The sequence below is a fragment of the Jaculus jaculus genome, unplaced genomic scaffold (genome assembly GCF_020740685.1).
Source record: "Jaculus jaculus isolate mJacJac1 unplaced genomic scaffold, mJacJac1.mat.Y.cur mat_scaffold_34_1_3701052_arrow_ctg1, whole genome shotgun sequence".
Taxonomy (NCBI): domain Eukaryota; kingdom Metazoa; phylum Chordata; class Mammalia; order Rodentia; family Dipodidae; genus Jaculus; species Jaculus jaculus.
Window position 1 is genome coordinate 3,224,994 of NW_025423490.1, and position 72,089 is coordinate 3,297,082.

Sequence of the window (72,089 nt, forward strand, 5' to 3'; positions counted from 1 at the left end):
CTATGGGACCAGTTCAATTTGGGTTCAGTTTTGTGTAACCCCCACACTTTCCCTTCCCCTAAGCCCTACCCTCCCTATCGTAGAAGCCTTGAGATGCTATTCAGGTATGTCAGCAACTCAGGCTGATCCAGGTTAGAAACTGCAGATGAGTCAGATCATGTGATGGTTGTCTTTCTGTGATTGTGTGAGTTAACTTAAAATTATCTGTTCTAATTTTGACCATTTTTCTACAAATTTCAATGTGTCACTTTTTCTTACAGCTGAGTAGAATTCCATCATGTAGACATACTACATTTTTTAAAAAAAAATTTGTTTAGTTATTTGAGAGTGACAGACAGAGAGAAGGAGGAAGAGAGAGAGAAAGAGAATGAGCACACCAGGGCTTCCAGCCACTGCAAAGGAGCTCCAGATGCGTGCACCCTCTTGTGCATCTGGCTAACATGGGTCCTGGGGAATCGAGCCTCAAACTGGTGTCCTCAGGCTTCACAGGCAAGCACTTAACAGCTAAGCCATCTCTCCAGCCTGATATACTACACTTTGGCTATCCATTCATCCAATAGTGGGTACATGGGTCAGTTCCAGTTTTTAGCTATTATGAATTGAGCAGCTATAAGCATGGTTATGTGGAGCTTTTAGGGTAAATTCCCTGCAAAGGAATAACAGTGACTGTTGGTAACTCTATATTCATCTTTTTCAGAAGTCTCCATATTGATTTCCACAGTGGTTGCACCAGCTTACATTCCCACCAACAGAAAATGAGGGTTTCTATTTCTCCATATCCTCACCAGAATTTGTTTTCACTTATTATTATTTTTTTTAACCAAGGATGACTATTTAATGTTTCATCCGGATCCAGAGGTGCATCAAATTAAACAACAGCTCCACTCGGCAAATGGTTGTTATATGATGGTATCCAAGAAAAAACGGTTGGTGATGGACTAATTCAGAAATGCTTCCCCAAAGGTGGATGGTTGTTTGAAAAGTTTTGGATCACAACCCTTGCAGAAAACACTGATGCCCAACACACTGATTCTTGGTCAGGAAACGAGGGTCTTCCAGGTTCCACATGGCAGGATGCCCCGAGCACGTTTCTGTGCTGTAATTACAAGGTTCCTTTGGACTGTGCAGCATCAGTTGTAGTGGATGGCAGTGTAAAAGATGATCCAGGGCTGGAGAGATGGCTTAGCGGTTAAGCGCTTGCCTGTGAAGCCTAAGGACCCTGGTTCGAGGCTCGGTTCCCCAGGTCCCACGTTAGCCAGATGCACAAGGGGGCGCATGCGTCTGGAGTTCGTTTGCAGAGGCTGGAAGCCCTGGCGTGCCCATTCTCTCTCTCCCTCTATCTGTCTTTCTCTCTGTGTCTGTCACTCTCAAATAAAAAAAATAATAATAATCCAAATGACCACGAACAAGGCAAAAGATGTCATAAATCCTTCTTTTGTGAGCTCGCATGTGCTACCATGTTCTTCCTCATCCATCTGTAAGCAGTTGCTGAAGTAGAGGTACAGGACTCCTGCATTGATCAGGCAGAATCTAGCTATTCCTAAACGCCCTTTCAAGGGCAAAACTCCCCAAATGACACCCAGGACCACAGCAATGATCTGTCGGAACCAGTAGATCACATCTAAAAATTCATCCTTGTCCCCCCAGGCCGCGTCGCTCCATAGCGCCTTGCTCCACACCGACACTTTGAGGACCCGGTTGGCCAGCTGCGGCTTCCACGGCTGCTTCTTCCCGCCTGCCGCTCATCCTCCCATCGCGCCGCAGGAGCTGGGCCTGAGGCTCCCGGGCCGAGCCGGAGGGAACTGGGGTCTGGCGTCGCGAGTCAACGGTCCAGGCGCTACGGGCGACACCAGCAGAGAGCAAGTGTCCAGAGCGGGTCTCCGGCCCCAGGCGCTGCACGCATGCCCTCCTCCTGCTTTGCCTGCCGCACAGTCGCCAGGCTCTCTGTTTTCACTTAATTTTTTAATGCTTGTGATCCTTACTGGGGTAATGTGGAATCTCATAGTTGTCTTAATTTGCATTTCCCTAATAGTTATAGCTGTTCTTAAGTGTGTATTAGTCATCTTTAATTCTTTTTCTGAGAATTCCCTATTTAGTTTTCTACCCCACTTTTGGAGAGGGTTGTTTTGATTTTTTATTGTTTAGTTTTTTGAGTTCTTGGGAGGTTCTAGATATTAGGCTTCTGATATAGTTGGCAAATATTTTCTCCCATTCAGTGGATAATCTATTGGCTCTGCTTGGTTTGTTTTTCTCTTCAAAAGCTCTCTAGCTTTGGGCTGGAGAGATGGCTTAGGTTAAGGGCTTGCCTGTGAAGCCTAAGGACCCGGGTTCAAGGCTCGGTTCCCCAGGTCCCACGTTAGCCAGATGCACAAGGGGGCGCACGCGTCTGGAGTTCGTTTGCAGAGGCTGGAAGCCATGGCGCACCCATTCTCTCTCTCTCCCTCTATCTGTCTTTCTCTCTGTGTCTGTTGCTCTCAAATAAATAAATAAATAAAATTAAAAAAAAAAAGCTCTCTAGCTTCATGAGATCCCATTGGTTGAGTTCTTCTTTAATGTCCTAGGCTAGGAAGTCTTTTCCCATTCCTATATCATGGACAGTGTCTCCTATTTTTTCTTCCAGTAGTTAAAGAATTTCAAGTCATATATCTAGGTCTTTAATACATACGGACTTAATTTTTGTGTGTGGCAAAATGATTTGGTTTAATTTCATTATTGTACATATGGGTCTTCCAATTTGTCTAACACCATTTGTTGAAGATGCTGTTATTTCTCCAGTCTACATTAGCAGCTGTAGTTACTTGACTTAAGGCCTGGGTCCTCAGTTTTTTTCCATTGGTCTATGTTTCTGTTTTGATTCCAATACCATGCTGTTTTTGTCACTATGGCTTTGTAACATAGCTTCATATAGGCTGTGGTAATACTTCCAGAGCTTTTTTTTCCTGAGTATATGTTTGTATATTTGAGGCCTTCTGCCATTCCATATGAATGTTGAGATCATTTTGTCAATCTCTGAAGAATGATGCTGGATTTTTTTTTTTTTTTTGGTATTGTATTAAGCCTGTATATTGCTTTAGGTTGAATCACCATTTTGACAATAGTAATTATAGCTATCCAGGAGCATGGGAGGTCTTTTCATCTTCTCAAGTCCTCCTTTATTTGTTTTTTGAGTGTTTGTATGTTTTCATTATCAAGGTCTTTCATATCTTTGGTTAGTGTTATTACAAGGCATTTAATTCTATTTTGTTATTATTGAAAATGGAACAGCTTCACTGATTTCTTTCTCTGTGTATTTTTCCTTTGCAATTAGAAAAGCTACTGATTATTGTGCATTGATTTTGTATCCTGGAATTTTGCTGAAAGAATTTATCACCTTTAGAAGTTTTGAGATGGAGACTGTCGGGTCACTTACATATATGATCATGTCATCTGCAAATAGGGCTAACTTGACTTCTTTCTTTCCAATGTGAATCCCTTTTCTTTCTTTCTTCTGTCTTATTACTTGGTGTGGTGGTTTGACTCAGGTGTTCCCCATAAACTTCGGTGTTCTGAATGCTAGGTTCCCAGCTGATGGATATTTGGGAATTAATGCCTCCTGGAGGGAGTGTATTGTTGGTGGTGGGCTTATGGGTTTTATAGCCAATTTCCCCATGCCAGTGTTTGGCACACCCTTCTGTTGCTGTGGTCCACCTTATGTTGGCCAGGGGGTGATGTCCACCCTCTGCTTATGCCATCATTTTCCCCTGCCATTGTGAAGCTTCCCCTCGAGCCTGTAAGCCAAAATAAATCTCTTTTTCCCAGAAGCTGCTCTTGGTTGGGTGATTTCTACCAGCAATGCGAACCGGACTGCAACACTTGGGCTGGTACTACTATTACTATGTTGAAGAGCAGTGGTGAGAGTGGGCACCCCATCTTGTTTCCAATCTCAGTGGGAACTCCTTGAGTTTTTCCCCATTAGGTATTATTTGGGCTTTAGCAGCTCTTTATATATAGCCTTTATTGTGTTGGGATATAAATCCTCCATGCCTATTTGTTTTAGTGTTTTGATCATGAAGTGGTGTTTTTGGCTAAAGGCCTTCTTTGCATTAATTGAGATGATCATGTGGTTCTTATGTTTTAGCTTATTTATGTGGTGTATTACGTTGACTGATTTCCATATGTTAAACCATCCCTGAATCCCTGGGATGAAGCCTATTTGATTAAGGTAGATAATGCTTTTGATGTATTGTTGAGTTCAGTTTGCATGAATATTTTTTTTTTCTGGATCTTTGTATCTAAGTTCATTAAGGACATATACCTATAATTTTCTTTCCTTGTTGCATCTCTGTCTGGTTTTGGTATTAGGATGGTGTTAGCTTCATACAAGGAGTCAGGAAGGATTCCTTTGTCTCCAATTATGCAGAATAGTTTGAGAAAAATTGGTTTCAGTTCTTCAATGAAAGTTTGATAGAATTCAGCTGATCCTGGACTTCTTTGGGGGGAGGGTTTTGATTACCTTTTCAATCTCCATGGATGTGATAGGTTTATTTAGGAGATTAATCTTCTTTGCATTTAGTACTGGAAGGTGGTTTGTGACTATGAATTCATACACTTCTTCCAGGTTATTTAATTTTGTGGAGTAGAGGATATGGAATTATGCCCTGACTATCATTCTAATTTCATTGATGTCTGTTGTGATCTCTCCTTTTTCATTTCTGATTTTGCTAATTTCAGACTTCTCATATTTTGCTTGATAAATTTGCCAGGGTTTATCGATCTTGTTTACTTATATTTTAAAGAACCATTTCTTCATTTTATTGATTTTTAAAATTATTTTCTTAGTTTCCAATTCATTAATTTCTGCTCTAATCTTGATTATTGCTTTCCATCTTGTGCTCTATTGGTTGGATTCTTCTTGCTTTCCCAGCACCTTTAGGTGGACAGTCAGGTTATGGATTTGGGATCTTCCTGTCTTTGTAATGAAGGCATTTAGGGCTATGAATTTTCCTCTTATGACTGTCTTCATTGTGTCCCATAAGTTTTGATATGTTGTGTTTTCATTATTATTCAATTATAGGAATCTTAAAATTTCCTTTTTATTTCTTCCATGACCCATTCATTATTTAAAAGTGTATTGTTTAGTCTCTAGGAACTGGTGGAGTTCTTGGTGGGTCTCTTATGGTTAATTTTTATCTTTAAAGCATTGTGATCTGACATGATGCAGGAAGTTACTTCAATTTTCCTGACTTTATGAAGGCATGCTTCATGGCCTAATATATGGTCAATTTTGGAGAAGGTTCCATGGGCTGCTGAGAAGAATGTGTATTTTGTAGAGTTAGGGTAGAAAGTTCTGTAGATATCCATTAGGTCTAGTTGATCTATGATGTTGCTGAGCCCTATTATTTCCCTGTTAATTTTCTGCGTGGATGATCTGTCTATTCATGATAGTGGGGTATTAAAGTTTCTAACTATGATGGTGTTGGTGTTCATTTCTGTTTTATTGCCAAGTAGGTTTTGCTTTATAAATGGTGGAGCACCTGTGTTTGGCACATATATATTTGTTATTGTGATGTGCTCATGTTGGATTATTCTCTTGATGATTAAGAAGTGGCCTTCTTTGTCCTTTTTTATTACTTCTGGTTTGAAGTCTATTTCATCACATATCAATATAACAACATCTGCTTGCTTTTTTTATTTCCATTTTCTTGGAATACCATTTTCCAACCTTTCACTGTGAGGAGGTGTCTATGTTTAGTGGTGAGGTGGGTTTCTTGAAGACAGCAGATAGAAGGGTCCATTTTTTTTTAAATCCATCCTGATAACCTGTGTCTTTTTATGGGTGAGTTGAAACTATTAATATTTTAGGTTATTACTGTGATGTTTGAATTAATCCCTACCATGATACGATCTTATATGGGGTTTGGTGCTTTCTTAGGTTTTGTACTATTTTGAGCCTGGTCAAGTTTGGTTATTGTTATCTTCTTCTCAGTGGCTCTTGAGATTGGTTGTCTGTTCTGTGTGTATTATACCCTCAAGTATTCTTTGAATGTTTGGCCTTGTGTTTATATAATCATAGAGTTGACTGTTTTCTAATCAAAAGTTTTTCTTTCACTATCTATTATGAAGAATACTTTTGCTGGGTAGAGTAGCTTGGGTTGGAAGCCATAGTTTTTCAGACTTTGAAGTGTTCCATTCCATGCCCTTCTGGCTTTCCGGGTTTCCACTGAGAAATCTGATAGAATTCAGAAGGGATTGCCATTGTATGTTGTGAGTTGTTTCTCTCTTACTGCTTTTAACACTTTCTCTTTGTTTTTCTTAAGAGTTTTAACTTCGATGTGTCTTGGAGACTTTCTTCTTTGGTTCTGTCTGTTTGGTGTTCTATAGACTTCTTGAATCTGGATAGGCCTCTATATTGAGAGTTGTAGAAAATTTTCCTCAATAATTTTGTTGAATATGTTCTCTATGCCTCTGGCCTGGACTTCTTCTCCTTCTGGTATGCCCATGATCCAGATGTTTGTGTATTTCAATTGTCCCACAGTTCCCTCATATTCTGTTCCCTTGATATTTTGAACTTAGCAAAGTTTTTGGCCTCCTGATCATTTTCTTCTGTCTTATCTTCCAGGTCAGAGGTTCTGCCTTCCACATAAGTGTCTCTGTTGGTGAGGGGTTCTAGAGATGTTTTTATAAGTTCTATTTGATTTTTGTGGTCTATTGTGTTATTTTGCATAGTGTTTATTTTATTTTTGGAGGTATAATTTAAGTTTCAGTTCTGATTTTCTTGATTCTTCTTAGAGTTCATTCTTGAATTTTACCAAGTCTTAGTTAAGCTTAATCAACCAGTTGTTGAGATCTTCCATTTCTTGACTTACCTTCAATTTATTCATATCTCTTTTGAGGATTCTCATGTTTTCTTCAATCAAGTTAAGCCTGCTTTCAAAAAACTGAATGCTTTAGGAGTGTATTCTGTTCAATTTCACTGATATGATTGTTGTTGGTTCATTGATAGGTTCCTTCTAGAGCCGGGAGTGGTGGCGCACGCCTTTAATCCCAGCACTTGGGAGGCAGAGGTAGGAGGATCACTGTGAGTTTGAGGCCACCCTGAGACGACATAGTGAATTCCAGATCCAGGTGAGCCTGGGCTAGAATGAGACCGTACCTCGAAAAACAAAAAAAAAAAAAAAAAAAAAAAAAAAGAAAAAGAAAAAGATAGGTTCCTTCTAGTTCAGCAATTTTTAAGTGCTTTTTATTATGTGTAATTTTTATTGACAATTTCTATACTTTACAGACTACAAACCATGGTATATTCCTTCCCTCCCCTCCCCTCCTCCATTTTCTCCTTCATACCCCTGCTCTCTGTGATATCCCCTCCCTCTGTCCATTAGTCTCTCTTTTAATTTGATGTCATCATCTTTTCTCCTATTATGAGGGTCTTGTGTGGGTACTGCTAGACACTGCGAGGTCTTGGATATCAAGGCCAAGTTCTGTCTGAACATATGTATGCAGGGATGTAGGGAGTAGTACCCTGCCTTTGGCTCTTACATCCTTTCTGCCACTCTTCCACAACGGACCCTGAGCCTTGGAGCATGTGAGATGTTTCAGTGCTGGACACTCCTCCATCCCTTCTTCTCAGCACTGTGTTGCCTTTTGGGTTATCCCAGTGGCCATCCCCATCTGAAAAGAGAAGCTTTTTTAAACATAAGTGAGAATAACATTAATATATGAGTATGAACATTAAGTACAGTGATTTCAGGGTATACTGGTGAGAGTAATATATGCATTTATCTAGACAAGAGTAGGCTTTATACCCCTAAGGCTTATGACCTCTCCTGCCATAGGCTTTTGATTAGGTTTTCAGTACCAGGATCATATTCCCTCCACTGTTTTCACTGCTAATGACTTCTGTCTCACATAGGATTGCATAGAGTGCAGATTTTTCCACCTTTCAGTTGGCTGGGCTACAGGGAGAAGGTTATCTGTTCAGCACCAACTTGATTTCATATGTCTTATTCAGAATATATTGAATTTTATTGACCCTCTCCCCCACCTTTCTTTTATAAAATCTCTTCCCATGACCTTGCTTAGGCCTTTCCCCTCCCTATAATCTGTTCTCCTTCTTACATACATACAATACCATCCTCTTAGGACCTTCCCTCTCCTCCTTCCCTTATAGTCTTTTTCTAGCTTATGGGGCTCTGCTACTGATTATTGGTTCCAGATCACACACAAGTCTATACATTTGTAGCTAGGATCCACATATAGGAGAGAACATATGATGTTTGGATTTCTGGGCCTGGGTCACCTCACTTAGTATAATCCTTTCCAGATCCATCCATTTCCCTGCAAATCTCATAATTTCACTTTTCTTTACTGCTGAATAGAACTCCATTGTTTTGATGTACCACATCTTTATTATCCATTCATCTATGGATGGACATCTAGGCTGGTTCCATTTCCTAGCTATTATGAATAGAGCAGCAATAAACATGGTTGTGCAAGTATCTCTAAGGTAGTGAGAAGAGTCATTAATATATGCCTAGGAGTGCTATAGCTGGATCATATGGCAAATCTATTCTTAGCTTTCTCAAGAATCTCCACACTAATTTTCACAATGGTTGTGCCAGATTACATTCCTACCAACAGTGTAGAAGGGTTCCCCTTTTACCACAACCTCGCCAACATTTATTGTCATTTGTTTTCTTGATGGTAGATATTCTGACAGGAAAGAGATGTAATCTCAAGGTAGTTTTAATTTGCATTTCCTTGATGGTTAATTATGTAGAACACTTTTTTAGATGTTTATATACCATCCGTATTTCTTCTGGTGAGAACTCTCTATTTAGCTCCATAGCTTATTTATTTATTTATTTATTTATTTATTTATTTATTTATTTTTGATTGGGTTATTGGATTTCTTATTGTTCTGTTTTTTTGAGTTCTTTGTATATTCTGGGTATTAATCCTCTGTCAGATGTGTAGTTACAACTGGCAAAGATTTTCTTCCATTATGTAGGTTGTCTCTTTGCTCCATTCACAGTGTCCTTTGCTATGCAAAAGCTTTATAATTTCATAAGATCCCATTAGTTGATTAGTGGTTTTATTTTCTGTGCAATTGGGGTTATATTCAGAAAGCCATTTCCTATGTCAATATGTTGAAGGTTCTCCCTACCTTTCCTCTAGCAATTTCATAGTTTCATGTCTGATAGGAAGGTCCCTGATCCACTTGGATTTGATTCTTGTGCATGGGGAAAGAAAGATCTATTTTCAGTTTTCTACATATAGATATCCAGTTTTCCCAAGACCACTAGTTGAAAGGCTGTCTTCTCTCCAATGAATATTTTTGGCCTTTTTGTCAAAAATCAGATGGCTGTAGCTGCCTATATTAACATCTAGTCCTCTATTCTGTTCCATTGACCTATATGGCTATCTTTGTTCCAGTAGCATATTGTTTTTGTTACTATAGCTTTGTAATATAGCTTAAAATTGGGTATGATGATACCACCAGCCTTAGTTTTGTTGCTCAAAACTGTTTGGCTATTTGAGTTTTTTTGTGCTTCCAAATGAAATTTTGGATTATTTTCTATTCCTGTGAAGAATGCCATTAGAACTTTAATGCAATTGCATTAAATGTGTAGATTGCTTTTGGTAAGATTGACATTTTCACCATATTGATTTTTCCAATCCAAGGACATGGGATAGCTTTCCATTTCCTTGTGTCTTCTGCAATTTCTTACTTGAGTGTTTTAAAGTTCTCATTGCAGAGATCCTTCACTTCCTTAGTTAAGTTATTACAAGGTACTTTATTTATTTATTGAGACAACTGTGAATGGGAATCTCCCCGATTTTATTCTCTGCACATATGTTATTAGTATATAGGAAAACTACTGATTTCTGTCTGTTTATTTTGTATTCTGCTACACTGCTAAGTGTTTATCAGGACTAACAGTTTGCAGGTAGAGTTTTTAGGGTCTTTTATGTATAGAATCATGCCATCTGCAAATAGTGATAATTTGATCTCTTCCTTTACAATTTACATCCTCTTTATGACTGTCTCTTGCCTTATTGCTACAGCTAAGACTTTCAGTATTATATTAAATAAAAGTGGGGACAGTGGACACCCTTGTTTTGTTCCTGTATTTAGTGGAAAAGCTTCAAGTTTTTCACCATTTAGTATTATGGTGGCTGTAGGTTTGTCATAAATAGCTTTTATTATGTTAAGATATGTTCCTTCTAGTCACAGTTTCTATAATACTTTTACCATAAAATAATGTTGGATTTTGTCAAATGCCTTTTTGGCATCTATCGAGATGATCATGTGCTTTTTGTCCTTCATACCACTTATATGATATATTACATTTATTGATTTGCAGATGTCGAACCATCCCTGCATCCCTGGGATAAAGCCAACTTGGCAGGGGTGAATAATCTTTTTGATATATTCTTGTATTCTGTTTGCCAATATTTTGTTCAGAATTTTTGCATCTATGTTCATATGGGAGATTGGTCTGTAGTTTTCTGTTTTTGTTCTGTCTTTGCCTGGTCTTGGTATGTGAGTGATGCTGGCTTCACAGAAGGAGTTGGGTAGAATTTCTTCCTTTTCTATTTTATGAAAAAGTTTGAGAAGCATTGGTGTTAGTTCTTCCATGAAGGTCTGGTAAATATTTGCCAGTGAATCCATCTAGATGGCTTTTTTTAGTTGGGAGACTTTTTCTAACTGCATGGATCTCTCTACTTGTTATAGGCCTATTTAAATGGTTTACCTCATCTTGATTTAATTTTGGTGGGTCATTTGAATCAAGCAAATCATACATTTCTTTCAGATTTTCAAATTTAGAGGAATATATATTCTTAAAGTATGTCCTTATAATTTTCTGAATTTCTTTGGTACCTGTTTTAATGGTGCTTTTTAAATCTCTGATTTTATTACTTTTTGTCTCTGTTTTTTTTCTGGTCAGATTTGCTAAGGGTTTCTTAATCTTATTCATCCTTTCAAAGAACAAACTTTTTATCTTGTTGTTTCTTTGGATTGTTTTCTATTTCATTAATTTCTGCCATAATCTTTATGACTTATTCCCATCTACTGCTTTTTGGTTTGCCTTGTTTTTCTTTTTCCAAGGCCTTAAGGTGGAGCATTAAATTGTTTATTTGTGAACTCTCTAATTTCTTAATATAGGCACTTAGTGCCATAAATTTCCCTCTTAGGACTGCCTTCATTGTGTCCCAAAGGTTTTGGTATGTTGTATTATCATCATCATTTGATTCTATAAATTTATAAATTTATTGATTACCTCAATGACCCACTAATCTTTGACTAGTGTACTGTTTAGTCTCCATGAATTTCTGTATGCTCTGTAGCTTTTCTTGTTGCTGATTTGCTGTTTAATCCCATTGTGTTCAGATAGAGTACAAGGGATTATTTCAATTTTTCTATAATCGTGGAGATTTGATTATATCCTAATATATGCTCTATTTTATAGAATGTTCCATGTGCTGCTGAGAAAAATGTATATTCTGCAGCATTTGGATGTCTCTCTGCTTATTTTTTGCTGGGATGATCTGTCAATTGATGAGAGTGTGGTATTGAAGTCTCCCACTACAATTGCACTTGATGTTATCTGTGACCTTAAGTGTAATAGTGTTTGATGAAACTGGGCACCCCCATGTTAGGTGCATATATGTTTAGGATTGTAATGTCCTCCTACTGGAGTGTTCCTTTAGTCAGTATAAAAGGACCTTCTTTATCTTTTTTCAATAATGTTAGTTTGAAGTCAATCCTGCCAGATATTAGGATAGCAACCCCTACGTGTTTCCTAGGCCCATTTGCTTGAAATACCATTTTCCATCCTTTCAACTTCAGGTGGTATCTATCTTTTATTGAAAGAGGAGTTTCCTGGAGGCAACAAATGCCAGGATCCTGCCTTTTAATCTAGTCTTCAAGCCTGTGTCTTTTGGATGGTGCATTGAGGCCATTGATGTTAAGAGTTATTATTGAAAGGTATGCATTTGTTCTCGCCATTTTTCTTATTTGGTAGTGTTTCCTGTTTTCGCTTTACTCGTTTGTTTTGATTGTTATTTTAGTGTGGTTTATTATTTATTTTTCCTATTTCCTCCTGTGTGTGTTTAGCTTTCTCTTCAGTATTGAGAATTTCTTCAAGTATTTTCTGTAGAGCTGGTTTAGTTGTCATAAATTCCTTTTGCCTGTTTTAGTTGTGGAATGTTCTTATTTCTCCACCAATTTGGACAGATAGCTTTGCAGGATAAATTAATCTTGGTTGACAGTTGTTATCTTTCAGAACTTGGAATACATCATTCCAAGCCCTTCTGGCTTTTTAAAGTTTGTGTTGAGTAATCTGCAGTTATTCTGATGGACTTGCCTTTGTAGGTGACTTGCTTCTCTCTAACTGCTTTCAATATATTTTCTTTGGTTTGTGTGTTTAGTAGTTTAATTATAACATGTTGAGGAGAGGTTCTTTCCAGATTTTGAATGGTGTTATAAAAGCTTCTTGTATTTGCATTGGCATTTCTTTCCCAATTTGAGGGAAATTTTCTTCTATGATTTTGTTGAAAATACCTACTAAGCCTCTGGATTGAAATTTTTCTTCTTCTGTTATACCCTGAATTCTTATGTTTGTTCTTTTCATAGTGTCCCACATATCTTGAAATTCCCATTCATACCTTGTTATTATCTTGTCTTTCTCTTTGTTGGACTGTCTTAGCTCAGCCACCTGGTCTTCTAATTTAGATATTCTGTTCTGTCCTTCATCTATTCTACTAGTGAGACTTTCCACAGAATTTTTTATTTCATTGACTGTATTCTTCAGAGTCAGGATTTCAGCTTGGTTTCTTCAGCATTTCTATTTCCTTACCCATTCTTGTAATGACCTCTTTATTTCATTAAGCTGGTTTCCTGTGTTCTCTTTCAGAAGTTTGTTTTTTTCTTTGATTCCTTTGTTTTCTTCTTTGATTCCCTTCATTTCTTCTCTGATTTCTTTGGGCATAGATACCATCATTTTCTTGAAATCTTTGTCAGGCATTTCATCTAAAACAGTTTTATTGGTGATCACTTCTGATGGACTTATAGTTTTTGGTGGGACTGCATTGTCTTGCTTCTTTGAGTTTCTTGTATTACATTGTAGCAACGTTTGCATCCTGAATTGATTTGATGCTTAGGTTTTCTACTTATCTGCAGTGTTCCCAGACATGGCAATCCACCTCTATATACCCTCAGGATATGAGTTCAAGGTGCCAGGTGTAGCTTTTGTTTGCCAATCAAGCCACAGCAGTAATCCTAGGTGTGGAGTTTGCTTGCTAAGCAAGTTTTCTAGTGGACTGGGTTGAATAATTTACTGTCAAATTCTAAACTTCAACCAAGGAGCATACACAGTCAATACAAACCAGCACAAGTATGTAATTGTGAGGATCAAAACAAACAGATAGTCATATAAAGCCAAAATCTCTAAGGGTGTATGTTGTTCTACACCCTTAATCTTGTCAGCTGGGAGGTAGAGATTTCTGTTCTGAATTGGGTTCCAGGTCAGCCTGGATCTGGATCAGACCCTGCCCCCAATAATGACAGAAGCAAAAAACAAAGGCCCTAAATATATATGAAAGCCCAAAAGGCAATAAAATTCAACCCCCAAATAGAGGTTATTTGAAAATGGTAAAGCCAACCAAGAATATATACCCCTTAACTTGCCCTGACAAGGAAAGAGAGATTAGCTCTTGCAGGAGGACTGTGTTCCTGTTTTTTTTTTTTTTTTTTTTTTGGCAGTCTTACCTTTTGGGGTGGCTTCCAATCTTACCAATGCTGAGTGCCTGCCTCGATCCCTCCTTGTTGTGCTGTGCAGCTGTACCTCTGATCCGCTCTGCTGGATGTGCTACCACGGGGTGCTGAATGCTGGAGGTAAAATGACCAGTTAATGCATATGGGCCTGGACATTTTTTAGTTGGGAGACTTTATAACTGCTTGGATCTCTTTACTTATTATAGGTCTATTAAAATGGTTTATCTCATCTTGATTTGATTTTGGTAGGTCATCTAAATCAAGGAAATTATCCATTTATTTCAGATTTTCAAACTTAGAGGCATATTTATTCTTAACGTATGTCCTTAGAATTTTCTGAAGTTCTTTGTTATCTGTTGTAATGGTGCCTTTTTCTTCTCTAATTTTATTAATATTCATCTCTGCTCTCTTTCTACTGGTCAGATATGCTAAGGTTTTATCAATCTTGTTTATCCTTACAAAGCACCAACTCTTTGTTTCATTGGTTCTTTGAATTGTTTTTTGGGTTTCTATTTCATTAATTTCTGGCTTGATCTTTATGATTTCTTCCCATTTACTGACTTTTGGTTTGTCTTGTTCTTCTTTTTCCAAGGTCTTGCTTTGTGTCCTAATATGTGGTCTATTTTAGAGAATGTTCCATGAGCTGCTGAGAAAAATGTATATTCTGCATGATTTGGATGGAATGTTCTTTAGCTATCTGTTAGGTCCATTTGTTCCATGGCATCATTTAATCCAGATGTCTCTCTGTTTATTTTTTGCCAGAATGACCTGTCCATTGATGAGAATGGAGTTTTGAAGTAACCCACTACAATTTTGTTTGGTATAATCTGTGACCTAATAGCTTTTTTTTTTTTTTTAATGAAATTGGGATCCCCCAGGTTAGGTGCATATAAGTTTAGGATTGTAATGTCCTCCTGCTGGAGTGTTAATTTACTCATTATAAAGTGACCTTTATCTTTCCTCACTATATTGATTTGAAGTCTATCCTGTCAGTATATCCTGTCAGTTTCCTAGGCCTGTTTGCTTAAAAACTGTTTTCCATTCTTTCATCCTAAGACAGTTTCTATCTTTCATTGAGAGAGGAGTTTTCTGGAGGCAACAAATGGCAGAATCCTGCCTTTTAATCAAGTCTACAAGCTTGTGTCTTTTGACTGGAGCGTTGACGTCATTGATAGTAAGAGTAGTTATTAAAACATATACATTCTTCTTATTTTGTAGTTCTTTCTATTTTCCCTTTACTTGCTTGTTTTAAATGGTTTTTGAGTATAGGATTTTCCCCCCTATTTCCTCATGTGTGTGCTTTTCTTTCTCTTCAGTGCAATTCTGTAGAGATGGCTTAGTTATCATAAATTGCTTTAGCCAATTTTTGTTGTGGAATATCCTTATTTCTCTATAATTTGGACAGATAGCTTTGCAGGATAAAGTAGTCTTGGTTGACAGTTGTTATCTTTCAGAACTTAGAATACATCATTCCAAGCCCTTCTGGCTTTTACTGTTATTCTGATGAACCTGCCTTTGTAGGTGACTTTTCTCTCTAACTGCTTTCAATATGTTTACTTTGGTTTGTGTGTTTAGTAGTTTAATTATAACATGTTGAGGAGAGGTTCTTTCCAGGTTTTGTCTGGTTTTATAAAAGCTTCCTGTATATGCATTGGCATTTCTTTCCCAATTTGGGGAAATTTTTCCTCTAGGATTTTGTTGAAAATGCCTACTAAAGCCTCTGGATTGAAATTCTTCTACTTCTGTTATACCCTGAATTCTTTTTTTTTTAAATTTATTAGTTTTCTTTTCAGTAAATACAGGCAGTTTGGTATGATTATTTAGGCTCATCTGTGATCTACCCCCTCCCATTAGACCCTCCTTGTTAATGAAAATGGGTCGTGCATTGTGGAGTTAGCCCCCAGTTATTGGTATAATAAATGTCTCTGCAAATCACGACCCAACATGTGACTCTGACATTCTTTCCGCCCCCTCTTCTGCAAAATTTCCCTCAGCCATGTTGGGTTCATTTTTGGTCTGCTTCAGTGCTGAGGTGTTGGGGGCCTCTGAGGCTCTGGCTCTCTGATTTGGTAGGAGTTGATTTTTCTCTGCGTTGGTCTCCTTCCCCTTTGTGCTGGTATCCGGTTCACTGGAAAACATCACCCTTGCTTATTTCGCCAGTTGTCCTTAGTTTCAGTTGGGCCCCTTTTGAGGTATGTTGGGGCCGTTCTCTTCTTAGGATCTGCATCTATCTGGAAAAGAGAAGCAGATTCTCCAACGGAGAGTAAGTTAGCACCTGGAAAATTGAGATAACACTTACTTTTTTGATAGACAGTATGATAGGTGTAGGCCCTCTTATACCCCGTGATTGATGGTAGCTTGATATTGTAGAGTGATATATACCCTGAATTCTTATGTTTGCTCTTTTCATAGTGTCCCAGATACCTTGAAATTCCCATTCCTACCTTCTTGTTAGCTTGACTTTCTCTTTGTTAGACTGTATAATATCTGCCATCTGGTCTTCTGGTTCAGGTAGTCTGTTCTGTCCTTCATTTATTCTCCTGGTGAGAGTTTCCCCATAGTTATTTTTATTTGACTGAATGTATTTTTCAGAGTTAGAATTTCTTCCTCGTGTTTCTTCAGTATTTCTATTTCCTTACTCATGTCTTATAATGACCTCCTTATTTCAGTAAGATGGCTTCCTGAGTTCTCTTAGAATTCCTTCAGGAGTTTATTTTCTTCTTTAATTCCTTTGTTTTCTTCTTTGATTCCTTTGAGTTCTTCTTTGATTTTTTTGAGTATAGATAAAATCATTTTTGTGTAATCTTTGTCAAGCATTTTCTCTAAAATAGTGTGATTGGGGGCTATTTCTGATGGATTTATAATTATTGGTGGGACTGCATGTCTTGATTCTCTGTGTTTCTTGTATTATAATGTTGTGATTTTTCTATCCTGAGTTAATTTGATGCTTGGGTTTTCTAATAATCTGTGGTAGTTTTAGATTTTGAAATCCACCTTTATGTACCTTCAGAGTATGAGTTTAAGGTGCTACATGTAGGTCTTGTACTCCAATCCAGCGACAGAAGTAATCCTAGGTTTTGTGTTTGCCTGCTATTCAAATATTCTAGTGAGCTGGGTGGGACAATTTACTGGCAAATTCTAAATATCAACTGAGCAATATGGACATTCAATAAAAGCCAGCACTAAGTTTGAAAATATGGGGATTAAAAAGAACAGCCAAAATCCTTAAAATGCCAAAATCCCTAAGGGTGTGAGTTGCTCTACAACATTAATTCTGTCAGGTGAGTTTAAAGGTTGAAATTTCTGTTGTGAATTGGTTTCCAGGTCAGCCTGGATCTGAATTAGACCCTGCCCCCAATAATGGCAGAAGCAAAAGACAAAGGCCCTATAAATCTGAAAACATCAAAGGCAACAATAGTCAACCCCAAAATACAGCTTATTTAAGAATGGTAAATCCAACCAAGAATATGTAGCCCATAACCTCCCCTAATATGGAAGGAAAGATTAGCACTTCCAATGCAGGCCTATGTACTTTTTTGTCAGTTGGCCTTGCTACTGTTTGGGGTGGCTTCTAATCTCACCAATGCTGAGGGCCCACCTGATCCCTGCATGTTGTTCTGTGGAGCTGGTGTTCTGATCAGCTGTGCTGGGTGCCCTGCCACTGGAAGAAGAATGCATCTGGAGGTTCGCTGTTCTGTTGTTGGGGGATGGGAGGGTGAAGGAAATCTGGAGTTGCACTGGAATTGCTTAGCCAGTCCCACATCTTTCAGCGGGTCCTTAGCTGATCTCCACTGTCTTTCCTTCAGGTTTCTTGACTTCACAAGGAGGCTGATGAGGTTGGAAAATCCCTCATTTGGTTTCTGGTCCTGTAGCTTAGCACACTACTCAGGTGGTGCTGGGATGGTGTGCAGATCAGGGCTACAAGCAAGTGGGATTCTGGCCATTTTCCTCCTTTCTGTTGGATCTTGGTCTTTCCTGCTGCTCCTCTATGGCTAATAAAATACCTATTCAGCTTCACTTTTCAGAAGAAGGGAGCATTTTCCTATGCTTTTGCTTAAGTCCTTTGCTAAGCTGGTTTGGCTTGGCTCTTATGCTGCTATCTTACCCAGAATACCCTGTTTGTTTTTCTTCTATTTCATTCAGACATTTGTTTATGGTCTCATCCAGCTTACTGAATATGTTTATCACAATTGCAGTTTAGAATTATTTTTTTTAAATTTATTTGACAATGAGAGAGTGCATGCAAGAGAGAGAAAGAAGCAGAGAGAAAGAGAGAATAGGCATGCCAGGGCCTTCATCCAGTGTAATCAAACTCCAAATGCATGTGCCTCCTTATGCACATGTGTGACATTGCATGCTTGTGTTACTGTGCATCTGGCTTATTTGGGACCTGGAGAGTCAAACATGAGTTTTTAAGCCTCTCAGGCAAATGCCACTAAACCAGCTCTCTAGCCCTGCAGTTTGGAATTCTTTGTCAATTTTCACTGGAGACTTCCACTGAGGCACAGGCTGGGCATATCTTGGATTGTTTTTTCTTGTATTCTGTGCTCTGCATTGGAGTTTGCCCATCTATAGAACGTGGCTAAGAATGTAGCAACAGCAACTTTTATGGATCCCATGTCCTGTCCATTCTTGAATCAGGTGGGCATGGGCTCATGGTCTATTCATAAGTGTGAGCTGAGCACATTGGAGAATGAACAAGCTTCTCCTTGTATGTACAGTGTTCAGGTAGGTCTAGTCTGGGTAGAGTGACCAGCTCTGGATTTTCTACTAAGGGCAGTGCAGACCAGTGTGAGATTAGCACCTCATGGGCCTGACCCCTCATCTGACTGTGCATGGGTGTAGTTGTACCCACTAAACTGAGTGGGTACAGTCAGGGTGGAGTGTGGAGATTGCAGAGTACCTAGCTGAATCCTGAGTGTCCTACTCAGTGCCTGGGGCTAGAAAGTGCAATCAGCTCAAGTGTGGCACAGCAGTGCAGGTGGGGAGTGAGGTCAGTGTCAAATGGGACTGATCCATGTGTACATGGATTGGGCTGTAGTCAAAGGACAAAAGAAGAATGTTTGCAGACAGGGAGTGGGTGAGCACTCACCTGGACCTTGTGTGGACTCCTTAGTGCCTGGGGATGAGGAATGTGGCTGGGAAGTGCAACCACCTCTCCTGTCTCTACTCAGGCTAGGTCAGGTGGGCAGGCCAGGAAGTGAGGTCAATGCAAAATGGGCTATATGGTGCCACTTGACTTGGTTGATGGTTTGCTTAGCTCTAAAAAGTAAGGTTTGCTTAGCTCTAAAAAGTAGCTTTTTAGTTTCATGAGGTTCTATTTGTTGTTTGTCTTATTTCCTGGATAATTGGGAATTTATTCAGAAAGTCCTTCCATACAGATATATCTTGAAGTGTTTTCTCTACTTTTTTTCAATATCTGTTTCAGAGATTCTGGTTTTTACATTGAGGACTGTGATTTGCTTGAGGTCTGTGATCTTCCTTGCCTCAGAGTTCCACCTTGACTCAGCATGTTTTATCTCTGGCCAAACTTAAACATGATTCTCCTGGATTTGCCTGGTCATGCCTTCCCCTAGGCTTGATCTGGTTTGGCCTTCACATCTCCCCTGCCTAGCTTGGCCTTGCTTCCCCCTTGACCCACACTGGACCTGGCTTGGAATCTCATTCCATCTTGCATGGCTTGGCATTACTTTCTGCCTGGCAGGCTCTTGCCTTCACCCAGGCTTGCCAGACCAGCATTGTTTTCTTGGTTGCCATGCATACCATCTTGCCTGACCATACCTTCCCCTGACATTGCTGGCTTTTGTCTTCACTTAACTAGCCTCATGGCTGTTCCTCTGAATGTGCCTTGTGCCTGCCTTCACTTTCTCCTTGTGTCCTACCTTGTCTCGCCTTGCTTCTGCCCTCACATGGTCTGGCCTCCTATACGGTCTTGGTGGCCTTCCCTCCCCTTGCAGGCCTTTGCCTTCTCTTTCTCGGCCTGACCTTGTACTTTATCCCTTGCCTTCCCATTGCTTAGACTTGGCTTCTTCCTGTCCTTCATTGGTGATGACCCCCCCCCCCCACATACACACCGGCCTTTCCTCTTGTTTATCCTAGCCTTTTCTTTTCTCCCTTCTCCATCCAGCCTGGACTTTCCTGACTCCTAGCCTTATGTGTCTTAGCATTTACCTCACTTTCCACCTTTTCTTGTCTGGTCTCTTGCCTGGCATTTGGCCTGGCCTGACTTTGCCTTTTTCCTTTTCTTGCCTGGCCATGCCCTTCCCTGTCGTTGCCTTCTGTCTTGCTTGTCCTTGCTTTGTCTTTCCCCTCTCCGAGCCTGCCTTCTCCTCTTGCATTCCCACAGGGCTGCCTTGCCTTACCCCTTGCTTCTGCCTTGATTTTAGTCTCCTGTCTTAGCCTTCCACATTGCCTTGTCTCACCACCTTTCTGCTGTGCTTCATCTTACCTGTGGCCTTGTCTGGCCTTGCTTTCCCCTGAATGGCTTTGTGATCCATGTTACATTTGCATACCTAGCCTTGTCTCCTCTTTCTTCATCTGTGCACTTGCCTTGTCCTCCCTTGTCCAACATTGCCTTCCTCCTGTCTTTCTTGGGCCTCCTTCTACCTGCCCTATCCTTCCTTCTGGCTTGGCTTAGCCTTGATTCCCCCTGGCTATGTCTGGATTCTCCTTTTCCTTCCCCTGGCCTGGCCTGTGCTGGCCAGTGTTTAATTGTCATGGTACATGCCATGCCTCACCCTCCTTTGCCCATCCTGGCCATGTCTGGCCTCTTTCCTTGTTCGCCTCCTGGCCTGACCTTCCTCTTTTTTTTTTTTTTTTTTTGCAATTCACCTGCACAGTCTGCCCTTGTCTGGGACAAGACAGGACTTGTCTTTACCCTTGCTGTGCACTGCACTCAGCATTTCTTTTTCTTTCTTTCTTTTTATCTTTTTTAATTTTTGTAGTCAGTGAATACATTCCAGTTGGTACCATTGTTAGCTTCCTCCCTGCCCTCCCCCCTCCAACGGGACCCCCCTTGTTAGGGTATATGAGTTGTGCATTGTGGGGTTAGCCTTTAGTTTCAGGTAGAAGGAAATGTCTCTGTGTGTCATGACCCAACATGTGGCTCTGACATTCTTTCTGCCCCCTCTCCCACAAATTTCCCTGAGCCATGTTGGGTTTATTTTAGGTCTGCTTCTATGTTGAGATCTTGGGTGCCTCTGTGTATTTGGATATCTGGTTTGGTAGGGGTTGATTGTTCTCTGTGTCTATCTCCTTCACTGTTGTGCTGGTTCCCAGATTGCCAAGAAACAGCATACTTGCATGTTTCCCCAATTATTCTTCATTTCAGCTGGGGCCCTTTTGAAATATGATGGAGTGGTTCTCTCCTGAGGATCTTAATCTATCTGGAAAAGAGAAGCAGATTCTCCAACAGAGAGTAAAGTTAACACCAGGTAGATATGTTAACCATTGTTTCTTAGAGATAGTTTAGTGGAAAGTGGGCTCATTTTTGGATATGGTTCTGACTTATTTCCTAGCTCCAGCTATGGATTCTGTTCCACTGAGCAGACCAGTTAGCCAAATTGAGAGCAGTTTGTTTGCCACCATGGCTATGTACCACTATTGCACTTGTATGAGCATCATGTCAGGTTGTTTGCTACTAAGTAAGATAGACCATACATTGCTTGGACAGATATTGATCTTTATCCTCCAGTTGCTCAGGTAGCAGCTTCCGGCACTACATGTGCTAACTGTCTGGGGACTGACTCCCTTCCAGCTTCCAGACATGTCACTCCATGCTACACACCAACAGTGTATGGTGTCTTTAGCAGTAAAGTCTTACCACTAACCTATGGTGGGTCCTCAAGCGTTCTGACATAAATCTTTTTTCTTTTGGGAAACCTTGTAGGTCTCTGTGATCAAAAGCTCATTGTGGATGATTACCACCTGCTGGCACCAGGAGTTACAGGTCAGGGCCAAGAAGAGAAGGAAGAACCATGTAAGTGATATAAAAGAGATAGAGGGAGGGAGGGAGATAGAGAGAGAGAGAAGCAGAAATAGGAAGAGATAATGAACAGTTTTTTTCATGCCCTCTCAAGGGCCTTGTGGATCTGGTGGTAAATCTAAGGGCCTAGTGGAGGTTCACCTAATTGGTCTGTACTTTAGGATGTAGAGTTTTATGGTACCATTGCCTTTTGGGTCCAATTTTGTATACCCTCCTCCCTTCCTTACTCTCCCCTCCCTCCTCACCCTCTCTATTGTCTGGTCCTCAAAGTGCTTGGTATGTATGATGGTGACTTGGGTAGATTCAAGTTAGGAGCTGTAGATGGGTGAAACTGTGCAGTGATTATCTTTCTGTGATTGGGTGAGTTCACTGAGAATAAGCTGTTCCAGGCTCTTACATTTTTCTTAAAATGCCATTGTGTCATTTTTCCTTACTGCTGTGTAGAATTCCATTGTGTAGATATACCACATCTTCGTTATCCATTCATCTGGACTGATTCCAACTCTTGGATATTATGAATTGAGCAGCTATAAACATGGCTGAGAAAATCTCCCTGAGCTGAGGTGTGGAGCTTTTAGGGTATATGCCCAGTAAGGGAATAACTGGGTCTGTTGGTAACTCTATAGCCAGAATTTTTAGGAGCCTCTATATTGCTTTCTAACGTGGTTGTACCATCTTACATTCCCACCAATGGTGGATGAGGGTTCCTATTTCCCCACATCCTCTCCAACATTAATTTTTTTTGTTGTTTGCTATACTTACTGGGGTAAAGTAGAATCTCATAGTTATTTTAATTTGCACTTACCTGATGATTAGGGATGATGAATATTTCCTTTGGTATGTGTTTGCCATTTGTATTTCTTACTCTGTGAACTGCCTATCCAATTCCTCGCCCCATTTTGTGAGTGGGTTGTTTGACTTCTTAGTGTTTAGGTTTTTGAGTACTTTTTAGATTCTAGAAATTAGGCTTCTGTCAGTTGGATATTCAGCAAGTATTTTTTCCCATTCTGTGGGCAATCTATTGTCTCGGCTTACTTTATGTTTGTGAAGAAATTTTTCAGCTTCATAAGATCCCATTGGTTGAGTGATTGTTTAAGATACTGTGCTACTAGGGATTTGTTTAGGAAGTCTTTTCTCATTTGTTGATCATGGAATGTTCCTCCTAACTTTTCTTCTGGTTGTAGCTGAGTTTCGGTGTTATGTTGAGGTCTTTGATCCATTTGGACTTGATTGTTGTGCATGGAGAGATGTGTGGATCAAGTTGCAATTTCTTGCATATGGTTAGCCAGTCTGTCCAGCACCATTTGTTGAAGATGCTGTCTTTTTTGTCAGCCTATATAGTTAGGGCCTTTGTCAAATATCAAGTAGCTATAGTTACTTGACCCAAAGTCTGGATCCTCGATTCTATTCCACTGGTCTATTCTCCTGTTTTTATGCCAGTACCATGCTGTGTTTATTACTATGGCTTTGTAATATAGCTTTAGATCAGGTATGGTGATGCCTCCAGAGGTGTTTCTTTTGCTGAGGATGTGCTTGGATATCAGAGGCCTCTTGCTTTTCCATATGCATTTTGAGATCAACTTTTCCACGTTTGTGAAGAACTATGTTTGGATTTTGATGGGAATTGCATTAAATCTGTAGATTGCCATTGGCAGTATTGTCATTTTTGCAATGTTAATTCTGCCTATCCAGGAGCATGGGAGGTCTTTCCATTTTAATAAGTCCTCCTCAATTTCTTTTTTGAGTGTTTTTATGTTTTCATTGCATAGATCTTTCACTCCCATGGTTAATGTTATTCCAAGGTCTTTTCTTTTCTTTTCTTTTCTTTTCTTTTTTTTTTTTTTTTGAGGTAGGGTCTCACTCTAGCCCAGGCTGACATGGAATTCACTATGAAGTCTCAGGGTGGCCTCGAACTCATGGCAATCCTCCTACCTCTGCCTCCCAAGTGCTGGGATTAAAGGCATGTGCCACCACGCCCGGCTTTTTATTTTATTTTTGATGCTACTGAAAATGTGATACTGTCACATATTTCTTTCTAGGTATCTTTGGTATTTGCACATAGATAGGCTACTGATTTTTGTGCATTGATTTGATATCCTGCTACTTTGCTGAAGGAGTTTATCACCTTTAAGAGTTTTGGAATGGAGGTTCTTGGGTCTCTTACATATAGAATCATGTCATCTGTGAATAGAGCTAACTTGACTTCTTCCTTTCCAAACTGTATCCCCTGTATTTCTTTCTCCTGTCTCATTGCTTGAGCTAGGACTTTCAGTACTATATTGAAGAGCTGAGGTGAGAGTGAACACCGCTGTCTTGTTCCCCATCTCAATGGGAATTCCTTCTCCATTAAGTATTATTTGGGCTTTGGGAGCTTTGTATTTAGCCTTTATTATGTTAATATATAAATTGACCATGCTAATTCTCCACAATTTTTTTGTTTGTTTTGAGGTGGGGTCTTACTCTGGCTCAGGCTGACCTGGAATTCACTATGTAGTCTCAGGGTGTCCTTGAACTCATGGCCATCCTCCTATCTCTGCCTCCTGAGTGCTGGGATTAAAGGCATGTGCCACCACACCCGGCTTTCTCCAATTTTTTGATCATGAAGTGATGTTGTATTTTGTCAAAGGCCTTTTCTGCATCTATCGAAATGATTATGTCTTTTTATGTTTAGCTTTGTTTATGTGATGTATCACATTGACAGATTTTCATATGTTGAACCACCCCTGCATTCGTGGGATGAAGCCCACTTGAACACGGTGGATAATGGATTCTATGCATTGTTAAATTTGGTTTGTGAGGATTTTGTTCCGGATCTTTACTTCTAAGTTCATCAGGGAAATAGGCCCGTAGATTTTTTTTTTTTTTCTTGTGGCATCTCTGCCTGGTTTTGGTATGAGGGTAATAGTACCTTCATAGAAGGCATTGAGGAGTTTTCCTTGATCTCCAATTGTGTGGCATAGTTTGAGAAAGCCTGGTTTCAGTTGTTCCATAAGGGTTTGATAGAATTCAGCTGATAAGCCTTCTGGTAACGGACTCCTCTTTTGGGGGAGTTTTTTTTAATCAGCATTTCAATTTCAATGGGTGTGATAGGTTTGTTTAGGAGATTAATCTGCTCTGAGCTTAGCTTTGGTAGATGATATGTGTCTAGGAATTTATCCATTTTCTCTATATTTTTCAATTTTGTACAGTAGAGGTTTTTGAAGTAAGACCTGATGATTCTCCCAATTTCACTTATGTCTGTTGTGATCTCTCCTTTTTCATTTCTAATCTTGTTAATTTGCAGTGCATCTTTTTTTTTTTTGCCTGATCAAATTGTCCAGTGGTTTGTCAATCTTGTTTATTTTTTCAAAGAACCAACTTTTTGTTTCAATTTTCTTAATTGTTTTATTGGTTTCTAATTCCTTAATTTTTTCTCTGATCTTAATTATCTCTCCATCTGGAGCTTTTTGTGTTGGATTCTTCTTGCTTTTCCAGTGCCTTTAGGTCAATGGTTAGGTTATTGATTTGGGATTTCTTTGTCTTTCTTATGAAGGCATTCAATGCTATGAATTTTTCCCGTAAGAACCACTTTCATTGTATCCCATAAGTTTTGGTACAATGTGTTCTCATTATCATTCATTTGTAGAAATTTCTCTATTTAATTTTGCCCATTACCCATTTATTGTTCAGTTTTCAGTAGCTGATGGGATTTTTGTTGGGTATTTTGTTATTACTTTCTAGCAATATAGTGTTGTGATCTGATATCATGCAGGGGATTATGTCAATATTCTCAAATATATGGAGGCAGGTTTTGGGACCCAGTATATTATCTATTTTAGAGAAGGTTCCATGTGCTGCTGAGAAGAATGTGTAATCCATGGATTTGGGGTGGAATATTCTATAGATGTCTATTAGGTCTAAATGTTCTATGGTTTTGTTCCTGCTGAGTTTCTGTTTGGCTGATCTGTGTATTGTTGATAATGATGTACTGAAGTCCCCAACTATGATGTTGTTTGTGGTTATTTCTGTTTTAGTGTTGAGTAGGTTTTGTTTTATGAATTATGGTGCACCTGTGTTTGGTGCATTCAGATTGATGATTTTAATATCCTCTTTCTGGATTGTTCCCTTGATCATTAAGAGGTGGCCTTTGTCTTGTTTGATAAGTTTTGTTTTGAAGTCTGTTTAATCTGATATTAATATGGCTATGTCTGGCTTGTTTCTTATTCCCATTTGCCTGGAATATCTTTTTCTACCCTTTCACCCTGAGGAGATATCTGTCTTTAGTGTTGAAGTGGGTTTCTTGTAGACAACAGATTGAGGTGTCTAATTTTCTGATCCATCCTATTAGTTTTTGTCTCTTTATGGATGAATTATGGCCATTGATATTTAGGGTAATGACTGTGAGGTTTGATTTGTTCCCTGCCATATTATGTTGGTTTATGTGGTTTTGTGCTTTTGTGGACTTTGAAGTTTTTTTTGTGCCTTCTATTATTTAGGTTAATGTGATCTGCTTCTTGTAGGTACTTGAGCTTGATTATTTGTGTGGAGAATTTCCTGAAATACTCTCTGTAGATTTTGTTTTGTGTTCATATAGTTTTAAAGTTGGGTTTTGTCATGGAAGATTTTTCTTTCACCATCTATTATGAGGGATACTTTTTCTGGGTAGAGTAGCTTGGGTTGGAAGCCGTAGGTTCTAAGGCTTTGCCATGCTACATTCCAGGCCCTTCTGTCTTTCAAGTCTTCCATGGAGAAGTCTGAAGTGAATCTGATGGGGTTACCTTTAAATGTGATGTTTTTCCCTAGCTACTTTTAGGGCTTTGTCTTTGATGTAATGTTTAGAGTCGTAATGACAATATGTCTTGGAGAGTTTCTCCTCTGGTCCAATCTGTTTTGAGTTCTATTAGTTTCTTGTATCTTGGTAGGCCTTTCTTTCGAGACAATCAGAATGATTTTTTTTTTTCCGATTATTTTGATGAATAAGTTCTCCATGACTTTGGTCTGAATTTCTTCCCCTTCTGGTATTTCCATGATCTGAATGTTGGGATGTTTGAGGGTATCCCACATTTCCCTCATGTACTGTTCACAGAAATTTTTGAACTTACTGAAACTTTTGCACTCTTGAATTTTTTCTTCTATTTTGTCTTCCAGATCTGAGTTTCTATCCTCCACATGGTTGTTTCTGTTCTTGAGAGCCTCTAAGGAGTTTTGGGATTGTTCAATTAGGTTTGCATTTGCTACTACTTTTCTATGTATGGTTTCCATCCCTTTGTCAAGTTCCTTTTTCACATCACTTTCTGATTTTCTTGATGCTTCTTGGAATTCTTCCTTGCATTTCTTTATATATTCATTTAGCATAGCCAGCTGGTTTATTAGGTTCTCGTTTTTTGGCTTTCCTTTATATCCTTTAAAAGTGTTTGGACTCCTTTTATTTTCTTGTCTATTAGGTCTAGTCTAGTAATGGCAGCATCCACATGATTATCAGTCCTCTGCTACTTTTGTGAAAGTTCTACCAATAGCTTGGTCAGGTTTGCATTACTCATGACTTCATTTTGGATTTCTGACCCTATTATCTTTTATGTTTTGATTAGAGACTTCCATGGCAGGACTTACTGGATTTACTTGCATTTAATTTTTTATGTTATTTCTTTTGCATTGTGGTCTACCCATCACAGTGTGGGAGCAAAGAGAATGGGACCATGGTTGTGATGGGTGGGTGTGGTGGTACCATTCATGTAGGGCGGGGACAGGCCTGAAGGTGGGGTTGGAGCTTGGGGGCTGGTCATGTGAGGTCTGGACAGAGAGTCCGGGGTCAAGACTCCCTTGTGGGTGGATTGTGGTGGGGCCAAGCCGAGCACAGCAGAGAAGAGCAAGTCTGAAGTCCAGTGGGTTGGGGGTGGAGCAGAGGGTGGGGGTTCAGAATTAGTGTGAGGGCAGGGCAGAGTGGTTGGATCTGACATCTCTGGGGAATTGGCAGGGCTAAACAATGCCAGTGAAAGGGAGACACAGGGCATGGTGGTTGGGTGGAAGTCGAGGGGGTGACAGGGCAAGGTGGAGGGAGCTGCAGAGGTGGGTGGGTGTGGAGTGTGGGGAGGCATATGGCTTCCGGACAGACTGGGGAGGGTCAAGACTTGCCTTTGGGTGGAGCTGAGTGGAGCAGACTAGGTCTGAATTCTCAGAGGGTGGATGCAGGTCAGAGCAGAGCCTGGCAGAGCAGGACTGATGGCCAGTGGGTTGGGGGTGGAGCAGAGCTTATGGGGTCAGAATTCTCATGGGAGCAAGACCGAGTGGTTGGGTCTGACATATGGTGGGCAGGGGCTGGGCCAAGCAGAGTGGGTGGAAGGAAGAAGAGGGCACATGTGTGGGTAGAAGTCTAGGGAGTGAAGGGGCAAGGTGGAGTGTGCTGCTGCAATGGGCGAGGGTGGAGCTTGGGGGTGTGTCACATAAGGATAAAGTGGGGAGAGTCAAGATTCACTAGAGGGCAGGCTGGGTTGCAGCAGAGCAGCTCTGAATTAGCAGGGAGCTGGGGCAGGGGCGGGGCCAAACAGAGTGAATGGAAGTTGAGGGGTGGACCAGGCATAGTGGAATGATTCCAAAGTCAGGTGGGTGGGGGTGGGGTGGGGGGATGGGAGCTGGGGGCTGAGGGGAGTCTAGAGACATGTGTGGGTGGGGGGAATCTTTGACCATCTGGAGGGGGGGTGGGGGTGTGGACCTACAGTTATTGCCAGAGTAACCTCAGGCTGGGACTCTGGTTAGGATGGCTGCTTGGGGTGATTGGGGGCAGGTGGGCTACCTGAGAGCCTGGGAATCAGCCTGTTCCCTTTTTTGCCCCTCTGCACCCTCCCACTGGTGATCTATTGTGCTGGCCTGAAGCATGAGAGTTGAAAGAGACCCTGAAGGAGGGAGTGGGAATGAATCTGAGACAAGAACACAAGGAATGGAGCCAAGACAAGTTATGATCAAGGCTCAAGTTTATTCAGGCAGACACAAGCTTATATACAGATAATAAAACTTTCTCAATAATGCCTACATGTCTGAAGTCTGCTTCACCAAGGCCATATGATAATGCCTCTTTGTCTGAAGTATGCTTCACCAAGGCCATATGATAAAGCCTCTGTGCCTGGAGATCCAAGACCAGCTGCAGTCCCTGAGGTCAAAGAGCAGCTGCAGCTCCTGACAATCTATTAGAGGTCGCTCTCCCCTAAAAGTCCCAGTGATCCCTTGATTCCTTGCTTCTCCTTCCTGGGAGTTGTGGCTCAGTTAGGTGGATGCCATCTTGTCCAGAAGCCTTGTACTCAGCATTTCTTGGCCAATGTGAGCTGGAGCTTGCCAGGTTAGCTTTGCAGTCCACCTTGCCTACTCTTTCCTTTCTTCCAGTGGTCTGGCCTAGCATTGCACGCACAGTGACTGAGCCTGGGTGGCCTATTCCCTCGCCTTCTCTTTTGCTAGGACTAGCATGCCTTCCCTTGGCCTGGCCTTTCCTTCTCCCTTGTCTGCTTTGACTTTCTTCTCTCTGTCCTTTATCTTTGGCCTGGCCTTGTGTTCTCCTTTGCTTTAAGTGGGACTTGCCTTTCCTCTGCCTTCCCTGGTCTGCCTTCTTTTTGTCTAGATTGCCTTCCCTGCTTGCACTAGCCTTCCTTGCATTCTCCCACTTTCCCCCTCACCTTCTCTGACCATGTCTTTAGTCTTGCCTTTCCCCTGGCTTTGCCTTCACATTGACACATGGTCTTGCCTTCTCTCTTGACATCATACTTGTCCATTTCCCCCATGGTTCCCTGGTGCCTGAATAGGCCCTGCATTATCCTAGGCTTGGATGGGCATTGCCTTCTCCTTGGTACACATGCCATCATGTCTGGCCTTGTCATGGCCTTGGCCTTACTTACCCTTGCATGGCCTACCCTTCCACACTGCCTTCCCCATGCTTTCCTTCCTGCTTTATTTGGCCTTGCCTGGCTTCCTCTTCCTGTTTCCTGGCCTGGCCTTCCCCAGGCCTAGACTGCCTTTGTTTCCCCCTTGCCTTGCATTCTCCCTTGACTTGTATTGCTTTTCCCTGCTATTGCCTGGCCTCACCTTGCCTGCCCCTGTCCTTGCCTGGCCTGCCTGTCCCCTTGCTTCTTGCCCTTTCCTGTTGATTCTCTTTACCCTCGCTTTGGCCTTGGGTGACTATGCCTTCTCCTTGACCTTCTGGGCCTTGATTCCCTTAAGTAGTGTTGTCTTCCCACTTACCATGACTAGCATTTTCCATCCCCTGCCTATTTTCTGGTCTGACCTGGTATGACCTTCCATTTCTTGACATGTGTCATGCCCTTCCTTTCCCCTTGTCTTCCCTGGTCAGCTCTGCTCTTCCTCTTGCCTGGCATGGCCTTTGTCTGACCTTCACTAGCTTTTCTTCCACACTTCCTTTCTCCTGGCCTTCTGTTCAGCTTTGCCTTTGCTCTCCTGGCCATGTCTTCTTCCTGTCTTTTTCTGGTCTTTCTTTCCCATGGCCTTGCCTTCCTTCTTGTCTAATTCTTCATCTTACCACATGGTTTAATTTTGTTCTTCTGATCCATCACCTTAAAGCAACTTAACTTTTTTTTGTGATAGATAGCATATCACTTAAGCTCAGGTCGATACGGAACTCACTCTGTCACCCAGTCTGGGCTCCAACAGTGATCCTCTTTCCTCAACATCTACAGTACTGGATTTTAATATGTGAGCAAGCATCCTGTCTGGCTAACTTAACTGATTTTATGCCCCATTTTTCCAAGGCATCAGCTACTGTTCCTGCTTAAATTCATGGAGCTCTATGAACCTGACCCTTCAGAGAAGGCTGTCTCACAAGGTGATGGCATGATCAGCACCCTGGAAGGGATTATTTGAGGAGAATGTTCATGAAGGAAAGTGGAACATCATACATGCCCACTGACAGTGCCCTTGAAGAGAACAGTGGAGCTACTTGCACCCCACACCTCAGAGATTTTTATCCTCAGAAACAGAAGCAAGGTTCCTATGCTTCCCAACTTCCAGGGAGCTTCAGCCCTGCTTGTTTCTAGGACATTGGGAAACCTGCCCCTGCCCAGAGAAGGAGACTGAGATAGCAGAGACCTAGTCTCACCCCTCAGTAGATGCCAGAATGACTTGAGAATGTGACATAAGGATAACTTGGTCACTCCTCCTAAATAAGTACCTGCCTGATGATTATGACACTGCATGCCACGCTTGACCATCTGCCTTCCCTTCCTCTTGTGTGTCCAGCACTGAGCATAGTTTTCTGTGGATCAGGTATTCAACTATGGAGCATGACAAGATGGAAAAGATGGAGAGGCCTCCTACAAATCTGGCCTATTTGTGCACAGAGCAAGACTGGTAGGAATAGTTTTGTGAACTTAATACCACTAACTGCAATCTTTTCATGTTTTGTTGATTCATATTTTTGCCTTGATCATGTAAGTCTTCCAAAGGTCTGCAGAGTAATCAGCCTCAGTTGCATGCAATTTGAATTTAAATTTCTTGATTAATAATAACGATGAACTTCTGGATTTTTTTTTTTTTTTTGAGTTAGGGTCTCAACCTAGCTCAGGCTGTAGTTCCAGGCTGGCCTCAACCTTATAGTGATCCTCCAACTCTGACTCCCAAGTGTTGGGAGTTAATATGTGCATCACCACTTCTGGCAAACGTCTGAGTTTTCCTCTACCTTCTATTTCTCCTCCTCCCCTTGTTTCTCTTTCTGTTTCATCTCCTCCTTCCTAGTCTTCCTCCTCATGTGGCTTCTCCTGATGTTTGCTCTCCACCTTTTTTCTTCTCCTTCTGCTGATGCTGCAGTCCCCTGGACAACCTGTCCCCCCTTCAGCTGAAGTCCTGCCCCAACTGTGCCCCACCTCTAGCTCTCCTCAACAGCACCTGACACATGTATTTCCCAGCTGTCCTTTCTTCCCTCTCTCAGGCTGCTCTTCCTCTCAGGACTTCCTCTTGGGTCCACACAGCCTTTGACTCTCCAATGTTGCACACGATCGTTTCATGCTCACTTATTCGGCATCCACAGTTACCTCACCCTGTAGAAGCACATGTGAGTGAAAGGAGGATCAGGAGATGAACATTGTCAGCAAAGCTGAGGAGACTGCCAGAAAGAAGAGGGCGGCCCTCAGAAGGAAGAGGTGTGGACACTGTTAGGACTCTCCCCTTGATGTCAGAGTGGAGGATCTCTGTCAGTAAAGCAGTGGCTGCCCTCAGAAGGAAGAGGAGTGGGCACTGTTAGGACTCCCCCCTTGATGTCAGAGTGGGGGATCTCTGTCAGTAAAGCAGTGGCCGCCCTCAGAAGGAAGAGGAGTGGACACTGTTAGGACTTTCCCCTTGATGTCAGAGTGGGGATCTCTGTCAGTAAAGCAGTGGCGGCTCTCAGAAGGAAGAGGAGTGGACACTGTTAGGACTCCCCCCTTGATGTCAGAGTGGGGATCTCTGTCAGTAAAGCAGTGGCCGCCCTCAGAAGGAAGAGGAGTGGGCACTGTTAGGACTTTCCCCTTGATGTCAGAGTGGGGATCTCTGTCAGTAAAGCAGTGGCGGCCCTCAGAAGGAAGAGGAGTGGGCACTGTTAGGACTCTCCCCTTGATGTCAGAGTGGGGGATCTCTGTCAGTAAAGCAGGGGCCGCCCTCAGAAGGAAGGTGTGTGGACACTGTTAGGACTCCCCCCTTGACGTCAGAGTGGGGATCTCTGTCAGTAAAACAGTGGCCGCCCTCAGAAGGAAGGTGTGTGGACACTGTTAGGACTCCCCCCTTGACGTCAGAGTGGGGATCTCTGTCAGTAAAGCAGTGGCCGCCCTCAGAAGGAAGAGGTGTGGACACTGTTAGGACTCCCCCCTTGACGTCAGAGTGGGGATCTCTGTCAGTAAAGCAGTGGCCGCCCTCAGAAGGAAGAGGAGTGGACACTGTTAGGACTCCCCCCTTGACGTCAGAGTGGGGATCTCTGTCAGTAAAGCAGTGGCCGCCCTCAGAAGGAAGAGGAGTGGACACTGTTAGGACTCCCCCCTTGACGTCAGAGTGGGGATCTCTGTCAGTAAAGCAGTGGCCGCCCTCAGAAGGAAGAGGAGTGGACACTGTTAGGACTCCCCCCTTGATGTCAGAGTGGGGATCTCTGTCAGTAAAGCAGTGGCCGCCCTCAGAAGGAAGAGGAGTGGACACTGTTAGGACTCCCCCCTTGACGTCAGAGTGGGGATCTCTGTCAGTAAAGCAGTGGCGGCTCTCAGAAGGAAGAGGAGTGGACACTGTTAGGACTCCCCCCTTGATGTCAGAGTGGGGGATCTCTGTCAGTAAAGCAGTGGCCGCCCTCAGAAGGAAGAGGAGTGGGCACTGTTAGGACTCCCCCCTTGATGTCAGAGTGGGGATCTCTGTCAGTAAAGCAGTGGCCGCCCTCAGAAGGAAGAGGAGTGGGCACTGTTAGGACTCCCCCCTTGATGTCAGAGTGGGGATCTCTGTCAGTAAAGCAGTGGCCGCCCTCAGAAGGAAGAGGAGTGGACACTGTTAGGACTCTCCCCTTGATGTCAGAGTGGGGGATCTCTGTCAGTAAAACAGTGGCCGCCCTCAGAAGGAAGAGGAGTGGACACTGTTAGGACTTCCCCCTTGACGTCAGAGTGGGGATCTCTGTCAGTAAAGCAGTGGCGGCTCTCAGAAGGAAGAGGAGTGGACACTGTTAGGACTCCCCCCTTGATGTCAGAGTGGGGGATCTCTGTCAGTAAATCAGTGGCCGCCCTCAGAAGGAAGAGGAGTGGACACTGTTAGGACTTCCCCCTTGACGTCAGAGTGGGGATCTCTGTCAGTAAAGCAGGGGCCGCCCTCAGAAGGAAGAGGTGTGGACACTGTTAGGACTCCCCCCTTGATGTCAGAGTGGGGATCTCTGTCAGTAAAGCAGTGGCCGCCCTCAGAAGGAAGAGGAGTGGACACTGTTAGGACTCCCCCCTTGATGTCAGAGTGGGGATCTCTGTCAGTAAAGCAGTGGCCGCCCTCAGAAGGAAGAGGAGTGGACACTGTTAGGACTCCCCCCTTGATGTCAGAGTGGGGATCTCTGTCAGTAAAGCAGTGGCCGCCCTCAGAAGGAAGAGGAGTGGACACTGTTAGGACTCCCCCCTTGACGTCAGAGTGGGGATCTCTGTCAGTAAAGCAGTGGCCGCCCTCAGAAGGAAGAGGTGTGGACACTGTTAGGACTCCCCCCTTGATGTCAGAGTGGGGATCTCTGTCAGTAAAGCAGTGGCCGCCCTCAGAAGGAAGAGGAGTGGACACTGTTAGGACTCCCCCCTTGATGTCAGAGTGGGGGATCTCTGTCAGTAAAGCAGTGGCCGCCCTCAGAAGGAAGAGGTGTGGACACTGTTAGGACTCCCCCCTTGACGTCAGAGTGGGGATCTCTGTCAGTAAAGCAGTGGCCGCCCTCAGAAGGAAGAGGTGTGGACACTGTTAGGACTCCCCCCTTGATGTCAGAGTGGGGATCTCTGTCAGTAAAGCAGTGGCCGCCCTCAGAAGGAAGAGGAGTGGACACTGTTAGGACTTTCCCCTTGATGTCAGAGTGGGGATCTCTGTCAGTAAAGCAGTGGCCGCCCTCAGAAGGAAGAGGAGTGGACACTGTTAGGACTCTCCCCTTGATGTCAGAGTGGGGGATCTCTGTCAGTAAAACAGTGGCCGCCCTCAGAAGGAAGAGGAGTGGACACTGTTAGGACTTTCCCCTTGATGTCAGAGTGGGGATCTCTGTCAGTAAAGCAGTGGCCGCCCTCAGAAGGAAGAGGTGTGGGCACTGTTAGGACTTTCCCCTTGATGTCAGAGTGGGGATCTCTGTCAGTAAAGCAGTGGCCGCCCTCAGAAGGAAGAGGTGTGCACACGGTTAGGACTCTCCCCTTGACGTCAGAGTGGGGATCTCTGTCAGTAAAGCAGTGGCCGCCCTCAGAAGGAAGAGGAGTGGGCACTGTTAGGACTTTCCCCTTGATGTCAGAGTGGGGATCTCTGTCAGTAAAGCAGTGGCCGCCCTCAGAAGGAAGAGGAGTGGACACTGTTAGGACTTCCCCCTTGACGTCAGAGTGGGGGATCTCTGTCAGTAAAGCAGTGGCCGCCCTCAGAAGGAAGAGGAGTGGACACTGTTAGGACTCCCCCCTTGATGTCAGAGTGGGGATCTCTGTCAGTAAAGCAGTGGCCGCCCTCAGAAGGAAGAGGTATGGACACTGTTAGGACTTCCCCCTTGATGTCAGAGTGGGGATCTCTGTCAGTAAAGCAGTGGCCGCCCTCAGAAGGAAGAGGTATGGACACTGTTAGGACTTTCCCCTTGATGTCAGAGTGGGGAATCTCTGTCAGTCTTTCAGGTAAAGCAGGACCATGAGGGGTTTCAAATAAAGCACATTGCTAGAAACTTTGTAGAATGTGTCAGTGTTTTAAATGTTTATCTTTGTTTTTAATAGTAATGGTCTTCAGGGAAACTTTTTAATATTTCTTTATTTGAGAGAGAGAGAGAATGGTCACGCCATGGCCTCCAGCCACTGCAAATGAACTTCAGATGCAAGTGCCACCTTGCACATCTCGCTTATATGGGCACTTTGGAATCAAACCTGGGTTATTAGGCTTTGCAGGAAAGTGCCTTAACTGCTAAGCCACCTCTGCAGCCCAGTGTTTATGTTTTGTGTGTGTATGTGTGTACTCTACATCATATGGATGGAGATCAGGGTACAACTTATGTGTTTGTATTCTTACTGCTACAAAAGAATATAAAACTGGCATGGATCATGAGCTTCAGGTTCTATTGGCTCTGGCTCTGACTGCCATATGTACATTTGGATCATAGATGCACATGCCACTGTGAATACAGAGTTATGTACAGAGTTGGTGCTAGGGAATTAGACCTGGGCTGGCAGGCTTTCCAAGAATGTGCATTAGCCACTAAACTATCTCTGCAGCTTGGATTCATCACTTTCATTATCTTTTTAATTTGAAATATGTTTTATTGCAAAGGTGAGGGGGGTTCTAGGTGTTGAAAACAAACTCCTGATGCATGTTCCACCTTGTGCATCTGGCTTTACATGGATACTGGGGAAATTGAACTTGAGTTGGTAGGCTCTTCAGGAAAGTGCCTTAACCACTTAGCAATCTTTCCAGTTCCTGAATTTATCAGTTTTGAAAGTTTAGCACCTTTTTGTTAGAGTCACAACAGGATTAAGATTCAGATTCAGGAGTTAGTCACTGCTTCATATACAAGATTTGCAGATCTGAGCCCAGTCTTTGTTGTTTCTAGGAAATGATCTTCTCTAAGTTTCCCCTTATAAATCAGGGAACAGCAGATTGTCAGATATATTCCAGGTGGAGCCATTCATGTCAGGTAAGCAGGTTTATGCTTCCACTCTGCTGACTTTGCTGGCTTGAAATCTGTTGGCTTCATTGTCTTTGGCTCCTAAACAGCTTGTAAGAAGCTGGTAGAATGGCATAGTGTTTTTGGGAGACTAGAAGCAGTATGATGGTGACAATGGTGGTGATGATAGAGAAGCAAAATGCTTATCCATGACTGTTCAAAGTAATTCTCAAGGAAATACTGTGTGGTTGAGAGGGTTGAGACTGAATTATTATTATTTTTTTTTAACATTCAAATATGGCTGGCTAAGGGGATGCTGCTTCTGTCTGTAGGTGGCAGTCTATTTGTCTATTCTTTTTTTAAATTTTTGTTTATTTTTATTTATTTATTTGTGACAGACAGAGAGAGAAAGAAGCAGAGAGAGAGAGAGGAGAGTGGGTGCTCCAGGGCTTCCAGCCACTACAAATGAACTCCAGACGCGTGCGCCCCCTTGTGCATCTGGCTAACGTGGGTCCGGGGGAATCGAGCCTTGAATCAGGGTCCTTAGACTTCATAGGTAAGTGCTTAACCGCTAAGCCATCTCTCCAGCCCTATTTGTCTATTCTTATTACTGCATACCTTACCCAGTGTTGCCATGGAATGGGATCTTCTCTAATGATGCCACTGTCTTTAGGACACTCTGTCAAGATAACCTTAAATTATAGAAGTGGACTCACTAGTCTGCCTTTGATTTAAATGATTAACCTCTACCATTTGTGAAGATTTCTTCCCTTTCTAATTTGTCCTGGGCAAGCATTTGCATTTCTGAAACTACTCTCCCACCCCAGTGACCCCTGAAAATGTAATCTTGCTTCCTATTTCTAACTTTGCCTTTCTTTGCAATTCTCCCATTTGGTTCAGTTTGGTTTGGAAGTGCACTTTAGATTTAGAATTAAGTTTATAATTAATAGCTCCTCAACACAAGGATGTATGTGTTAGTTAGCTGTCCATAGCTGTGATTGAAATATGCGGGGAACAAATTCAAGACAGCAATTGCTTAGTTTGGCTCACAGTCCATGGTCATTTTGTCTCTGTTTCTAGGTCTATGATGAGGTAAAACATGGTGGTGGTGGAAATATATGATAGAGTCTGTTCTCATGGTGGCCAGGAAGAAGAGAGAAAAGCATAGACACATCAGAACATGGTTCCCCAGTGACCTATTTGCTCCAGCAAGGCCAAATATATTGAAGTTTCAAAGTTTCCCAAACTAGCATTACCAGTTGAGACTAAGATTTTAACACATGAGCCCCTTTGGGGGCACATTTTCTAGCCACATGATAGCCATTTGGTAGCCACAGATCTACTGAGTTGCTTTCTGAGCTGGCCCCATTGCCTGTTGAGGAGACCCTGTCCTCACTGTGCATAATAAAAAATATAATCTGCTATCTGCAAGTCAACCTTGGTCTGATGTTGGAATACATTTGGTTGAGTGATGCCTGGAAATGCACCCCAAAACAGGATTTTAGGGCTGTCATTTGAAAAGAAACTCTCCAAAATTACCCTCAGAGCAGTCTTTGACCTGAACTATTCAAATGATATTTGTGTTTTCCTTAGCTCTTTTTGTCACTTTTCTACAGGAGGCATCTTTGGTCAAGAAGCAGTATGGATGGGGCAGAGCCGAGGGTCCATGTGGGCCTGTCCTCAGTATTCCCAGTGGAAAAAAGTAGGGAAGATGAGTCTGTGTATCCATGAGATATCACCAAATACCATCTGTCCATGAGATCCTGTTATCAGCCATGTAGAAGAATGCTACCACTCCACACCAGGGAGACAAGCTGTGTTCCTGCGTATATTCAGGCAGTAGGCCAGAAGCCTTGCCAGTTTGTTCTCTTGAAGGTCTTATAGGTCCTACCTAGTTCCTTTTCAAGGTCTCCTCTTGTGAAGGAGTGGCATCTTCCCATACTGTCTCCCAGAGCCAATGTTAAAGTGAGGACTGGTGTGAAAAGAACCTTGAAAGGAGGAATAGCACCCTGTCTATTCAGGTCTCTTAAGCACTTTGTACCTGATACTGTGTGTGATACTGTGTGACAGGTCTTAATCCTGGACACTGCCTTATGACTCCATAAGTGCCTGCAATGTGTCCATGGGGGAGGAGGGATAGAATGACAAGTGGCTGAAGTACCAGGGCAGTTGGCATTTAGTTAGAGTTCCTGCCTTATGCCCTTTCTCATGGTTCATGTCACCTGCCTACTCTGAGAGTGGTGAGTGCGTGCGTGTGTGTGTGTGTGTGTGTGTGTGTGTGTGTGTGTGTGTATGTGTTTGTGTGTGTCTTCCTATCCAAGGGAGATCCCCAAGGAAGTGATCACAGTGAGGTCAGCCCCTACCAGGTCCACTCTGTCTCCAGCTTTGTGGTGGTTCTTGCAGTGAGGAAAGGCTCCTGATATGGCCTGGAGAGCTGTGCTTCTCAGAGTGACATAGGCCTTATTGTAACTTTCAGAGAGGCCAGGCAAAGGCCCGGCCCAGATGCCCTTTGCGTATAGCTATAACCTGGGATTGCAGTTGAGCCATATTGAATAGTAACGACAGAGCTTATATTTTTGTTTGTCAACTGTAAACATTGGTAAACCAAAAGAATGCTCACTACTTGGTCATTACACTTACCAGGCTTAGTGTAGACCACTTACATTTCCCCTAAGTAGATAGGGCTTCATAAGCATGCAATTCACATGAAAATGGTGATAGAATTCCAAGAGCTGAAATGAAGAGGCCAAAATTAATTCCTCTTTCAGTGTCATGAGTGAATATGGTGGAAACTGTGTGATGGCTTCTTTTCCAAACCTGGTTCTATCTCTAACCATGTGCATGGCTAGACTGGTAGTGGGTGTTACTGGGCTGCAGCATACTCAACTGTGAACTTAGGGCCAATTTCCTAGGAAGGTCATGGAAAGGTAAAAGTTACTCCAGTCTGTATGACATCAGGAGCAGTGGATGTACTTGTCAATACAAGGCCTGCAACATTGTGACTTGGGCTGTTGTTTCTTCTATAGGAGCCTGCCTTGTTGCTGAGTGAGTAACCCCACAATGACTGGTGAGTTGATTGATGAGTGATTGGATCCTTAGTATAGAGAGATTAGATGGATTCACCTACACATTTTGTTCTACATGTATTTATTCTAAATCTCCTTAGGGCCATTAATAGTTCTAGATACTCAGTTCTCATGGTATTGGCCAGACTAACATAAAAGTGAATGTCTAGAGCAGGAACTGACAGAGAGATTGTGGATATCAAGGATGATGCTGGTGCCCTTCTGAGGACACAGAGTGAGTAGGTAGCCTCTTGAGATCTCTGTGAATAAGTCACGGTAAGCCTTGGGATTGTCCAGTGAGGCAGAGGAGTTGAAGAACTCGTTTCTAAAAAGTGACTTTGTATGAACCATGAAACTCACCTCTTTTATCTTTCATAAGAAGAGGGTGAGTGCTACCTATGAGTGCCTTAGACAGAATGCAGAAAATGAGATGGGGTTCACAAGAGGATGTTGAAGATGAGAATGGATTACTAAGATGAAGAGCAGCCGATTTCATGGGAAAGGGAATGTTTCCTGATAGCAAGGATTGATTTATTATCCTGATGTACAACAAACCATTTCCCTGCCTCCTGAGCAGTCATGGTATTCTCTATGCCCTTTGGTGGGAAGAAGGTATTAGGGAGTAGTTGTTGCTAAGTAGTAGTTGTAAAAATCAAAATCCCTGTTGACTAAAACAACTTGCCTAGAAGAAAAATTGCCTCAGGTATAATTCTGTTGAATCTATTTTTTTCTTAGGAAGTCTATGAGTTCATTAAAGATTAATAAAGGATCCTATTTTTATGTTATTGTTTCAAGTTTATAGAAGTATATATCATTACCCATCCAGGCATTCATTGATCTCCCCCTTCTCCACTTTAACATACCACAGGTTAATTAACTTTCCACTTAGCAAAACTTTACACTTGAGTTCCACAGTGGTTGTTAGTGCTCAACTTTTTTTGGAGAGAAGATAAGTTGAAAGGTTTGAATTATTAAAGTTTAGAGTCTGTGAAACTTTAATTTTTAATTCTCTCAGAACCCCAAAGCACCAATATTTGTCTGGGAAAAAAAACCATTTGGGATAATTTCTAGAATGTTTTTTCTCAAAAACTAAATAGAGTCTTCATCCTCATACTGGAAAAATTTGGATGCTAAGTTGCCTGTTTCCACACATCCTTTTGATAGCAGTCAGCACACCTTTGCTGAATACAGGCCTTGTGTTTAAGTAGCCATCTCAGTCTGGTCAGAAGTCCACATCATCTCATTTGGCTGAGTTCTCAGTGTTGGAAGGGTTGACTTCCTTCTGCAGGCCCAGAGGAGAATCTATTTCCTTTCTTTTTATCTGCTGTCATTCCTTTGTTTCATGGCTCATGTGTCTTCTTCCTCCACTTCTTACCCTCCTCCCCTTTTTCTTCCTTCCTTATCTACTTGACAGGGTATCACTACATTACCCAGTCTAGCCTTGTATTCACAAGTCCCCTGCTTCATCTTCTTGAGTACTGTGATTGCAGCTGAACACCCTCAAATCTGGCCTTTCCTCCATCTCCAAAGCCAGTAAAGACTACTTGAGTCTTTCTCAAATGGCATCACTGACCTTCATGTCTGCCTCCCTCCTTTAATGTTCCAGGATCTTGATGAAAACATTGTAGCCACCCACACAACCCAGGATAATCTCCCCACCTCAATATCATCAGCAAAGCCTCTTTCTCCATGCAAGGAAGCACACGTAGGTTCCAGAGAGTACAGTGCCGCTATACTCAGGATCTAAAGAAGCCCATTGGTAGGGGTTCATCCTTCAACATGAATATTTTTTTCTGTTATTATTTCATTATTAAACACTTGATTGTCAACTTTTGTACATATAGACAATATGCCACGCTCATAATCACCTCCTGTCATACTCCCTTTTCTCCTACCCAAATCCCTCTTCCACCTAATCTGTGGAGGACAGTATTGGAAAGCATTCTTTCCCTTCTTTTGGCTCTTACATTATTTCTGGCACCTCTTCTGCAATAGTGGCTGAGCCTTGGAGAGTACTATAGAGATGCCTCACTTAGTGATAAGCATACCACTTCTTCTCAGAACTTTGATGAGTTTTGAGTATCTGGTAACTGTCATCTGAAAATTGAAGCTTCCTGAACTAAAAGTGTGGATCACATTACTATATGGGCATAAACATAAGTATTTAGAGGGAAGTTTGGTGGACCTTCCCATTCATAGGCTTTTGATTAAGTTTTTAGTTCTAGACAGGAGCTCTTCCTTGTGGAACAGACCTCAAGTCCAATTAGAGAGCAGGTGATTTCCCCCATAATGAACATGCCACCATTGCATCAGTTGGTACATTTGGCTTGTCTGATTAGCACCAGAACTTGTAGGGTCTACTTTTGGTTAAGACCTTTGATGACTTGTCTGCCTTAACAGGCTTCATAGCTCTTTCCAGCATCCTGACAGTGAATAGGGAAGAGGCTTCTAGCTCAGCTCCCATTTGATTTCTCAGTGACATCCAGTAAGAAATAGAATCTTACCGTCTAGTTCTGCTGGGCAACCGTGAGCTTGACAGTTGTCTACAATGTTTTGGGGGCATCAGAGATGTCCCTGGACAACAACCTCCTGGAATGTATCCCACCCTTGGCACTGCAATTTTCTTTAACAAACTGGTTTTTATACATCACATTATGCATCCCCTCAGGGTCTACTCAAATTCTCTTCTTTTTATTTATTGTATTCAATTTTTATTCATTAATTTGTATTATTTAGTTAAAAAAGAAATAGGTTTCCTGTGGGATATTCTTAAAATCTTTCACATGAATGTTTTCTTGAGAGCATCTATTTTGCTTTTATTTTTTCTGTGTGGATCTCAAGTCATGGCTTATAGAACTAGGTTTTTATTTTCTTCCCAAGGGCCGCTAAACATTCTGGAGGGAGTCCTTACTGAAGGGTAGTTCTAGTGCATGAGATGAGAGGGTCTAGAAGGTACAGGACTTGCTTTTCATATTTGTTGAAGCAAAAAAAAAGCCGTGGAGTCCTGTCCACCACCTGGCAGGTGTTGACTGCTGGCTGTCATTGGCCATGCAAGGCTGCTTCTGCAGGGATGCTGAGATGGACCCAATGCTGAACATGCTAGGTCCACTGCAGTGTGATGTGATGAGAAAGGGTCAGGTAGTGTCTGATCTGGAGCATAATTTCTCTCACTTAAATCTGGAGAGATCCCAAAGTAGGAAGACCATCTCAAACAAAGTAAGGTGTTCCTGTCATGTCTCAGCTCCTTCCTCAGGCAAGGCTTCATGGGAGCCCTTGTGGGGACAGGCACAGAGCACAGTGAGGGAGTCTGTATGACACGTGTTCGGGACCCCTGAACCCAGGACCTGCCATGGTGCTTGGCTAGGGAGCTGAGGGAAGAGCAGCGATTAGTGCATCCTCAGGGATCTCTTCAGCATTGTGAAGCTTCCAAACTGCCAGGCTAAGTCTGAGTAGGGATTTGGGGGAAATGGATCAAGATATACTTGGCAACAGGGTACTTCTTGATCCAGGAAGTAAAGGTGCAGGAATGTCTCAGAGGCTTCTTTCCCAGCAGCATGTGGTCAGTCTGGCTAAGTCACCTTGAGTGTGTCAGTCATCTTGGGTTTATAATCTCACCTTGAGTGGAAGGTGAGGCACAGGCTGATGAAACAAGATGTGTGAAGCCCTAGCATCTGGACCTGGACTGTGTGCATCTGCCCACAAACTTTGCTCTAGAGAGGCCTTGCTACTTGTTCATCCCTCACACTTACTCTCAGGCAGGGGCTGGACCCAGGATCAGCCCACAGTCTGCTCCAGAAATCCAGAATGCATAGCACTGAATGAGGCATGGCAATGGAAAGCAGTACCTCCTGCAAAATTACTTTAATACAGGCTCAGAGTTCCTGAGAGTTGCTTTTCAGATGTACACTCCAGTAGTTGCTAGAGAGCAAGGGCTGTTGTCATTTTCTACAAACTGAGCAGAAGTCTGTTTTGTGTCACTGAACAGGAGAATGACCATTGCAATGCATCAGCTTTGTTGTCTCTATTCTGGTATTAGCTGCATATTTTCAAGTTATTTTTATTCTGTAAAAGATATTAGAAGTACTTAGTAATTTAAAAGTGTCATTTTCCTCTATTCTCCTGGGAGAAACAGCTTTTCTTAAAATGTCTTCATTCTATGATTTCATACCACTGAGAGGTTTTATGTAACATTACAGAATTCTTGGTATTAGACTGTTTTTTGGTCAAACTTGGTGCTTTATTTACACAGGTGTAACTTGCTCTACATATGTAATATGAGAGCCTGCAGAAGACTGAACAAGATCAGTGTTTCTCTTGTTGTATTTGTTGTGTGTTTTGCTGGAAATTGTAATGTCAGACCAGGAAACTGCAGAAAGGAACTGCATAAAGAGGTGAAGGGATGGACATAACCTCAGAATGGAACAGGAGTTAGGGAAAGAGGTGAAGGGATGGACACTTCAGAACAGGACAGGAACTGGGGAAAGAGGTGAAGGGGTGGATGTAACTTCCAAATGGGACAGGAACTGGGGAAAGAGGTGAAGGGGTGGATGTAACTTCAGAGTGGGACAGGAACTGGATAATAAGATAAAGGAATAGCAACAAAATTGTACTGAGTAGCAGGTACATGAAGGAACTCTACATAATTGTCACTGATATTCAAAGATGAGTGATATTGGGTCTTACTGATAAGTGTTTTGCATATTTTATAGCACTAGTTTCCTAAAATAGTTACAAAAATAGACAAATGAACCCCACCTCATTTTCAAAGGACTATCTTATATTTCAGAAGATGGTTCATGGTAATCATTTTTCTATTTCTGCTAAGCAGCATGCTTCCTTTAATGTGACTTTTCCCACATAAAGTACTATTTTTGAAGATTTCCTTAGGTTATCTCTGCATTTGACAGCACCCCCCCCACACACCTTTTGATTTTCAAGGTAGGGTCTCACTCTAGCCCAGGCAGAACTAGAATTTACTATGTAGTCTCAAGGAGGCCTTGAACTCATGGCAATACTCCTAACTCTGCCTCCCAAGTGCTGGGATCAAAAGCATGCACCACCACTCCTGCCTCCTCTTCTTTTTTAAGGATAGGAGATTTTCTGTTACTGAGAATGATGCATTTCTTCATTTCTCAGAGAACAAAAGAGCTCAGTAATCAAGGAGATTTCACAGTAGTCAATATGACTCTTTTATTCTCATACTGGACATTCAAGCTTTCTTGTTTAGATCAAAGCAGTCCATGCAGGAAACCCACAGTGATTCATAATCCAGTGAGCAGTGGGAAATGTGTGCATAGGGGGTGTTTTGGGGCTCCTGGAGCTGTGCATACAGTAGGTAATCAGGCAGTGGTTGTAGACTGGGCAAATACAGGACTCAGAGCTCTAATCATCTGCTAGACCAGGGTACCTTGCACTCAGCACAGCCACAGCCAACCCTGCTGTCTTCCTTGCAAGCCTGCCCTTCCTCTGCCCCTGCTACTGCGCTCCACACTGTTTTCTTCTGGGTTGTCACACCCTGATCCTGTAGTGTTCTGGTTCCTTTCTGTGTCTTGACTTGCATCATTCAATGCCTTCAGCTTTTTTTTTTTTTAATCTTCCTTTCCCCTTGACCCAGTGCTTTGCTCTGGTTCTCCTAGGAAATCTTCCTGCCTTTGGCCACTTGCTGTGTTCCCCATTGCTACACAGTGTGAGTACAGAGAAGATCCTGAGAAAACCTTTGCTGAATAGCTGACAGACACAACAGTCTTCCTAACATGCAAATCTAGTCATTTTTAAAAAGATGTACAGTTATTCTGTGGCTCCAATTGCCTTGAGGACAAGATCCAGACTCAGTTCACCCAGGTTTTTGGAGACATTAGTAGCATCATCCCACCTGTATCCTGTGGCATGGCTAAACTAGGTGAGATATCCAGCAGTGGTCCTGGCAAAGCCTGTGGTAAATTTAGTGGTTCAGAGCCCTGTCTATGCAAAATGGAATGGGACGATTCCTTTGTGCAATTTACCATCACCATCCTGTATCTCTTTGTTTCTAAATATCTTTGTGATTACATAGCATACAATGTTTCTTGCCTCAGTTCTGCTTATGTGACCTATGTAACCTTGTGACTTCTTGTAATAGCCTCTCTTGTTTAACAGTATGCAATTTTGTGGTTTAACTCCCATACTGTATTTACTATAAACATCATGTGATTATTTCAATAAAAGCTGGCACTCTGAACAGTTCAAGGCTGCGTCCTGAGATCCTGAATTCGGGTGCAGATACGGTGCACCTGCTTTCTTCTTTTCCTTTCTTTTTTTACCCAATAAAACTTTGCCTCACATTCTGTGAGTTGATGGTCTTACTTGAGGGACACCAGACCCCATAACATCTTGGGAGCTTGCCCTGGATCCACATTTCAAGACCTCCCTCCCCAACTCTGGGGCATCCAAATTGTGGAAGGACCCCTAATCTTGGCCTGAGAACCATATCTCCATCCATCTGCATGTTCCTGGTCTTGGAGTTGGTAGCAAGCCATTGATGGTAAACTTTTGCCTAGGACTGCCAGCTCACTCCTTTACTGGGTAAGAAATCTCTGGAGGTACTTGTTCCACTTTTTTTTTTTTTCAGATTTTCTGGTTTAGCACACTTTTCTGGGTCCAAGAGGGAAACTGGATGTATCAGTAGTTCCCCTAGACAAGGGCTTGAGAGGCTGCCCTTGTCAACCTCTCTGACTCTGTTCAGAGATTTTAAGGATGCTCTAAAAATTTTATATAGGGACATAGACTTAATGTAAATTCAGGTTACATTAGACAAAGGTAATGTCCTATGCTGGGTGGGTCACAAAGTCATAGCATAGATCTAACTCATATTCTTTGGAACTCTAACCATGTTAGACATAGACAAGATCTTATCACCTTATGTATTACAAATGGGTTAAATAAATTTCCTAGGTAAAAACAAACAACTTCAGTGTAAGACAAGGAATGTTTGGATGCCTAGCTCTCTGTTCTGTCATTTCCTTTTGCTCTTGCTTTCTGTTATATACTATTTAAAAGTCATGGCAAGCTGGACTGTGGAAAAAGGGGATGATGCCCCCTTTATATCAGACCCCATGCAAATTTAAGCCACGTGTCCTCCTGACCCTATCCAGAGACAAAACGGCCAATTGTCTCTGATAAGGAAAAGGGAATGACAAGTGACATATAACTATGTTTCTCTTTATAGTTCTGCTCTTTTGAACACCTAAAGTCACATCTGTTAGATGAAATTTCTCAGTAGACAAAAAGTTAAATAGGTAAACTGAGCCAAGGTACTTGACAAGTGACAAATTCCTTGCATAAGGCAAACATCAGACTTACCTAAAATGTATATGAGGATGTAAACAGATGATTAAAAGAAAAGGCATCAGGAAAATGATGGCTTAATGGTTAAGACTTAGGTTTGATTCCCCAGCACCTCCATTCTTATTGCTAAGCCTAACTGAGTTAAAGCAGGTTCTCTGATATCCCTTCTTGAGACAGTCTTCTATACCCATCAGCCCCCATGGGAGGACTGCCAGTACTCTTGCAGACCCTCTTCACCACCATAGAGGAACATGAGAAAATCTGAAGGAAAGCCAAGAAACTAGTGTTGAGAGCAGACAGCCACCTCACAGAGAACCCCAATGGTATTGATGTGGTCTTCCTTTCCATGTGACCAGACTGTGATCCCAACACCGCTGAAGGTAGGGTGTCCTGTAACCTCTTTCACCAGACTCTGATGGGTAGTCTCGAGGCAGCTGCTTGCTCAGTGCCCTAAAAATGTGACTAAGGTAAATGAAGTGACCCAAGGGCCCACAGAATCCCCTGCTGTTTTCCTATAAAGGCTGCAGGAAGCATATAGGATATACCTCCATAGATCCTGAGGCCCCTAAGAATAGGCAACCTATTAACATTATGTTTGTAACTCAGTGCACACCAGATAAGGAGATTCAGAGAATAGAAGTCTTTGAGGGTAAACTTCTTTCAGAGTTGATAGATTTCTGCCAGAGTATATAATAATAGAGACACTCCAGAAGATAGACAGGCTAAGAAAATGGCTAAGGTTATGGTGACTACCTTCTAGAAGGTACAAGGCCCCACAAGGCAGCCCTTATACTTTGATCGGATTGATTCTACCTGAAAGGCAAATATGTACTGTGCTGGATCTAAAAGATGCTTTTATTAGTATCCCATTGCCAAAGGGAAGTCAATCCTTTTTTTTTTTTTTTTTTTTTTTTTTTACTTTGAATGGACAGACCTGGAAAAAGGCACTAGCCATGAAAGTAGAAGGGACAAAATAGAAGAGGATTAGACTTACTTTTTATGAAACAAGGGGGTCTATGTATGGCTTTAGGTAAAACTTGTTGCTTTTATACCAATCAGTGAGGAATAATCTGAAATACACGGGCTTTCCTTAGAGAAAATCTCAAAGAAAGAGAACTTCAGAGATGGGCCACTAGTTATTGGTGTCAGTCTATGTTTAGTTGGTCTCCATGGCTTATTCCCCTTGTCTGTTCTATTGCTGCCCCCCCCCCTTGATAATACTGCTGTTAGGCCTTACCATAAGACCCTGCATTAGCAATGTTTTAAGTAGATATGTAAAGTATAGGATAAATTCTGTTAAACTCATGGCACTGTGGACACAATACACCCCCTTATATGAAAACACCCTAGACACTGTACTTGATGAGTCAAGGATTTGACTTAGTGTCATATCAGAGGGGGAAATGGAAAATGGAATGTGAAAGGAATGGGATGATCCTTTGGTGCAATTTACCATGACCACCCTGCATCTCTTTGTTTCTAAATATCTTTGTGATTATATAGCATAGAAAGTTTCTTGCCTCAGTTCTGCTTATGTGACCTATGTAACCTTGTGACTTCTTGTAATAGCCCCTCTTGTTTAACAGCATGTAATTTGTGGTTTAACTCACATACTGTATTTACTATAAACATCATGTGGTTATTTCCAATAAAAGCTGACACTCCAAACAGTTCAAGGATGCATCCTGAGATCCCAAACTCTGGGGTGCGGACCTGATGCACCAGATTTCTTCTTTTCTTCTTTTTACCCAATAAAACTTTGACTCACATTCCATGAGTTGACGGTCTTACTTGTGCAACACCAGACCCCATAGCAGTATGGTGCCAGAATTGAATGAAATGTTGCCATGCCATTCCCATGGAGCTCTATAATCTGGAGGGAGTCATCTGACCCCTTCTTTGGCTCAGTTTCCTCATCTTGATAATGGGGAAGACCATATCACCTAATAAGGTTGCTGTGAGTATTAGATGTGTGAATATATGTTGAGCACTTAAGTCAGGATCTAACATATACAAACACTATAAATATTACCCTGGGATTATGATGGGAAAGATAGCTTTATTATATGCCTCTTTAAGGACAATGTCCTACATCCTTCTTGTCTCATTACCCACATATGACTTTTCTGAAGCCAGCTTCTTTAGCTGTAAGTTGATAACATTTGCAGGGGAATTAACATGTAATTTTAAGGCCAGGCTTTTCTATTCCTTATTTTACTCCAGAATGAAGACTTGGTTGTCTTGACTATAAAATGAGAATAATAAAAGTCATAGCACATATCTCAGAGTTGTCAGGAACAATATATGTCATTTGAGAAACTAATACCTAGTAAGTTCATTTTAGGACAGTCCTTACTTTTATTGCAGCCTTTCATTTTTGTTAAGAACATGCAGGGTAAATTGGTGCAAGCCTCTAATCTCAACACTTCAGAGATGGAGTCAGGAGGATGATCAAAAGTTTAAGGTCATCCTTATCTACTTATAGTGTTTGAAGCCATCCTGGCTACAGGAGACATTGTGTTGAGAGGGGAGGGGAGAGGGAAGAACAGAAAGGGAGGGATGATAAGATGGAACAAAAGTGAGGGAGCACAGAGAGAAGAAGGGGAGACAGGGGGAGAAGAGTAGAAAAGAACTAGGCACAGTATTATCATAATCCTTTTACATGTTTCTGTTGGCCTGTGGAATGAAAGTGATTAAATTGCAAAGACAAGGTGTTTGTCATCAGTACATCATAAGCTTTTTCCCGCCATTTAGTCAGTGGGATGGACCACAATCCAGCTGCTTTATCAGTTCATGTGACTCTTCACACATAGTCCTGTAATAAGGCTTAGAGGACTATGACAGGCAGAGAAGAATGTGTGAATGAAGACTTGTCTTTCTTTGGAAAGTACTCAAGATTAGAGGTTAACTGGTACCACAACATTTCACTTGAGACCATGGGAACAACAGTAGAAAGCCTGTTCTCAAAGAGCTAGGACTAAACTCTAAGACATAACCAATATTTTATTAATGAAACTGGCTGTATCATAAATTAATCAGTAACAACTCTACAAGAACAAAGACTAGCTGTGAAATGCTGGTTCCCATGGTGAACATACTTCTGTCACATACCTTCAGGATATTACTGTGATGTCAATTAGTTCACACAGTATCCAATGAGATAGTCCAACACACCACTAAACACAGTTCATAGAATGAGTTGGCTCCTGCATACCACCACACCACCAAACATACTTCACATTTAAGTTTTCTCTCCTGTAAAATGGGAATCCAGTCATGGGATCTTCTTGTCTCCAAATGTGAATATCAGGAGAGGTGGGCCAAATGTGATAGAGCCATGGAAAAGTGGAAGCTGTAACAGGGCCCTGTGTGTGTTTGATGTTTATGTGCATGTCCATGTGTGTGAAGTATGAGCACACATGTGCCATGGCAACTATGTGCAGGTGAGAGGAAAACTTGGTGACAGTCCTCATCTTTACCTCTGAGTTCACTGGGCTAGCTGGCCCATGAGCTTCTGGAGCATTCTTCTGTTTCTTTCTCCATTATTGCATTAGGCATGCTGGCATTAGGGATTCTTATGCTACAGTTTTTAGATTTTGTGTAGGTTCAGTGAACCACACTCAAGTACTCAGGCTGCATGCCAAGTTCTGTATCCACAAAGTCAACTCCCCAGTCTTTATATTCACACTGTTATTCTGAAACTCTCTTCCCATGCACTGGCTGTGTTGCTCTTAAGGGTGGGATCTGTGCCAAATACCCTTTCCAAATACAGCCATTCAATCCTGCTCAGCAGTGTGTTGTTTTCTAACACCAGTCAGACCTGTGCTTTCTGCAATGGACTGACTTAACTAGCCTTTCATTCCAGGGCCAGTTTGTGAGTTGGTTCTGTGATTGTTAAGCAAAATATGTCTTGTGGCACAATTTGTACAGAAAGACAGTATTCTACATTACAGTGTTGTTCAGTTGATAGTATGCTTAAGAGACTCAGGAAACAGGACCTGCATCTCTGGAAACAGGTGGGGCAGGAGAAGACAAGAGTCCAGGAAGCAGTTCTCCAGCTAACCAGATTGTGTGGAATCTCAGATGCCTGGGCTGCAGTTGGTTTTTGCTGAGAGGAGGTTCAGGGTGACCTCCACAATTAGAACAATTCTTCTGAAATTAACACTCCATGAAAACTGAATGCCATCAGAGCCAGTTGAATAAATGAAAGGTGCCTTTGGGGATTGTCTGCAAGAAGCCCAGGAAATTCATCAGACTGAAGAAACAGATAGCCAGGGCTTCTATCATTCAATGTGGCCATTCAAAGGTAGACAACATGAGCAAGACCAGATGGTTGCAGTCCAGCTACACACACATATGTGTACATAGTCTCACTGGGGGGTTTGCAGAGGCAATCAGCACATGGACCTGATTGGAAAATGTTAATAAGGGTCTTTCAGAGGAGTGCTAGTGCTGGAAAAATAATAAAGCACACATCCATTGCCTGCTCCAGGGATTCACTGTGATTGCCCAGCCTCTCTGAACATACTATGCTTTGTAGATTGATATAGACAGAGAGGGTGGGCTCAAGAAGGGACCCACATGAGCACTGTTAAACTTTATGGATGTGCTGTACACTTCAACTCTGAATGAGATCTTTAATTGCTGCTTCTAATTAAAATGGTAGGAGAGGTGCCAGTTGTGGTGATGCATATTGGCAATCTCATCACTTAGGAAACTGAGAATCATGAGTTAGAGACCAGCCTGGGTCAAGTGGCCACACTGTGTTAAAAAAAAAAAAAAAAAAACTAGAAAGAGCTGGGGAGATGGCTCAGTGGGTAAAGCTTCTGCTGCACAGCTCTGAGGACTTGAGCTCTGATCCCCAGATCTCACATAGAGGCATAGACGCCAGCAGTTGTGGTAGGCTTCAGGAGTCCTACTGTTTTTGTGGTAGAAGGGAGGCAGAATCAGGGGAAGCTCCTGGAAGCTCATTAATGTAGCAGATAACAAGAACAAGAGACTCTGGAAGGTGAGGACTGACCCTACAGCTGCCTTCTGACCTCCATGCATGCACTGTGGAACATACATTCAAGCACTCACATACACAGACACATCCACAAATACACATATACACACTAAGACTGAAAATAAGAACAAGAAGAAATAAAATAAATTTATTTAAAAGCCATGCATCATGTGCTTTCTTCATAATTTACAAACCTTTGCTTCCCCACATGCCTTGTGCCTCAGACCCTTCAACTCAGACTTGTTACCATAGAGTAAACTAAGCTAACACAATTGTTTATGTAGAAGGAAATAAAATCAGCCCTGGTATGTGAGAAGCCTATCCAGGTGAGCTCAAGGCAGAAGAAATGCAAGACAAGCTTATGTAATTACCAGATAATTTAAATTCTCTTGAAGTCCATTGTGTCCTGCCCCCTAAAACACAGTAGTTGTATGCTGAGATGACCTTAGAGGTGATCCAGTTCTCATTCAGAATGTCTCCAACAATATCCACTTCAGATACTAAACAGCCCTCTTCATCCCCCATCTGCCATCAGCCAGTCTGTGGCTTCCCTCCACTTTTGAATCTGTGACTTTACTAACACCCAGGGCCTTGAGATGAACAGCATTGGCCCCTGGACAGTTTCAAAAGAGCTGAAAGTTGCACTTGGACTAGAGCATCTTGCAATTAGGGCCTCCAGCCACAGACCTTTTGTGTATACATCCCTACTGACTGTTATCTTTGTTCCAAGAAAGCTAGCTCCTTAGTGGAACATGCTGTGGGGAATCTATCTTGGGGCTAAGAACTGAGAGAGAACTCAGGAGACAGTGACACATCTATGAGGCATGAAGAATTATGGGAGCACATGGATATAGGATCATAGTTTGATGCCAGGAACCTGTTTCTATGTAAATACTTTTCTACTGCTGATCTCTAGTAAGTGTGGTGAGTGTGTGGAGAAGCATTTTTTTCCTCAAGATACAAATAAGTCTAGTCAGAAATAAATGTTGAGTGGAAACTTCAAAACCTGTAGATTCTTCTACTTATAGACCCTGAAGACTTCTAAATAAACAGATGCATGAGTGGATGAGAGCTGAGGTAGAGGCAGCTGAGTTGTATAAGAAGAATGTTAGCACTTTAATAGTTCATATTTTCAATGTGTGTATGTCTGTGTAAGGAGACATATTCATGAAGGGGTTAAAGCTATGTCTGTCCTGGATTTTTTCTTTGAAATATATTTTTATATTCCTTTTTGATATACAGTATATTATATATATTTATGAAATAGTGGCATTTCAAACAATGTGTATATATATATATATGTATATATATATATATATATATACACATACATATACATATACATTGTACATATATATACATTATATACATACTACATATATAGTATATATATAAAATGTATAATGTAATTGGCATGTCTGTTACCTGAAACAGGTACCATTTCCTTGTATTGAGAACATGCAAAATCCTCTACTACTTTGAATTACCCAGTTGTTTTCAACCACAGTTGCCTTAATGTGCCATAAAATACTAGAAGTTATTTCTCCCAGGGGCTGAGGAGATGACTGAGCAGTTAAAAGCACTTGCAAAGCTTGCTGGCCAGGCTGAATTCCACAGCCACTCAGGCAAATGTAGATGGACATTTGTTTGTAGAAACCCTGCCACCCCACCCCTCGTGCATGCGTATGTGTGCACACATATGTGCACATAAAGAAATCGCATTTTAAAAATGAAGTTAATGCCTCCTAGCCAAATGTGCCCCTGTTTCTGTCCTCTCTCTAGCACCCCTCCTCTCAGCTTGGAGACCTATCATGTTTTCAGCACACTTTCTCTTTTTTTCCTATTGCAGTTCTCCTCTTGCAGATTTTTTTCCCAAATGACAGCCACAGTCAAGGTCTGTCAGCTGCTGTCTTGAGGAGAACTATGCAGACTGCCTTCTGTCCTACCCAGGGCTGACTGGTGAGATGGGAGAAAATGGATGGGAGGAGAGTCTGACAAATACCCACACCCTTCCCTTTGTAGTCTGATGAAGTCTACACAAGTGGAAATTCTCCTGTAGCTTCTATGCTGGGGTTTTCAAGATAGGCCCTCTAGAATTCACTTTCAAGAGAAAAGAAAATAGTAACAAGAAGAATGGATGCAGGAAAAGCAAGTCAAATTACAGAATAGAGAGACAGCAAGTGTGAATTAGAGTGAAGCATGTCCACTGAGGAACTTACCACATAGAACCATGGCAGGGGGAAGAGTGGTTATTGAAGAAGACAGCAAGTCAGAGAAAGTTAATTGAATTAGAAAGCTTTGAGGAGATGGGCCTTGGAAATCATTGTATTTGTGGAAATAAAAATGTGGTTTCCCAGAAAAAAAGCCTCCAATACTGTGTTCTTCTTGTCATTTTTGTTATTACTAATTTGACTCCTGTTATGCAGGGAGGGAGTGATTTGCACTAAGTCCCCTGAAAACACTATTTTATAGCAGAAACAGCATTTTTGGCCTCTTGAGGCACAAACCATGTTCACTACATTAAGGAGAATAGTGCAATTAAGAAAGGCTCCCACTGGTAGGGAGGGAGGCAGAAAGAGGCAAACGTGTCTGTGGCAAATGGGCCCAACAGGGTACAATAGAAGCCTATCTCAGGAGCTCAGCGGGAACCACATGAGTGAGCCACGTGGATACTGCCAAGATTTTGATGCCAATGGCCTTGGAGAGTAAGTGATTCAAATAGGTGAGAGTACATTACATGCAAGGAACACTTCTACCTACAGGTTAAAGTTTGATCTTTATAACCAGCTCCCAAGGTTCCAAAACCCTGAGAGGAATGAACAGTTTTAGGAGGACTGACAAATTAGATGGCAAACGGGTCTCTAAGGACTCTCTGGTAAAAAGTGGAGATTTTCAGGGTTGGCTTAGAGTACAAACAACAAATCTTGTCTGGGGCAAGCTGGTCATGCAGCAGACAGATTCAGGATGTAGGGTGTCTTGAAAGAACAATAGACACTGGTGATCAAGGATAGACCTAGTTGGCTGGAGAGATGGCTTAGCGGTTAAGCGCTTGCCTGTGAAGCCTAAGGACCCCGGTTCGAGGCTCGGTTCCCCAGGTCCCACGTTAGCCAGATGCACAAGGGGGCGCACGCGTCTGGAGTTCGTTTGCAGAGGCTGGAAGCCCTGGCGCGCCCATTCTCTCTCTCTCCCTCTCTCTGTCTTTCTCTCTGTGTCTGTCGCTCTCAAATAAATAAATAAATAAAAATTAAAAAAAAAAAGGATAGACCTAGTTATTGCTGTATTGTGTAGGCAAGTTGGAAGCATGCTTTCAAAGGAACAGGAGGACAGAGAATTATACATATTCTAACAATGGGCATCCATCAGATACTGAAAATGCAAGATGTCAGACCTCCCTCATACACAGCCCCACAATGGGCATGCTATAGTTTACCATCCAGCTAAGACCTCTGAAAACTTCATTAATTTTTGTGGTAGTCACCACATATGGAGGATCTTCTGTGTGTTCCAGTTCTCTCTATGGAGGATAATATTCCTATCTCATGTTCAAACAAGAATATTATAAGATATAGGTCTCATATTCATCTGAGCACATGTTTTTACAAAACATGTAAGTGGTAGAGTTAGGATCCAAAGCCTTGGTCCTATGCAGGCTACTGTCTCCAGAGTGCATTGTTCATGTCTGATACTGAAATTTTAGTTGGACAAGAACATAATCCTTAGCATGGAGGACCAAGCCTGACTTCCTGATGGTAGGTATGGACCACATTTTTTTTTAAATAGCCCAGCTAGGCATCTTATTTTTTTTAATTTTTTTTTGTTGTTGTTCATTTTTTATTTATTTATTTGAGAGTGACAGACACAGAGAGAAAGACAGATAGAGGGAGAGAGAGAGAGAGAATGGGCGCGCCAGGGCTTCCAGCCTCTGCAAACAAACTCCAGACGTGTGCGCCCCCTTGTGCATCTGGCTAACGTGGGACCTGGGGAACCGAGCCTCGAACCGAGGTCCTTAGGCTTCACAGGTGAGCGCTTAACCGCTAAGCCATCTCTCCAGCCCTGGACCAAATTTTAAGATCAAGATCCAGCCATGTTCCTGAGAACCTTCACTTAAAACGACAAATTCTCCAGAGTGCTCCACTGAATGTTGTCTGATTCTTGAAGAAATGTATAATAATTCCTCGTGTACACATAAAGCATTTTTTAATGTTTTTCTAAAGCCTCCTCATCATTTCATTTTCTAACACATTTGCTCACTAGTGCTGAAGTGTTTTTGGTCCTTATAGAAACAAAACAATCAGGCTCAGTGGGCAAAGTAATCACTTTTTAAACCTGGGTATCTGGGTGAAGCCCCACACCCCACCTAAGAAGCCAAAAGCCATGGTGGGGGTGGGTTTCTGTGATCCCAGTGCGCTGACACTGACTACGAGATGGGAGGTGCAGGCAGGGACGCTCCTAGAAACCTCACTGAGAGCACAGCCAAGAAGCAGAATGAGAGTGCAGGGAGAGACACCACCTCAAGTGAGGTGGAAATGCAAAGGACTGAGCAAAAAGTTGTACTTTGTTCACCACATGTGCATGCCATATCATGTACATGTGCACATGAGTGCACACACACACACACACACACACACACATGCATACTTACACTAGTACATACACACAAAGTAAAACCACATAGGACAAAACAAAACAATTAGAGGCTGAGATGGCTCAGTGGATAACTCCCTTCCAAGTAAACACAAGGAGTCGAGTTTGGATGACCAGCACCTGCTCAACTTCCTTGCAGGTGTTCCTGTCTGCCTGTGATCTCAGGACTTGGGAAACAGAGAATGCTGGGGCAAGCTGGCAAGCTAGCTAGCTACACTATCTGAATCAAGTTCAAGACTCTGCCTTGGTGAATAATGTAGAGAATGCTGGAGTAAGATACCAACCTGTGGCCTTCATAAACACCCACACACATGAGAATATGTATGCATACTACACATACATTCAATAAATAAATAAACAATCTTTTGAAATCTGATGTAAAATTCAAACCCATAAATTAAATTGAGCCTTATATATGGAGACATTTGCTAGGATGTTTGTTATTTTGAGAAATTGCAACTTGGAGCTGGGCATGGTGGCACACACCTTTAATCCCAGCACTCAGGAGACAGGGGTAGGAGGACTGCTGTGAGTTCAAGACCATCCTGAGACTACATGGTGAATTCCAGGTCAGCCTGGGCTAAAGTGAGACCCTACCTTGAAAAAAATTGCAACTTGCGGGCTGGAGAGACTGCTTAGTGGTTAAGCGCTTGCCTGTGAAGCCTAAGGACCTCGGTTCAAGGCTCGGTTCCCCAGGGCCCACGTTAGCCAGATGGACAGGGGGCTGCACGCATCTGGAGTTCGTTTGCAGTGGCTGGAAGCCCTGGCATGCCCATTCTCTCTCTCTCTCTACCTGCCTCTTTCTCTCTCTGTCTGTTGCTTCAAATAAATAAATAAATAAATAAATGGACAACAACAAAACTTTTTTAAAAATTGCAACTTGGGCCTCTTGTTTGGCCTTGACTTAACTCATTCTTTTTTGCACTTTCACTTCTCTGACAAAATGCAAGATTTATTAGAGATAAAACAATGGTAATAAAATTAACATGAGGAAAGATTTCACTTAAACTTGCTTGAAAACCAAAGAAATCAAAGTTATTCCAGTGTAGTAACCTTTTGGTGAAGGAAAGTAGTCTGGTATTCTGTTTATCAATGACTCTTCAACCAAATATATGCCAAAGCCATCTAAATGTTTTCACAGTCATTCCATTTACTGTTGGATTAGATGGGCATAGAGTACCAAACACACAGGACTGTGAATTCAATCACTTACAAAACACACTAAAGTAGAATTTGTTTATGTGGCCACACATGGAAACTTCATTATCCTGTACCTTCAGATTAAGCCACACTTATCCCCGTTCAACTGCCGTGAAGACAGCTACAGGCAGCAGTTTTGTTCTGGTTGGGGCATCGGAAACAATTGTTGTTAGTCAAGTGCGTGGACAATAGTTACATAGGGAAGAGAAGAGTGGAATGCAGGTGGAGGTCTGGTAATTTTTTTGCATCACTCAAGAACATTCAGGTGCATCTTCCTTCTGAGGCCTCAGTGGACCACTTTACTTAAACACCAGCATTCCCAAGCGCTTCTCACCATCTATGTATTAGGGCTTATTTAAACAGCAGTTTACTCTTCCCACCCACTGCTACTTGTGCCCTCTTCTCTTGGTTCATGTTCCTAAGCACTTCTCACCATCTTTCTATTACAGAGTTTATTTAAACAGCAGTACTGGGGATGGAGATATGGCTTAGCACTTAAGGCACTTGTGAGCAAAGCCAAAGGACCAAGGTTTATTCTCAAGTACCTACATAAAGGCCAGATGTACAAGGTGGCACATGCATCTGAAGTTCATTTGCAGTGGACAGAGGCCATGGTTCACCCTCTCTCTTTATCTCTCTCTCAAATAAGTTTTTAATATTTTTATTTAAATTTATAAAATATATGTAAATATTTATATTTAAACTCCAGCTTCCTCTTCCAACCCCGTGTTCCTTGTACTCTCTCCACTTGCTTTATGTTTTCAAGCACTTCTTGTCATCTTCGTACTACAGGGTTCACCTCTTTGCTTCCCACCTGGAAGCTCTGGCAGGGGAAGCACTTTGTTGCTGTGTCATTCTGGTTCAAGACTGTGTTGAGCACATGGAGTGTGTCTGGCATTTAGTGGTTATGCCATTAACATTTCAGTGAATGAGCAAGTGAATATCTGAACTCACAGTGGCAAGGCAGACAGAAAAACATAGATAGTAACAGTTGTAAATCTATGCCTCTGAAGAAACAGCAGGAGTTTGTTCTTGTTCTGATTTCATGGAAAAACTCTGCTACCTAGCATTTCCTTTCTTGACATCCTGTCTACTATGAAGTCATGGAACATGGGTAGGAAATTGTATTCATTGGAAGCTGTTTCTTACAAAACTAAAAACTGTGAAGTTGTAGAAAACAAGCTTCCAAATTTGCTAAACTTGAAGGATAACAATATTAGAACAATATTTAAAGGGAAGATAAAGCCTAAATTATTTTATCCTTGCATATCAAAAACGCCAGCTAAGTGTCATATATTAACAGTTTGCACATTCAGGACCCAAATGAAGGAGTTAGGTTTCTTATACAATGAAGGTGAAATGAAAAATTTCTTAATCCAGGCCAAATTCCAAAAGACCCCATTAAAAAATGTTTATTACTCATTTTGGGAAGGGGATAACACAGATTTAATTTATTCTGGCCATTGAAACAATATAATAAGGGCTGCAGAGATGGCTTAGCAGTTAAGGCGCTTGTCTCTAAAGCCAAAGGACCCAGGTTCAACTCCCCAGGACCCACGTAAACCAGATGCATAAGGGAGAGCACACATCTGGAGTTCATTTGTAGTGGCTAGAGGCCCTGGCATGCCCATTCTCTCTCTTTTTCTCTTTCTACCTGTGTATTTCTGTATCCCTCTCTCTCTCAAATTAATAAATAAAAATAAAATATTTAAAAAAACAATATAATAAGCTGTTAAAGTTTTACATTTTAAACTTTTCATTTAAACAGAGCCACTCCTACCTAATTAGGGAGACTTTCTTTGGAAAAGCGAGAGCCAGAAGAGAAAAACAAGCTTACTTAAAAATTCACTTGACATTGGTGATGTTTGGGAAAGATTTTTCTTGTAAATAGGCTCTATTTCATGTACCGAATTAGTGTGAATGCCAGAGTTGCCTCAGCTTCATGATCAGGAATGTGTTTAAAAGAAAAGGGCACTTATTAATTTGATTCTGGTATAGACAAATTGACAAACCATAAGGATATTTCTTGGAAAAATGGCATAGTTATGATCATCCCTCTACACAGTCTCAAGCTGGGTTTCAAATGACTATTTCAGAACAGGCATCTGGCTCAGCACTTACCACATACATAGCAACACAATATGTGTCACTCTTGGAACACAGTGAGTATCGAATGACTGAACTGATTTAGAGCACCTGACCCAAAAGATTGCCTCTCAGCATGAGTAGGATGGACGCTTCTGCTCAGAGAAGTCAAGTGTTACAATGGGGACTTCTTGTGGGCCTCTCTCTAGTGTGCTGTAGGCTTCCTGTCTCTTACATTTGCTGTTTTCACTTTGACGTTAATTTCAGTTTTACTGTAGAAAATACAACCCAAGACTTTGGCGATGGCTCTAGTGTTGCTACCACCACGGCCTTCCAGGTCAAGAAGACTCTAGGATCAGCAGGGTTTTAAAACGAAATCCCAAACACATCTTACCACCTTGTGAAAATTTGTAGGTAAGAAGTGGGTCTAGATCTCCCAGAGCTCACTTCTGAGGAGAATGGGGTGGGCATGCATGCATTTTCTGAAATGAGAGTGTTATAGGGTCTGGTGTCGCACAAGTAAGACCATAGACTCACAGAATGTGAGATAAAGTTTTATTGAGTAAAAAAGAAGGAAAAGAAAAAGAGAGTCTGGTGTATCAGGTCTGTGCACCAGGTGTCAGGTGTGGTAGCAGCCCTACACTGTTTGGAGTGTCAGCTTTTATTGGAAATAACCACATGATGTTAGAAATAAAATGGATAGGAGTTAAACCATAAACCACAATTTACATGTGACAGCTATAGTCAAAAAAGTAAAAAAGAAACTTGTAAAAAGATCTGTCAGTCAATTACAGGAAGCACTGCTGGGGGGTGAGGTAGGCCTGTGACCCGAGTCCCACTTAAGGAGTTTGCTCAACAGCGCAGCCCCAGGAAACGCTATTCATCCCAGCAGAGCCTCTTGTCTACCTGCTACAGCAGAGCCTCCTGCTTGTCTATCATCAGCAGAGCCTCCTACAAGGAAGTGACTTTTATATTTCTCTAGGCTAGGTATAAAGAAATATAGCCAGGCGTACTGGCACACGCCTTTAATCCCAGCACTCGGGAGGCAGAGGTAGGAGGATCGCTGAGAGTTCGAGGCCACCCTGAGACTATATAGTGAATTCCAGGTCAGCCTGGACCAGAGAGAGACCCTACCTCAAAAAAAAATGTACAGAAATATAACATATTACTCTCTTTACAAGAGGAAATGCTACTCATATGTGAATGTTGAAACTGAATTTTGAACGCCGGTGGAGGCTGTGGTGTGTCATACAGAGAAGAGATGATGTAGCTTATGTGTCATGTAACTAACTGCTTCCTACCAGGGGTGTGGCATCGCCAAGACACGTACATCGAGTCTAAAACCACGAGGGATCTGCAGGGATGCACCCTTCAAGTTTTATGGAGGGACATAGAGTCAGACTGGCTGTCCATGTTTGATGCTGATTCTGTGAGCTCCATACTTGACACAGCAGCATATGGAAGAGAAGGGGGCACTTGTTGGCCACAACTATGGCCATTTGATCATGACGTGGAGCATTCACCTGTGTCTGTATATAAACCAGGCAGTGCTACTCGCCAGATCTTTGCTTCATTGTGGACTTTTCATGGTAGAGTTCTTTGGAAAGCAAGAACAAGTGTTCATCTATAGTGAGAGGACTTGCACATGCTGTGAAAAGTCCTGCATGTGACTCAAATCCAGAGAGAATGTTTAAGAAACGTCTTTGTGATTAATGCAGATGTGTATGTGGAGAACTAAAGCATATGCTTGGTGATTTCCTGTCTTTAGTCAAAAGCAGATTGTTCATTTGGTCAGTTTATTGATTTTTTATAGTAGTGAGTATTTACCCATTTGTCATTAGTTATTTGGAAGTCCTCAAAAGATTCTCCCACACTTCACCTCTCTGGATGGTCTGACAGCTGAGGGAGAAGTGCTGCTACTGTGATAGTGTGGTCTCCCTCTTTCCTCTGAGGACCTTGGCTTCAGGAAAGTGACAGTTCTGTTGAAGTCTTAGTGCTCTTGGGTCACAGAAGAAGTACTGGGAATCCAGGAACCTCATCTTTCCATACTTTCCCCTGTACTTGGGAGTAGTGGTGACCACATGGTGACTTCTCCTTACTGCCATGATGGAGAAGGAATGTTTATATAGCCTATGTTTCAAACTCTGTCCTTGAATTCACACATCATTTTTCCACCTCCCTGTCAAGAACCATCCTCACTGGAATTCTCAGCAGGGGCCTTATGATACATGCTTTCTTTATCTCTGCTCACTAGAAACAGTGGAGTCATTTTCCCTCTTTCAGTTCATTTTCTACTTATTCATTTCTGTTGTTTCTTCTCGGATATGTACATGCCCTTCATCTGAGCTGTACTCTGTCTTCATCAATTCTTTTTGTCCAACACATAGTCTTAGAGACATTCACTCACACAAAACAGCAAGGAGAATCATATAGGGAGATCACGCAGTTCAAGGTCATCCCAGTGGTCTTTTCATTTCTAAAGAACTTTTGGGTTTGTTGTTCTAGAGCTAGGAGGCAGTTTGGGAAATGGTCTGTGGCATATAACTGCTCCATTCTGCAGCAGGGCTAAGAGCCTGAGAGAAGGGAAGTGACTCAGCTGGATGCAGGTGGATCTAGAGTCAGGAAGGACAGTTTCTTCTCTGACTGTAGTTAGGGCTCTGGCATAGCTTCACTCAACAAAACACAGCTTTTGCTGTCTGTGCCCCCCTCAGATTCCAGTGTCAGTAAGACAATGGCCAGGTGAGAGCTAAGATTGGGTAATCACAAGGTGATAAAAGTGAGCCAGGTGTGACTTCTGAACAGTGATAGAGGTGAGTTAAGCAAAACTTGAGTCTTTCTGCACACAATTACATATGCAAAGGATGACTTCAGAGGCCACCTTCAGCCTCTTGTTTAGAAACTGCTTGGGTTTAGTATTCAAAAGCTAAAGCTAAATCAGAGAATTTAGAATTTAGAAGGCAGTATGCAGCTTGCCTCCATTTCTAGGTCAGACAAGGTTACCTGATGACATCTGGTAATACTCATCTCAGAAAAACCATGAAATTCCAGTTTTCTCCCATGCATATCATGTAATCATGGAGAGATGAATCTGTCAGCCGTAACAGTGGCTCCTGCTTCCCCAGCCTCAGAGACACACCTTCTTCAACAAGGCTCCAAATCTAAAAGGATTCATCAAGTTGACATGAATTATGAGGCTTAATCACAAACACATGAGGCTGTGGAGAACACACCACAAACTTCAAAGGGACTGACTCAAGTTGTCTACACCATAGTAGTGATGGGTAAAGTTGTGCAGCTTATGTCACCTTCACAGGAGAACTTGCCCAGCCCACCCCCCATTGCAGGGAGTTTGTTCATCAGAGATTAGCTTCAGGGTCTGCACCATCTCTATAGTGATTTCCTCTGTTGTTAGGTGCTTCTTTGTGCAGCTCTTTAGGTGCCTGTGAGGTGTGGCTGCCTCATACTGACCCAGCCCCTCTGATAGATGGTGGTTGTTCTGGAGGCCTGACAGTGTGGTTGAAGTTTTGGTGAGCTTGCATTCTGGTTTGAATTCTCTGTCTGCTAAGCCACATTTCTAATTTTAATAAATGTCTGAGGTCACTCCTTTGTTTGAATTGTTTTGATATATATCATAAGTTCTTCCCAATCCTCACTTACTCACTATGTAGGTCTTTTGTCACCTGCTACCTCATCTCCATTTTTTCCCGGACTCCTTCGAGTTCTCACTCTAGTACCTGCACTGAGACGAAGGTTTTGCTTTCTATGAATAGGGATGACACGTGATATTTGTCTTGCTGTGTCCAGCTTAGTCTACTGAATATGGCATCCTCTACTTCCATCCACATTTCTATAAGAACAGAAGTTCAAATTTCAAGGTGTTGTCATATTCCATTGCATTCATACTTTGCTTTTTAATTCACCCATGTGGGCGATATCTTGGTTACTGTGAGCCGTGCCACAATTCAAGTAGAAGATCAAGTATCTGTGATGAAATAACTGCATTTCAGTTGGTTGTATACCCAATAGCAGGATTACTGAAGTGTATGGTAGAAATGTGATTAGCTGGGCTGGAGAGATGGCTTAGCGGTTAAACGCTTGCCTGTGAAGCCTAAGGACCCCTGTTCGAGGCTCAGTTCCCCAGGTCCCATGTTAGCCAGATGCACAAGGGGACGCACGCGTCTGGAGTTCGTTTGCAGAGGCTGGAAGCCCTGGCGCGCCCATTCTCTCTCTCCCCCTCTATCTGTCCTTCTCTCTGTGTCTGTCACTCTCAAATAAATAAATAAATAAAAATTTAAAAAAAAAGAAATGTGATTAGCTTTTATGAGGAATCTCAATACTCTTTTCATAATAGCTATGCTATTTTACATTTTCACAGTGACATCTGAGATTCCTCCATGGGTTTCTATTTATCATTGTTATTGTAACATAATCTAACTACATTAATCTAACTACAAATTACATCTTTTCCTGGTTTTGATTTATAATTCCTTCATTATTAATAAGCATATTTCATATGTTTAAACTTTTTTCTTTTCAGAAATGTCTATTTACCCAAGTTTGTCCATTTTTAGTTTGGGTTGATGTGAATAACATTACTTTTATTATTGTTCTGTTGAGTTTTTTTTTATAAGTTTTTATTGTGAACATTTGCAAATATTTTCCTCATTCCTCAGGTTGTTTCTTAATTCTGAAGTCTGTTGCCTATACAGTCTAATTTTGGGGTTTAGTGCCTCTGCTTTTGAGGTCTGATCCAAGGAGTTTTTATCTTATACCAAACTCTACCTCCTATCATTTTCTAGTAATTGTATAATTTTTAATACTTGTGAAATTTATTAGCATTTTTTAAGATGTACAGATTTTTATTTAATTTTGACATACTCTGTGTAATTATTTATCTTTTAAACATTTCTTTTCAAGTCAGTATCTTAACAGTAAATTCCTAAACATGGAATAGTTAAGTAAAACCAGGTGTGCTTTTTTTTTTTAAAAATTTTTTTTTTTGGTCATTTTTTATTTATGAGCGACAGACAGAGAGAAAGACAGATAGAGGGAGAGAGAGAGAATGGGCGCGCCAGGGCTTCCAGCCTCTGCAAACGAACTCCAGACGCGTGCGCCCCCTTGTGCATCTGGCTAACGTGGGACCTGGGGAACCGAGCCTCGAACCGGGGTCCTTAGGCTTCACAGGCAGGCGCTTAACCACTAAGCCATCTCTCCAGCCCCAGGTGTGCTTTTTTATGTTTTTTTTTGTTTTTTAATATATGAACATATTTAGTTTGTAAACAACACATGTTGGTACCATACCTTTCCCCCTCCCTGCCCCTTTTCTGAAGACACCTTCATCATTGGGGATACAGGTCAACCCCATGGGGATTGTGGATCAGGCATTATGGAGGGGAGAGGCAATGTCTTTGTGCAAAATGTCCCAATTTGTGGATATAGCAATCTTTGCATCTCTTTTCTGCAAAATTCTCTCAGCCATGCTGGGACCATTTTAAGTTTACTTCCATGATGGGCACTTAGGAGCCTTTGGGACTCTGGTTTGGTAGGTGTTGAGCATTCTTAGTGTCTGTCTTCTTCACCCTTGTGCTGATATCATATTCACTAAGAAAGCAGCACTCTTTCTCATTTCCCCAATTGTTCTGTGGTTTCAGCTGGGATTGGGGTGGTGTGCACTGGGTCATTTATCTCTTCAGGTCCAGCTCCCATCTGAAAAAGAGAAGAAGATTCTCCAATGGAGGATGAAGGTAGCTCTGGTTAAATGGGATAACCATTGTTTTTTTTTTTTCCACTTTATTTTATCCATTTACTTTTAAAAAATCTTATTTTATTACATTTTTTTCTCAAATTTTTAAAACAATTTCCATTATTATAAAAAATATTCCATGGTAATACCTTCTTTACCCTCCCCTTTTCCCCTTTGAAATTCCATTCTCCATCATATCCCCTTCCCATCTCAGTAAGTCTTTCTTTTATTTTGAATTATTTTATTTTTATTTATTCTTTTATTTTATCTTTCCTTCCTTTTATGATGGTCTTGTGTAAGTAGTGTCAGGCACTATGAGGTCATGGATATCAAGGCCATTTTATGTCTGGAGGGAGCACATTGTAAGGAATCCCACCCTTCCTTTGGCTCTTACATTCTTTTTGCCACCTCTTCTGCATTAGAACCTGAGCCTTGGAAGGTATGATACAGATGTTACTTGGTACTCTAGTCACTTCTTTCCAGCACCATGATACCTTTTGTGTAGTCCCAAGGTCACTGCCATCTGAAAAGAGAAGATTCTCTACCCAAAGTGAGAGTAGTGTTAATATAAGGGTATAAATATTAAGAGAAGTGCTTACTGGGCAGTTTGATAAGCATAGTATATACACTTATCCAGACACCAACAGATGTTACACCCCTAGGGCTCATGACTACCCATGTTTTAAGTTTTCAGTATCAGGGATGTATTCTTTCCCTTGGAGCAGGCCTCCAGTCCAATTAGGTGGCAGTTGGTTTCCACCATTATAGACGTGCCACTATTGCACCTGTTGGATCATTTGGCCTGGCTGGCCAATTATAAGGCTTGCAGTGTCCACTGTTGAGTATCTTCACTGGTGATATCTCATTCTCCAATTGAACTGCCTGTAGAATGGCTTCTTCCAACATTCTGTCAGCTGGTCTACATAGAAGCGGTTAGCAGCACAGTTCGAGCAGGATTTCTCAGTGGCCTTGCAGCCCAATTATGTGGAATCTTCAGCAATAGAGTCTTACCATTGATTCCTGGTGGGAAACCAAGGGCCTTGGCAATGGCCTATAATGTTTGGGGGCATTAGGGACCTCCCTGGCCAACAACTCACTGGAAGGTATCCCATCCCTGGCACTGAAAATTTTCTAGCAACAATCCACTGCTCCTGAGTGTTCCATTGTCCAAAATTGGAGGATTCCTTATGATTTATTTATATCCTCTTAGATTTTGATTAGCCCTCCCTATACCTTTCCTTTACTTAATCTCCTCCCCTGACCTTATTTTGGGCCTTTTCACCCCTGTTAATCTATTCTTCTACTTAGGTATATAACCTATTAAGTACCCTCCTCCCTTCCTTTGTATCTCTTTTATAGCTTACTGGCCTCTGCTACTGAGGTTTTCCTTCTCACACACAAGCCCAGTCATCTGTAGCTAGGATCCACATATGAGAGAGAACATGTGGAGCTTGGCTTTCTGGCCCTGGGTTACCTCACTTAGTATAATCCTTTCCAGATCCATCCGTTTTCCTGCAAATTTCATAACTTTATTTTTCTTTACCGCCGAGTAGAACTCCATTGTATAAATGTGCCATATCTTCATTATCCACTCATCAGTTGAGGGACATCTAGCTGTTTCCATTCCCCAGCTACTATAAATTCAGCAGCAATAAACATGGTTGAGCACATACTTCTAAGGAAATGAGATGAGTCCTTAGGGTATATGCCTAGGAGTGCTATAGCTGGGTCATATGGTAGATCAATTCTTAGTTGTTTTAGGAACCTCCACACTAATTTCCACAATGGCTGGACAAGATTGCATTCCCACCAACAGTATAGAAGGGTTCCTTTTTTTTTCCATATTCCTGCCAGCATTTATGATCATTTGTTTTCATGATGGTAGCCAATCTGACAGGAGTGAGGTGGAATCTCAATGTAGTTTTTTTAATCTTCATTTCCCTGATGACTAGGGATGTAGAACATTTTTTTTTTTTTGGATTCTTATACGTCATCCATATTTCTTCCTTTGAGTACTATCTATTTAGCTCCATACCCCATTTTTTGATTGGCTTCGTTGATTTCTTATTATTTAACTTTTTAGTTCTTTATATATACTAGATGTTAATCCTCTATCAGATAGATAGCTGGCAAAGATTTTTTTCATATTCTGTAGGTTGCCTCTTTGCTTTATTCACAGTGCCCTTTGCAGTATGAAATCTTTGTCATTTCATGAGGTCCCAGTGATTAATCTGTGGTTTTATTGCCTGAGCAATTGGGGTTGTATTCAGAAAGTCTTTCCCAAGGCCAAAATGTTGAAGGGTGTCCGTTACTTTTTCCTCTAGAAGTTTTAGAGTTTCAGGTCTGATGTTAAGGTCTTTAATCCATTTGAACTTAATTCTTGTGCATGGAGAGAAGAATCTATTTTCATCCTTCTACAGATACATGTCAAGTTTTCCCAACACCATTTGCTGAAGAGGCTGTCTTTTCTCCAATGCATATTTTTGGCATTTTTGCTGAATATCAGGTGGCTATAGCTACCTGGACTTACATCTGGGCCCTCTATTCTGTTCCATTGATCTACATATCTGCTTTTGTGCCAGTACCACACTGTTTTTGTTATTTTGGCTCTGTAGTATAGGTTAAAATCAGGTATACTGATACCACCAGCCTTTTCTTTTGTTGCTCAGTATTATGTTAGATATTCGATGTTTTTTGTGATTCCAAATGAATTTTAGGATTATTTTTTCTATTTCCATGAAGAATGCCTTTGGAATTTTGATGGGAGTTGCATTAAATGTGTAGATTGCTTTCGGTAAGATTGCCATTTTCACAATATTGATTTTTCCAATTCAGGAACAAGGGATGTTTTTCCACTTCCTAGTGTCTTCTGCAATTTCTCATTTGAATGTTTTAAAGTTTTCATTGAAGAGATCCTTTACTTACTTGGTTAGGTTTATTCCAAGGTACTTTATTTTCTTTGATGCAATTGTGAATGGGAGTGATTCTCTGATTTCATCCTCTGTGTGTTTGTTGTTAGCATATATGAATGCTACTGATTTCTGTGTATTTATTTTGTATCCTGCTACATGGCTGGAGGGTTTTATCAGCCCTAACAGTTTGCTGGTAGAATCTTTAGGGTCCTTTATATATGGAATCATGTCATCTGCAAATAATGATAACGTGATCTCTTCCTTTCCAACTTGTCCCCCTTTATGTGGGTCTCTTGCCTAATTGCTATGGCTAAGACTTTCAGTACTATACTAAATAAAAATGGAGACAGTGGACACCCTTGTCTTGTTCCTGATTTTAATGGTAAAACTTCCAGTTTTTCCCCATTTAGTAATATGTTGGCTGTAGGCTTGTCATAAATAGCCTTGATTATATTGAGATATGATCCTTCTATTCACAGTCTCTGTAGGTTTGTTTTTTTTTTTTATCCTGAAGGATGTTGGATTTTGGCAAATGTTTTTTCTGTGTCTAAGGAGATGATCATGTGATTTATGTCCTTCAATCCATTTATATGATGTATTACATTTATTGATTTATGTATATTGACCCATCCCTGCATCTCTGGGATAAAGGCTACTTGGTCAGGGTGAATAATCTTTCTGATATATTCTTGTATTCTGTTTGCCAATATTTTGTTGAGAATTTTTGCATGTATGTTCATGAAGGAGATTGGTTTGTAATTTTCTTATTTTGTTCTATCTTTGCCTGGTTTTGGTATCAGGGTGATATTGGCTAAATAGAAAGAGTTTGGTAGAATTCCTTCTTTTCTATATTATGGATAAGCTTAAGAAGCAATGGTGTTAGCTCTTCCTTGAAGGTCTGGTAAAATTCAGCAGTGCATCCATCTGGGCCTGGGCTTTTTTTAGTGGGGAGATTTTTGATAACTGTTGGGATCTCCATGCTCCATGGTCTATTTAAGTGATTAATCTCTTCTTGATTTAATTTAGGTAGGTCATATAAATCAAGGAACTCATCCATTTCTTTTAGATTTTCATACTTTGTGGAGTATATGCTTTTATAGTATGTACCTATGATTATTTGACTTTCTCTTGCATCTGTTGTGATGTTACTTTTTTGATCTCTGATTTTATTAATTTGTGTCTCTTCTCTCTTTTTTTTTAATATTTTTTTTCTCCCTTTCTTTTGTTCAGATTTGGTAAGGGTTTATCAATCTTGTTTATTCTTTCAAAGAACCAACTCTTTATTTCATTAATTCTTTGGATTGTTTTTTTAGTTTCTATTTCATTAATTTCTGCCCTAATCTTTATTATTTCTTTCCATCTGCTGATTTTGGGTTTGCCTAGTTCTTCTTTTTGCAAGACTTTAAGGTGAAGCATTAGGTCATTTACTTCTGACCTTTCTAATTTCTTAATGTAGGCACTTAAAGCTATAAATTTACCTCTTAGAACTGCCTTCATCGTGTCCCAGAGATTTTAATATGTTGTGTTATCATTATCGTTTGACTCTATAAATTTTGTGATTTCCTTCTTGATTTCTTTATTGACCCATTCATCACTTAGTAGTGTATTGTTTAGTTTCCATGATTTTCAGTATGCTCTGTAGCCTTTCTTGCTGTTGATTTGTAATTTGAATCCATTGTGGTCAGATAGAATGCAAGGAATTATTTTACTTTTCTTGTTCTTAAGATTTGCTTTGTGTCCTAATATATAGTCTATTTTAGAGAATGTTCCATGTGCTGCTGAAAAGAATGTATATTCTGCAGCATTTGGATGAAATGACCTGTATATTTCTGTTAGGTCCATTCCTTCTATGACCTCATTTAGTCCAATTGCCTCTCTGTTTACTTTTTCCCAGGATGAGTTGTCAATTGATGATAGTGGGATGTTGAAGTCACCCACTACCACTGGTTTGGTGTTATCTGTGACCTTACTTCTAATAGCATTTGTTTGATGTATTTGGGGGCCCCCATGTTAGGTGCCTATATGTTTGGGATTATAATGTCCTCCTGTTGGACGGTGTCTTTAATCAATATGAAGTGGCCTTTCTTCTCTTTCTTGACTAATGTTGGACTGAAGTCTACCTTATGAGATATTAGGATAGCAACCCCTGCTTGTTTTCTAGGTCTGTTTGGTTTTAACACTGTTTTCCATCCTTTCCCCTTCTGACACTAGACATGCTGACTGTCTGGGGACTGACTCCCTTCTAGCTTCCTGCCTTGCCATCCCATTTTACATGTCAACCACATAAGGTGTCTTCAGCAGTAGGATCTTACCACTAACCTTTGTTGGGTCATCAAGTACTCTGACAGAAATTTGTCTGTCTTTTAGGGAACCTTGTAGGTCTCTCTGATCAAAAGCTCATGTCTTCATCATACCCTCTCCAGTGTCTTGTGGTGCAGGTGTTCCCTTTAAGGGCCTGGTGAAAGTTCAGCCATTTGGTCTGCTTTTAGGAAGTAGAATTTTATGGTACCATTGCCGTTTGGGTCTATACTTGTGTTTCCCACCCCTTCGATGCCCTCTCCTGACTCCCCATCCTTCCTAGTGTCTAGTCTACGAGATGCTTGCTGGGTGTGTGAGGTATCTTGGGTAGATTCCGGTTAGGTGCAGTAGATGAGTGAGACTATATGGCGATTTATTTTTTTTTCTGTGATTGGGTAAGTTCACTGAGAACGATCTGTTCCAGGTTCAACCATTTTTCCTCAAATTTCACTGTATCCTTTCTTTTTACTGTTGTACAGAATTCCATTGTGTAGATATACCACATCTTAGTTATCATTCTTCTAGTGATGGACCTCTGGGTTGATTCCAGCTTTTAGCTATTACAAACTACTACAAGAGCTTTTAGCTATTACAAGCTACTACAAACATGGTTGAGCAAATTTCTCTAGCCTGTAGTTTGAAGGTTTTAGGGTAGATGCCCAGTAAGGGAATAACTGGGTCTGTTGTTATCTCTATAGTCAGCTTTTTCTTGTGATATAATGTACATATTTTTGCATCTTGGGTTATTTATTGATTTCATTTTCCAGTTATCTGGGTATTAGGAGATGTATCAATCAATCTGATATTATGTATCTTCAGGGTAGGAGCTTAAGGTGCTAAGTGTGGGTCTGAAGACTCTCAGAGTATCTACAAAAGTGACTCTATGTGTTGGGTGTGCCTGCTATGAGAGTATTCAGGTAGGCTAAGTGGAACAAAATGCAGACAGATTCTAAAATTTAACTATACAATGTATACATTCAGTGAAAACCAGCAGAGTATTTATCCAAAAGTAGGTAGTATGACCATCAGGTCCTCTGTCTGTCCCTTAGGTTGTGTGGTGCTTAATCCTGACAACAAGGTAGTTACAATTTCTGGGCTGTAGAGGGTTCCAAGTCAGCTGGTGACCAGGTGAGACTCTTCCCTAATGTATAACAGAAGAGTAAACAAAGCCACTATAATTAAAGAGGCAACAAATAACAAGTACAAAGTACTGCTTATTTAAGAATGGAAAATTTGACCATCCATCCAATTTAACATATAATTTATCCTGATATGGAAGGTGCAATTAGCACTTCTGTTTCAGGCATATATACCAGGTTTATTAGGCGAGTACTGACCTGGTGTAATCCCAGTTACCTTTTGGAATGATTTTGGTCTCAGCTGCACTCTTGATTTGGTCCCTCTTTGGTGCTCTGTCAGTTCAAGTAGGCATGGCTGAGTCCCTGAACTGCTGCTCTGTTCATGGGGGCTGGCCACTGGTGGTGGGGAAGGGGAGGGGGCCGATGCTGCTCTAGTTTACCCACTGTTCCATGCCTTCTTCTGCCTTGTGATCTGCTCCTCCGTTTTTCACTGCTGTTCTCCTTTCACATTTCTTGAGTTTGCAGAGAGCTCCAGTGTGAGTGGAAAATCCCCTTTCCTGGCTTTTTCTATGGCTCAAGATGAGCACCGGCCCATTCAGGCTCTTGATGCTCTGGATCTCTCCTACTTCTCCGCTGCTGTTTCAATTTCCTATGCACCTCACTTTTTAGTAAAAGTATGTATTTTGCTGGGGTTTTTTTTGGGGGGGTTCCTCTCTAGGCTACTTT

At 41.6% G+C, this 72,089-nt stretch overlaps 1 protein-coding gene across 1 annotated transcript; it reads right to left on the bottom strand.

Annotated features, from left to right (window-relative positions):
• Positions 1–1,130: 1,130 nt before the first annotated feature.
• LOC101603575 (respirasome Complex Assembly Factor 1-like) lies at positions 1,131–27,676 on the bottom strand. Its single transcript, XM_045141240.1, has 3 exons — positions 27,445–27,676; positions 1,396–1,735; positions 1,131–1,167 (listed from the first exon to the last, which is right to left on the bottom strand). Exons 1-3 carry the CDS (start codon positions 27,674–27,676, stop codon positions 1,131–1,133), a joined length of 609 nt encoding a protein of 202 aa, XP_044997175.1.
• Positions 27,677–72,089: the final 44,413 nt, after the last annotated feature.

What these genes read in the sequence shown, in the direction of transcription:
- LOC101603575 (XM_045141240.1), bottom strand. Translation starts at nt 27,676, where the DNA reads ATGTCAGATCCAACCACTCTGCCCTGCCCTCACACTAATTCTGAACCC. An exon ending in GTCCCCGCCCTACATGAATG is followed by an intron (nt 1,736 to 27,444) that starts GTACCACCACAC and finishes GATGAGCGGCAG; the next exon opens with GCGGGAAGAAGCAGCCGTGG. An exon ending in TTTGCCTTGTTCGTGGTCAT is followed by an intron (nt 1,168 to 1,395) that starts TTGGATTATTAT and finishes ATCTCTCCAGCC; the next exon opens with CTGGATCATCTTTTACACTG.